The sequence below is a fragment of the Nicotiana sylvestris genome, chromosome 1 (assembly GCF_000393655.2).
Source record: "Nicotiana sylvestris chromosome 1, ASM39365v2, whole genome shotgun sequence".
Taxonomy (NCBI): domain Eukaryota; kingdom Viridiplantae; phylum Streptophyta; class Magnoliopsida; order Solanales; family Solanaceae; genus Nicotiana; species Nicotiana sylvestris.
Window position 1 is genome coordinate 185718712 of NC_091057.1, and position 72089 is coordinate 185790800.

At 37.7% G+C, this 72089-nt stretch overlaps 1 protein-coding gene across 8 annotated transcripts; it reads left to right on the forward strand.

The window, feature by feature from the left end:
- Positions 1 to 10895: 10895 nt before the first annotated feature.
- Positions 10896 to 53151, forward strand: LOC104234422 (E3 ubiquitin-protein ligase UPL3-like). Of its 8 annotated transcripts, XM_070172259.1 has the most exons (5): positions 10922 to 11633; positions 11780 to 11896; positions 36062 to 36129; positions 37118 to 37183; positions 44424 to 44693. In XM_070172259.1, the coding sequence occupies exons 1-5, from the start codon at positions 11589 to 11591 to the stop codon at positions 44491 to 44493; spliced, it is 366 nt and encodes a 121-aa protein (XP_070028360.1). In that variant the 5' UTR covers positions 10922 to 11588; the 3' UTR covers positions 44494 to 44693. The 8 variants fall into 8 exon arrangements, 4 of the variants coding, with proteins under 4 accessions (XP_009786286.2, XP_070028359.1, XP_070028360.1 ...); XM_070172258.1 differs by lacking the exons at positions 36062 to 36129; positions 37118 to 37183; positions 44424 to 44693 and adding an exon at positions 18151 to 18750 and having other exon boundaries at positions 10918 to 11633; XM_070172262.1 differs by lacking the exons at positions 36062 to 36129; positions 37118 to 37183; positions 44424 to 44693 and adding an exon at positions 19650 to 19953 and having other exon boundaries at positions 10923 to 11633.
- The last annotated feature ends 18938 nt before the right edge of the window (positions 53152 to 72089 follow it).

Genomic DNA, 72089 nt, shown 5'->3' on the forward strand with positions numbered 1-72089 from the left:
TATGGGCTGATAGTTATTCGTAACATTTCCAGGTTGTTTGACACGACTACGGTGGTCGTCGTATGTATGGAGTGATTAGGCTATGTGTGGACTATTTTGGGAGGCTCAATATGTTTATTATTGATGTTGTTTGGGCTGTTTGGTGACTGTTTTGAATGGTGTGAGGTCATATATATAGGGGAGGTGTTGTCCGTTTCATCGTAAAATAGGTTGTGGTCGATACATAATAGTTATGACGCTTAAATGATAACGATAGTATCGTTTCTCTTATTGTAGACTAAGGAGTTTTGACAATTGCATAGCTTGAGATTGGGGCAGTATATACAAGGTATGTGAGGCTATCCCTTTCCTTCTTTTGCACGACTCCGATTGTACATAATGTAATGAACGAGCTTCCAAGATACTCTACTCTTAGAAGCTAGCAGTACTTACATTGTTTTCCCTCTTATGGAACGATTGATGTTAATGTTACTTCTCTTATTCTTATGTTATCAATGTTGTTCGTACTTCCTAAATCTTATAAGGTTCATAGTGAAGAGTTAGTCCTAATAACGTGTATAGAGGATACCGACCTTACGTCACTCCGAAAGGTTTAGAATGTGATTCCATGAGTCGAGCATGCATTATATATATGTATCTATTTTACTCTACCGAGCCACGCTATAGTTGGCCGGGTACGGCACCTATTGTGCAACCACTGATCAGTTGGGTTTTACCGAGCTCCACGTGGCCGGGTACGATTCTACCGAGCCTATTATGGCCGGGTACGATATGATGATGATGATGCCCACAGAGGCGAATGCTTTAAAGGTTTATGTATTTATACATATGTATCATGCATTTCATGTAAGTAGCCCTCAGAGGTACTAAGATGTTACAGGTTGTATATTCTCTATCCTTGCTTACATTACTGATCGCATTTATGGTTCCTTGCCTTACATACTCAGTACTTTATTCGTACTGACGTCCTTTTATTTGTGGACGCTGCATGTCGTGCTGCAGGTCCTGATAGACAGGCAGGTGCAGCTCCCCCACCACAGTAGACTGTCCAGTTCAGCGGTGATTGGCGAGATCCCTTCTCCGGACTTGCCTTGGTCTTGGTATGCAATTTTTGTTATAGACATTATGGGTATGTCGGGGCCCTGTTCCGGCTATGTTGCAACACTTATGTTCTTTTAGAGGCTCATAGACAGGTGTCGTCTCATGTATAGTTTGGTATGCCTTGTCGGCTAGTTTTTGTTGTATAGTCTTTCATAGTAGCGAGGTAGCTCATACCTTATACGTAGTTTCTTGATTGTCTGGTCATCCCCTGCTATGTATGTTCATGCCGTCATATTTTATTGCTAGTTGTCCATGATCTAGGTCTACCATTTATATTGATCTCGTCAGCCTTAAAAGATAATAATGAAGGTTAGATGAAATGTACGTTGGTGCTCGGCAAGTGTGGTCGGGTGCTAGTCATGGCCCTTCAGTTTGGGTCGTGACACTAGATCTGTTTTACCGTTACTTGAATTTACTGTTATTGAAAAGAAATTATATGATTGATAAGAACCGAAATGCCCTATATTATTTTAAAATATTTTCTATGAGTATATGCGGATTACAGAGACACGTATAAATGAGAGTAGACATTGAAGGATCCCGCAGCTAACGACGTGTTCATTAGACCTAGTGCACCTTGTAATTACAGATTACCGTTATAGCCCTCGCTAGTGGAAAGGTAGAACTAGCATACTTTTACCGATTTCCCTCGAGTAGGGACTACCGTTATATTTGACTTCTTGCGAAGAAGTCCACAGTTATACCGATTACATGATCCATTCATTGAAACCTCCCAAATGTAAATATTGATATTAGACAGTGGTTACCGAGCTTATTACCGAACTGTTAATTGTATTATACTACAAGAAAAGCATGACGAGACTGAAAATTATTTATTGTTTCTGAAAGGGCATTTTTATGTTATTTTTTGTTTGATATACTAGCATGTTTCCTGACTTGTCCCCAATAAAAACGGTTGTGGTTAAATGTTATTACTCACTGAGCTAGCAATTCATTCCTCGCTATTTTTTTTACCGAGACAGCAGTTAACGCATGCGAGGATTTCGTTAATTAGAGCTCACATGTTGATATTTCTCGGTTAGCCTCGCACTTGTTCGCGTGGGCAGAGAATTTATTTATTGTTATAGTCTTTTCATTGAACTCTTAGAGTTGTTCCATAGTCATTATTTTAGTGTCGTGAGTATTCTTTTGTTATTATAGTCTTATATTGAGTATCATTCTCATTTATCAAAGTTGGAGCTAAATTAGTATTTCTAGTGGTTAGTTGGTGGTTTAGTTATGGTGAAGACTTGTATTGGTTAATTGACAAGTTGTCAATTGTTTGGTATGATATTAGGATGTTTGGTTGTTGATTTGAGACAGAAAATTTTTTGGGATGGTCCAAAAATAAGGGAAACATTGTCCGATTTTCTGTAAAATTACCGATGAGACTTACTTGGGAGCACTTGCTCTTAAGCGCCGGTCATAATCCTAAATTGGATCGTGACAAATAATTATTGCATTATAGGACATTTTGGGTGTGTGACACACACGTGATCAATGGAGAGGAGTATGAGTTTACGTGAACTATAGCTACGCCCCTGGAAACCATCGGTTGGAAATGGCATGGAATGGTTCCAAAAAATGCTTGCTATAAAAGTCATTTTCCACAAATTTCCGGAAATTGTGTTCTTAAGGAAAAAAAATCAATACATTCGAGCAAACCAAACATATAAAAATTTAAAACTATGTTTCTATTAAATGTTCCCTCCCTACCAAATACACCATTGGATGTATATGATTCTGAATGTGTATTATTCATGCAAATATTCAATTGTTACGAAGTTGTAGACTATTGGGTTTTAATTGTAGGTTTATAGACAATATGCTCCGCTCATCGTATGTTTTTATTTATTTTACTTTTTTTTGATTTCTCATTCGGTATTCGATACCCACATTGGGGTCCGACTAATTTGGAGTCGCGCGCCGAGAAGTCCCACATTAACTATCTATCTCGATGTGCTTTTATCTCAAGCTCTTTAAATATCTATTGATGTGGTTTGTTTAATATATTTTTTGGCAATTGTCTTGCTTATTGTATTTTTTTTCTCCCTCCAATCCAACAATCTTCTGGTTGAGTTCTATAACGTTACATGTTATCCAAACATAGTAAGTTAATACTACTCCATTGGTAATGAAATACTTCTAATGTGTCAAAATATTTTTTTCTTTAGAAAAATATGATAATCATTAATTTGGAAATTAATCCATTTGAAGCCCATTGTACAATGAATACTAGGTAAGAAAAATTATAGAGTATAGTCGCTCCCAAAAACATTAGCCGGTTAAATATATATTATTTGTATATTAATAGATAATATACATGTTTTTATTTATTTGGCTCGAGAATGTAATTATTTTTGGCCGAATAGCCAAATATGTGACTTGTTGCTCCCCTACCAGGTATGGGGAATCCATTACTGAAATGATTACTTAATCATCTGAAATTACCTATAGTAAATATATGTTTCTTTTGTTTATAACGAAAAAGTCGTATAACACTTAGAAAGTCATTCAACCAAATTTATAAATTTTGGGTGGCCAAATACCTATTTACGCCCCCTCCCCCCTCTCTCTTTTAAATTTTAATATTATGATATGTTTTTCTTTTATCTGTATCATATCGACTTACCATAAAATTAAAAAATGTTATATAATAAAGTAAAAATAAAAGACATTTTTCAAGCATATAATATTAGAATAACAAAAATGAGCACAATAAAAGATTTAATTAGGATAATCTATTTGTATTAGTTATTTTGATAACAATATTAAGAACTCAAAATTTATTTACGCAATTGAGATTGGAAAAGAATAAAGCTATTCGAACATACAGTCCATGCATATAATACCAAAAAATAATTAGTCACAATACAAATATATTTTATTAAATATATTATATACGTTTAAAACCTATACTAAACTATTTTATTATTTCAATATTATAATACTTGAAAAGTATTTTTTACTTCTTATTTTATAAATAAATTTATTTGTGTTTATAGGTACACTCATAATATAGATTTAAAAGGTTTATTTCTTTTTATACTATTGCCCGACGTGGGGCCATTGACATAGGCATGCCACGGCCGACCTTGTGCCATAATGGCGTGCCATGACCGACTTTGTACCATTGATATGGCATGCCATGGCCGACCTTGGGAGATTGACATAGGCATGCCACGGCTGACCTCAGGCCATTGACATAGGCCTTGGCCTCGCACGAGACACTCAAAAAACCTCTATTTGCGACATTGTCACTCTTGGCTTGTGCCTTGGCATCACACGAGACACCCAAAAAAACCTCTAGTCAATAAAAGAGTGCAAAATTAATGGACGACAAGTATTCCCTTAAAAAATTTGAAAAAGATTTTGCAATTTTTTTTCTAAATATTCTTTCTAGGTGTTTGATTCAAAAATAATCTTTGCAAAAAGCAATAATATTCTTCCAAATGTTATAAATATATTATATTATGGATGTTCATTTAGTACTCCGTTGTAAATAAGCTTCCTGAAGAAGCTTATCCATATGAGACTCCACCGTAAATATGTTTATCTATTTAGTACTATATTGGAAATAAGCTTCCTGAAGAAGCTTATCACTTCGGTACCCGGTTATGGATAAACATTACCCCCAGTATAAGTTTATCCATACCGGGTATAATAGGCTTATCTTTTCAGTACCCAGTTATGGATAAACATTACCCCCGGTAAAAGATTATCCATACCGGGTATAATAAGCTTATCCATTCAGTACTCCGTTATGGATAAATATTGCTCTCAGTAGAAGATTATCCATATCTGGTATAGCAGCAGCTTACACAACAGCTTGTAGCAGCTTACACAGCAACTTGTAGTAGCAGCTTACACAGCAGCTTATAGTAGCTTACACTGCAGCTTGTAGTAGCAGCTTACACAGCAGCTTGTAGTAGCAGCTTACGGAGCAGCTTCCTTTCTTCTATAAATAGAAGAGATTTCAGTTCATTATGTACATCAGTTTGAATTCGAATAATATATCAGTTTCTCTATATACTTGTCTTTACTTTATAGTCTTTATTTTATAACACGTTATCAGCACGAAGCTCTACCATCTCGAGCAAATATTTTGAAAGTATCTGAGGTAAGAACTTTCTTTTCCTAAATAATGTCAAATCTTTCTAAACTTGAATTTGTAGCCCTGGATATATCGGGCAAAAGCTACATGTCTTGGGTACTTGATGCTGAAATTCATCTTGATGCGATGGGTCTGGCAGACACCATCAAGGATAAAAACCAGGCATCAAACCAAGACCGTGCCAAAGCAATGATATTCCTACGCCATCACCTTGATGAGGGCCTGAAAATGGAATATCTCACTATTAAAGATCCAGTCATACTGTGGAATAATTTGAAAGATAGATATGACCACCTGAAGATGGTCGTTCTTCCACAGGCACGTTATGATTGGACTCATCTAAGGCTACAAGATTTTAAATCTATCAGTGAGTATAATTCTGCTATGTTCAGAATTATTTCCCAATTAAAATTATGTGGTGATAATATTACTGATCATGATATGTTGGAGAAAACTTTCACCACTTTTCATGCCTCGAATATGCTCCTGCAGCAGCAATATCGAGAGATGAGATTTAAAAAGTATTCTGAACTTATCTCACATCTTCTTATAGCAGAGCAACATAATGGGCTATTAATGAAAAATCATGAAAGCCGACCTATTGGTTCTTGTCCATTCCCTGAAGTGAATGAGACGAACTTCTACCAAGCTAAACGTGGAAGAGGTCATGACCCCAGTCGTGGTCATGGCCGTGGTCGGGGAAGAAACCCCAATCATGGTAATAATAATGCACCAAAGAAGCCTCCTCACCACCAGCAGTGGAAAAGGAAGGAACAAAAGCATGAAGCGGTGCAAGCGCCAAATGCAGAAAATGCATGCTATAGATGTGGAGGAAAAGGGCACTGGTCACGTACTTGTCGTACGCCAAAGCACCTGGTTGAGCTTTATCAAGCCTCCCTGAAGAAGACAGAGAAAAATGCTGAAGCAAATTTTATTTCTGAAGATAATTTAGACTTCATGCATTTGGATGTAGCTGATTACTTTGCACTCCCAGAAGGAGAAATAAGTCATGTAATCGGTAGTGAATCTGTAGAAATGTAAATATTTTAATTTGTGTTGTTTGTAATAAATAGTATGGTTATGTAATTATTGTACATAAATAAAAGTTATGTTTTGATAATGATATTTACTATAATATATTTTATTTATGTTATTTTGAAGAATATGGATAACCCTCAAATTATGTTTGGATCAAAGACAAATCATGAAGATATGTGTGTTATTGATAGTGGAACAACACATGCCATATTCAACGATCAGAAATACTTTTCTTATTTGCATAAGGAAAAAGCAAATGTTTCAACAATTTCTGGTAATATAAGTTTGATTGAAGGCTCCGGAAGAGCCATAATATTTCTGTCTAAGGGAACAAAACTTATTATAGACAATGCATTGTTCTCCTCCAAGTCCCGAAGAAACTTGTTGAGTTTTATAGATATCCGCCGAAATGGGTATCATGTAGAGACAATAGATGAAATGAACAGGGAATATCTTTGTATTACAAAGAATATTTCTGGCCAGAAATGCATTGTAGAAAAGTTACCAACTTTATCTTCTGGCTTATACTATTCAAAAATTAGTACAATTGAAGCACACTCTATCGTAAACCAGAAGTTTACGGATTCAAATACTTTTGTGCTTTGGCATGGCCGTTTGGGCCATCCCGGATCAATAATGATGAGACGAATTACTGAAAATTCGAGTGGGCATCCATTAAAGAACCTGAAGATTCTTACAAATGACGAATTTTCTTGTGATGCTTGTTATCAAGGAAAAATGATCACTAGACCATCACCAATGAAGGTTGATATTGAATCCCCTGCCTTTTTAGAGCGTATACATGGGGATATATGTGGACCTATTCACCCACCAAGTGGGTTGTTTAGATATTTTATGGTCCTAATAGATGCATCTTCAAGATGGTCTCATGTGTGTCTACTATCATCTCGCAACCTGGCGTTTGCAAAGCTATTAGCCCAAATAATTCGATTAAGGGCACAATTCCCAGATTATCCTATAAAGGCTATTCGCCTTGATAATGCTGGAGAATTCTCATCTCAAGCTTTTGATGATTATTGTTTATCCGTTGGGATAAAAGTTGAACATCCTGTAGCTTATGTTCATACTCAAAATGGCCTTGCAGAGTCATTTATTAAACGCTTGCAATTGATAGCAAGACCACTACTTATGAAAACAAAATTGCCCACTACTGTTTGGGGCCATGCTATCTTGCATGCAACATCACTTATCCGTCTTAGACCGACACATTATAATAAATATTCTCCGTCACAATTAGTTTTTGGTCATGAACCAAATATTGCCCATCTACGAATTTTCGGATGTGCTGTATATGTGCCAGTAGCACCACCACAACGTAGTAAGATGGGACCACAGAGAAGGATAGGAATATATGTTGGGTTTGAATCACCCTCTATTATTCGCTATCTTGAACCATTGACAGGAGATTTATTTACTGCTCGATTTGCAGATTGTCGGTTTGATGAAACAAATTTCCCACAATTAGGGGGAGAGAAAAAGGAAATCAAAAGAGAAATTGTGTGGAAAGTTTCATCATTATCTCACTTTGATCCCCGTACCCCTATATGTAATCAGGAGGTCCAGAAGATCATCCATTTACAGAATATAGCAAATCAAATGCCAGACGCATTTACTGATTTGAAAAGGATAACTAAGTCACATATCCCAGCAGAGAATGTGCCTATCCGAATTGATGTCCCAATGGGACCATCTACTAGCATGAGAGCTAGTGAACCTAAAGCACGCCTGAAGCGTGGTAGGCCTTTGGGTTCTAAGGATCGAAATCCTCGAAAAAGAAAATCGACAAATGATCAAAACGATACTATGAAGGGATCCCCTGAAGAGACCCAAAATCTGATTAGTTCTGAGATTCCTGAAGAAATCAATGAACCTGAAGCTCATGTGAGTGAGGAACTTTTAATAAGTTCGAACGGTGATGGGATTAATTTAAATCGATTTGAAATAGTGGTGGATAATATTTTTGCATATAATGTTGCACTTAATATTATGCAAGATAGTGAGGATCTTGAACCTCGATCTGTCGAAGAATGTCGACAAAGATTTGATTGGCCAAAATGGCAAGAGGCAATTCAATCGGAATTGAAGTCACTTGCTAAAAGAGAGGTCTTTGGACCAGTAGTCCAAACACCTGCTGGTATAAAACCAGTTGGTCATAAATGGGTTTTTGTGCGAAAAAGGAATGATAAAAATGAAGTTGAAAGATACAAAGCTCGCCTTGTTGCACAAGGATTCTCACAACGACCTGGAGTCGATTTTGATGAAACATATTCACCTGTTATGGATGCCATAACATTTCGATATCTCATCAGTTTAGCACTACATGAAAAGCTTGAAATACATCTAATGGATGTAGTTACAGCTTATCTGTACGGTTCACTTGATAATGAAATTTATATGAAAATTCCTGAAGGATTTAAAATGCCTGAAGCAAAATCTCAGGAAATGTATTCAATCAGATTACAAAGATCTTTGTACGGTTTAAAGCAATCTGGGCGCATGTGGTATAATCGCCTTAGTGAATATTTGCTGAAAGAAGGTTACATAAATGATGTTATTTGTCCATGTATTTTTATAAAGAAAATGACATCAGAATTTGTTATACTTGCTGTTTATGTTGATGACATAAATCTTGTTGGAACTCCAGAAGAGCTCCAAAAGGCAATTGAATATCTTAAGAAAGAATTTGAGATGAAAGATCTTGGAAAGACAAAACTTTGTCTTGGTCTGCAAATTGAACATTTAGCAGACGGGATCTTTATCCATCAATCTGCCTATACAGAAAGGGTCTTAAAACGCTTTTACATGGACAAAGCGCACCCATTGAGTACACCAATGGTTGTTCGATCACTTGAAGTGAATAAGGATTTGTTCCGACCTCCAGAAGAGGACGAGGAACTCCTTGGTCCCGAAGTACCCTATCTCAGTGCAATTGGTGCACTAATGTATCTTGCTAATGCTACAAGGCCTGACATAGCATTCTCTGTTAATTTACTAGCAAGATATAGTTCTTCTCCTACACGGAGACATTGGAACGGGATTAAGCATATATTGCGATATTTAAAGGGAACTCTTGATATGGGTTTGTTTTATGCTAACAAAGATAGTGCAGACCTTGTTGGTTATGCAGATGCAGGTTATTTATCTGATCCCCATAAAGCTCGATCTCAAACCGGCTACGTATTTACATATGGAGGTACTATCATATCATGGCGCTCCACAAAGCAATCTATTGTTGCTACTTCTTCAAATCACGCTGAGATAATAGCTATTCATGAAGCAAGTAGGGAATGCGTATGGTTGAGATCAATAATTCATTTTATTCGAGAAAAATGTGGTTTGGAATGTGAGAAAAGACCCACAATTTTATACGAAGACAATGCTGCATGCATAGCCCAATTGAAGGGAGGATTTATAAAAGGAGATAGAACGAAGCACATTTCACCAAAATTATTCTACACACACGATCTTCAGAAAAATGGTGACATTGATGTGCAACAAATCCGTTCAAGTGATAATCCAGCAGATTTATTCACTAAATCTTTGCCAACTTCAACTTTTGAGAAGATGGTATACAAGATTGGAATGCGGAGACTCAAATATTTGAAACAAGGTTTTCATCAGGGGGAGTAAAATACGCGATGCACTCTTTTTCCCTTACTAAGGTTTTTTCCCATGGGGTTTTCCTTATAAGGTTTTTAATGAGGCACCTAACAATGCGTATTACTAAATATGTGTACTCTTTTTCCTTCACTAGAATTTTTTTTCCCACGTGGTTTTTCCTAGTGAGGTTTTAATGAGACACATGATCTTTTAATGAACATCCAAGGGGGAGTGTTATAAATATATTATATTATGGATGTTCATTTAGTACTCCGTTGTAAATAAGCTTCCTGAAGAAGCTTATCCATATGGGACTCCACCGTAAATATGTTTATCTATTTAGTACTATATTGGAAATAAGCTTCCTGAAGAAGCTTATCACTTCGGTACCCGGTTATGGATAAACATTACCCCCAGTATAAGTTTATCCATACCGGGTATAATAGGCTTATCTTTTCAGTACCCAGTTATGGATAAACATTACCCCCGGTAAAAGATTATCCATACCGGGTATAATAAGCTTATCCATTCAGTACTCCGTTATGGATAAATATTGCTCTCAGTAGAAGATTATCCATATCTGGTATAGCAGCAGCTTACACAGCAGCTTGTAGCAGCTTACACAACAGCTTGTAGTAGCAGCTTACACAGCAGCTTATAGTAGCTTACACTGCAGCTTGTAGTAGCAACTTACACAGCAGCTTGTAGTAGCAGCTTACGGAGCAGCTTCCTTTCTTCTGTAAATAAAAGAGATTTCAGTTCATTATGTACATCAGTTTGAATTCGAATAATATATCAGTTTCTCTATATACTTGTCTTTACTTTATAGTCTTTATTTTATAATACCAAAATCTCTTCTTCTAATTTTGCAAGCAGACGTCACCATCTGAAAAGCAAATTAAAAACAAATACGTAATATAGAACCAAATTGAAAAGCAAAGTTCAACTGCGTGTAAAATTCGTATAAAAGCGATTTAAAACCAATTCGTACTGTAGTCACCGCCAAAAGCGTCGCCTGACATATACAATCTGTAGAAATGAAGGAAAAAGAAGAAAAATAAAGAGAAGAAAAAAGAAAAGGGAGCAAAACTTAAAAAATAAAAAGAATTGGAATTACAAAAGGAACCAAAAGCAAATTATTCAATCTTTTGGGGGAAGGAAAAAATAAAAAATTCAACAGACACAAAAATATTTATAGAATTAGGGTTCTCTATTTAGCTTTCTCCATCTTGCCTTTTCTCAGTTATATATTCCTCCTCTCAGACTCAGAGTCGTATATCGCTCTACAAAACAAACGTGTTGATTGTGATTTGGGGATTTTAGTTGAAATCAATAAAGATCGCATCTTTTTTATCCCTTTTGCATAAAAACCGTTTCAATTTTGTGAATTAGGGTTTCTGATATACGACGATGATATCTGAATCGGAAAGTGTCTGATCGCCGATTTAATTAAATCGGCGAGGTGATTCGCAGTTTTGAAGGGGGTTTTGGGTTTTGTATGGAAACTCGGAGCCGGAAGCGGGCGGAGGCCACCTCAGGAAACTCGGAGCCGGAAGCGGGCAACTCTCTGTTTCTATGTGGAACCATTATGCTTATTTGCTAAGGACTGACCTTTCTAGCTGTAGTGCTAATGTTTCACCTTTGACAGTCTTTGCAAGCTCTAAAGAAGATATCTCAGGAACACCCAACTGCTTGCTTGAGGGCTGGTGCGCTGATGGCTGTGCTTTCTTATCTCGACTTCTTTTCCACTGGTGTTCAGGTAGAAAAATCACTTTCATGATTTTGTGGAATCTTTGAATATCTTGTATCATGATTTTGATGGGAGTTCAGTTTTAGTGAAATAAGAAACTTCCAGCTCCTTTAGTACATATTCAATTATTTCTAACATCTTTCGTCCTTCAACAGAGAGTAGCATTAGCAACTGCTGCTAATATGTGCAAGAAGCTCCCCTCAGATGCTGCTGACTTTGTCATGGAAGCTGTTCCGCTTTTGACAAATCTCCTTCAATATCATGATGCAAAGGTGAATTCATTATCATGTTATGCTCCCGTTGCAGGAAGATATCTTCTCTTCTCTGGCCCCTCCTAGTTTGGTTAAACTTCACTTTTGTTTTTTTAATGTTTTCTCTTGGTGAAGTTTAGCATACTCTATTTTTCATAATAAGAGAAATTGATTATTATAACAACAATTTAGAAAATTGTGAATCACTAAAAAATACCTATCTTGACAATTTGGGTATGCTAAAAACCTGTATTAGCTGGTATACCTGTCAATATTAATATGAATAATTCAGAAAGAAATAATACTCTAAACAATGTTAATATTTCGGCAGTAGCAAATATTGCCAAAATAGAAAATGATTTACAAAATTAGAGTATTCCTAGAGAATCCTTTAGCACTATATATCACACAGGCAAGTTTGATTTTATTAAAAGTTATAATATCAAAACTTGTGAATCAACGATCGCTATTAATAACTAAATCGAAACAATTAAGTTATTAGCAGCGCATGATATACAACAATATAGGAAAAAAAATATAATTTTCTACATATTGGACTAGTACAAGTAGATGTCAAACCTTTATACAGATTAGGGTTAGACACGCCCCTTTGTCTCTTGTTAAGAGATGATAGATTATTAAATTTCGACGATTCATTATTAAGAGTCTTACAAAGTAACCTAGCTCAAGGTCCGGTCTACTTTAATTGTTATCCAAATTATTCGGTTGACATAAACGACCAGAATATTTTAGATACCTTGACTTTTAATATTAAAACAAAAAACATGAATAGTAAAATTAATACATGAGAGAAATCATTCACCTCGATAAAGAACCAATAAATAAAGATTTGAACAAAATAATTGTTCAAAATAACTACACGAACAATCTTTTACATGTTGTAGCCAATCAATTAAAAGACACTAACAAAATAAGGATCCCAACAAAATCAACAGTAGCACCTACTATAGAAACACATCCTACTATCAGAATTCCTGAATTTTCAAAAGAAAAGTTCCCGCAATTAAAAGATAAATTTGATTTTACAAATGAACTTCTAGAAAAAATAGAACAACTTAAAACAAAACTGAGTGTATCAAAAATCCATACAGAACAAGCTAGTAGTAGCAGAGACAAAACAATAGAGCTACATAAATTACAACAACAATTAACTTCATTAAATAAAACGTATGAAACTATTTTAAAGGATGAAACCATCCCTGACAGAGAAGCAAAGTTAATAATAATAGAGAAAGCTTCTAACGAATGCTCGGACTCTATTAATAAAATAAAACCTCTAGTTACATTAAAAACTATCTCTGCTAATACTCCTGAAGTAAGTAGAATAATGGGAAATCCTCGACATCCAAATAAAAAAAATTATTATGGGAGACCAACATTCCCAGATGTTCAGTTTGAGGAAGACGTCTATCTATCTTACTCCAGTCATGACGGAACTGGAATTATCGAATGGAATATTGATGGCCTAGCCGAAGGCCAAATCTACAAAAAACTCCACGAAATAGGAATTGCGGTAACAGCCTACAAAATGAAAAATGCGTCAAATAAACACGCTGCAACCTTAGTAATATCAGGATTTACCAGTACATTAAAAAATTGGTGGGATAATTACCTTTCCGAAGACAACAGGAATCACATTCTTAATGCTACGACCATAACAACTGTAGTAAAAACTGAAAATAATGCTCAGACAACCGAACAAGTAGCTAAAGAAGATGCTACAACAAACTTAATCTACTGCATAGCCAAACATTTTATTGGTGAACCAAAACTATTCCAAGATAGAAGTCTCGAACTTCTTAATAATCTTATCTGCCCAAAATTAACGGATTTTAGATGGTATAAAGATATGTTTATAGAAAAAGTAATGGTTAGAGAAGACTGTAATAGACATTTCTGGAAAGAAAGATTCATTAGTGGATTACCCAGGCTATTTGCCGAAAAGGTAAGAAATAAAATTAAAGATAGATTTAATGGTTCAATTCCATATGATAATCTAACGTATGGAGATTTAATAAGCTTCAGTAATGTTACAGGTTTAGACCTATGTACAGACCTTAAACTAAAAAGCCTTATTAAAAAAGACAGGCTACAATCCAAAGCTGAACTTGGTAGTTTCTGCCAAGACTTCGGTTATAAAACAATTGCAACTCCTTCAAAAAGAGCATCAAAGAAAAACAAACATAAATTTTCTGATAAACCTAGAAGACGCCATAGGCGTAAAGAAAAGAAAGAAGGCGAAACTTTTGAAAAGAAAAGGTTTAAAAGAAAGAAAAATTATGGTGATAAATGCTGGTCATGTGGAAAAACAGGGCATAGAGCCAGTGATTGTAAGGTCACGAAAAAGAAAAAGAATAAAGTTAATTCTTTAGAAATTGACGAAAATACTAAAGAAAAACTTTACGCTATTCTAGAAGATAATGATAACAGTTCATCGTCTTCATCATCCTCATCCACTGATAGTTATTCGGACAGTGACAATGAACTTATCAATGTCGCGTATGATTCAGACAGTAACAACTCAATAGAAGACAGCTGTAACTGTACCGGAGCAATTTGCGTGTGTAGTCAAAACTCACTTAGAGTAATATCGGAAGACTCCAAGGAAGTCTTATTCGACATCATCGAACATATTGATAACGATGACTTAAAGAAAAAATATCTAATTGAATTAAAAAACATTATGGTTAAACAAAAGGGAAATCGACCACAAATAGAACCTTTTGATATGAAAAAGGTAATGGATAGATTTTTTGTTAAAACAGAAGAACCCACTACCGTCCAACATCTTCAGACTGAACTTAAATCAGTAAAAGAAGAATTAAAAGATATTAAGCTTAGACTTAATAAAATCGAAATGGAAAATATTACTGATAAACTATTATCCCAAGTGAATAAAGGGAAAACGATTAATAAAGAATTCTTCAACGAAGAAGAAGAAGATGACAACACTTCAAAATTAAACGATTCAATTGTAGAAGAATCAAAAGACGATTCAACAGCTTTAGTCAAACTCACTAATGTAAAGGCTAAAAGTTACCATCTCCCAATAACTCTAAAGGTGCAAGATATGACCTTTAATAAGTTAGCATTGTCACACCTCCTTTTTCCGCCCCCGCGAGGGTACAAGGAGTTTTTTCCAATTAAAGGACAATCGAAACGGGATTTATTTATTTATTTCAGAGTCGCCACTTGGGAGATTTAGGGTGTCCCAAGTCACCAATTTAATCCCGAATCGAGGAAAAGAATGACTCCATATTACAGTCAGCGTACCAGAAATCCGGATAAGGAATTCTGTTAACCCGGGAGAAGGTGTTAGGCATTCCCGAGTTCCGTGGTTCTAGCACGGTCGCTCAACTGTCATATTTGGCTTATTTATCTGATTTTAATACAATTATGAACCGATGTGCCAATTTTAACTCTTTACCACTTTATTATTATTATTATTATTTTAAAAAAAATTGTGAACATCGTTTAAAACATGTCTTTGGATTACGTCACATGAAATGCACCCGCAATCCGGAACACATTTTTATTCAATGTTTTAGGATTTAGATTTGGGTCGCATGAAATGCGCATCCGAGTTTAAGAAGGTAAAATTAATTAAATCGCGCCTAAAGAGTCTAGCGTATCATTATTTTGGGTAGGGCCGTGAAATTTGCTAAAACGGCTCCTCCCTAATTCTAAGCGATTAAATGTACATTTATTGAGGGCCCCGCAATCTATACATTTCATTAAGCGAGGCTCATCTCATTTATTTGGACAAATCTTAAAACGACTACATTTTTCTATAAAAATGAGTCTCTAAAATAAAGAAAGAAAATCCTAATTTATTACTAGCTTTTATTATTTTAAGAAGACATGACATGCTAATTGCTTGATTAATACAAATATTGATGAAAAAGGAATTTCACTCTTAATTTCGAAATTATAAATAAAATAAAAATTCAACAACTAATATTCAAAATAAACAAATATAGCTAGATTAAAACTCAGCATTGTTATTTTTTTTAAAAAAAATTATTGAGATTAATTATTCACAATCATTTGAAACTAGATTTAACCATAATTACTAAAGCTTATTAGAAAGTTTATTAGACTTAAACGTTCTCTTAATCTTGCTTAAGCTCAAGTCATGCCTTAATGCCTAATTTACGATGTTTAATTTAAATTCGTGTCTTAGCTAAATTTAGCTACTTGTTCATGATCAACCTATAATCTTGAAGCCTTCATAACTAGTGAATTAACCTATTTTGCCGAACTGATTTATTACAGACTAACTTATGATATTATTTTCTTATTCCAGTTATTATTTAGTAATTCATGAAATAGCTTAAATACAATCAACAAAAGGAACAAAGAAATAAAAACGAAATTAAAACTTCAAATTTTCATTCTTCATATGTATTCACGCTTCATATTTCGGATTACAATAAACAGCTTTTCAGTTGTGTACCTGATATTGGAAGCAAAAGAAAATGAATATGAGAATCAGCAACAGCAGTAAAATCAGTACAACACAGCAACAATAGCCCAGCAACAGTAACAACCCAGTAATAGACCGGTGGAGTAGTAATCCAAAAAAAAACAAAAGCTTCCAGCTTTTATGAAACAACAATTAATTCTGATTTCAAACAACAAAAGAAAACAGAATATTTTTTTTAGTTTTTTTTTATATTTGAAAGCTTAAATATTTTTCGGAATTTTCTATCTCTTAAATGTTCAGCCCTTTTCTCTCTCTTATTTTCAGATTTGTTTCTCTCTCCCGTTTTTTTTTTGTCTGTGTATTTCTCCCCCCTCCTTGTGTTCAAGACTTCACATATATATATCCCATCCCATAAATCAATTAAAATCAATCCCTTTCTCTACCAAACCCATTATCTTCCCACTCATCCCCATTACATTAAATAAATATATCACACCACCCCATTTCATTTTGTCCCCCATGCTTCTTTTAAAATAATGCAAGATTCCCCTTTAAATTAAATCTTGTCCCCCCTTTATATTAAATAATAATATCACAACCCACCCCATTTCATTTTGTCCCCCATGCTTCAAATAAACAATTACAAATTGTACAATTCCTAAACTACCCCTTCCGACCTTACTGAAATTACCAAACTACCCCTGAACGTATTACAAATTTACCAAACTACCCATCAGCTATAACACATCAATTAATCAAACTTAACCAAAATATAGACAATATGATCAATTTCTAACAATGTTCAAACAACAATATGAACACGGATGAACATCATAACAACAATATCACATGAACATAATTTTAACAACATTTCAACAACAAATCACATGAACACAAATTGAACAACCAAGAACAACCAAAATTTGATTGAACAATTTTTTTTTGGCAACAACAAACCTATTTTCGGATTTAAACAACAACAACAATCAAACAAGTATATTTAGATTCTTAAATTCAATAATATTGAACTTAAAATCAACTCTAACAACATTATAACAAACAATTCTTATATTAAACTTTAAACAAGATTATGAGACCAATTCAAGAAATAATCACAAATGGTAAACAAGAAATCAAACTATACACATTTCGGATTCAAAATCAAACAAACATAATATGAACATGAATTAAATCTAAAAATAAAAACGACGGATTCAAATGACTAAAACCAACATACTTCCCTTATTGCAACTAAATTCTTTTAGGCAAATGACAAAACAAAACTAAGAAGAAACAATTATGAATTTAAACTTGAACTTTAACAATACTAACAATTTCCGGAAAATACATCAAATACATGAAACAAATTGAAGAAACAATTAATTAAATTTCAATTTGAATCTAACAAATATTAAACTAACAAATATTCACTTAAACAACAATACAAACATGAGATAAACATGAAACTAATTAATCCTTCCTTTGAAATCTGAAAATTTTTATCTAACAAACAACATATGAACATGAACTAAAAATTAAGTCAAACGATAAACAAAACAAACATTTGCCGATTTTAGATTCGAAAAATATCAAAACAAAATACGGACAAAATAAAATTCAAAAACTACTAACCGGATCGAAACGAAATATGTACGGACTATTTCGACAAACCAACGATGAACTCAAACAGTGATCGAGCTGGGTATTTCGCTCAACAATCCCTTCCCTCTTACTCGTGGAAACATTGTTGCGCCAGCTTCACGACCTTCTTGGTAAGCAGAGGCACCACCATTGTTGTTCACTTCTTCTCCCTTACCTGCGGAACTAGGGTTTTCTGCAAAAGCAGCCAGCATCTTGCTCAAGTAAGTTCCATAGGAGTGAAGCGTGTAAGTGGCATCAGCACCGTATTTTTGACAAAGAAAACGGACAGGCAGCTCCGAGTCGTCGAGGCTTGCTCGACTGGACGGACAGTAGCCATGGTCGTCGAGGAAATGAAGCTGAGTGGCTGTTTGGGCTGTTCGCAGTTGAAGTAGTAAAGCTGGCCGTTTGGATGGGGAAGATGAAGGCGGGAACAACAGTAGGGTCGACGAGGCAATGGCAGACTGCTTGGTGGAGCTGGGCAGCCATGGATGTCGAGCTCAAGCTCGAGCTTGACGGTGAACGAAGAAGGTGAAGCAATGGCGACCTGTTCGCGTGGGTCATCGATGGGGGTGGTCGTTCATGGCGAGGGTGAAGGGCATCCATGGGAGGAGTGTTTTGGAAGGTTTGGGAGAAGAAGAAGCAAAAGGGTGTGGGGGGCGGATGGTTTCTTAGTTTTTTAGGGTTTTTGTTTTTTTTAATTTTTGTTTAATGTAAGACAAAGAGGTTTGGGTCTTGGACTGGGTCGACCCAGTTCGAAATGGACTGGGTCGTAGGGAAGATTGGGCCATTTTTTGGGCCTGTGGCTTGAAATTGAAGAAGAGGCCTAATTCCGACTTTCTTTATATTTTCGCTCTCTTTTCTTCTTTTATTTTTTCTAAAACTAAATTATAAAAATACTTAAACTATTATTAAGAACTAAATTAAGTTATAAAAGCGCAAATTAACTCCCAATAACAATTAACGCACAATTAAGTATTAATTAAGCATAAAATTGTATATTTGGACATTAAATGCTAAAAATGCAAACGATGCCTATTTTTGTAATTTTTAATTTTTGTAAAACAAATTTAATTACTAACAATTGTAGAATTAAATCCTATATGCAAAATGCGACATATTTTTGTATTTTTTATTAATTTAGCAAATAAACACGCACAGACAAATACAAATAATTATTCAAAATATCACAAAATTGCAAGATTGCACACCAAGAAAAAATCATTTTATTTTTGAATTTTTTGGGAGTAATTCTCATATAGGGCAAAAATCACGTGCTTACAGCTGCCCCTCTTTGCCCGAAGACACGAAGGGTTTTCGTGCAAAGATAAAGCGAGCGATTTTTTGCCCATTCGAGTACTCCGTTGAAGCATTTTTTGAAAAAGATTTGACCGAACCTTTGCTTCAAAGGTTTCCTACATATCCTGGGCTAAATAGGAATCAGGTCAATGTAGTTCGGAAAACTTTGGTAGCTGGGACTACCGTTGGACTGCACTGTTACTGTTGTTGCATGCTATTACTACTGCTTACCGATTTCCTTGTTACACCGTGCTTAAAAGAAAACAAGAAGCTAGGCTAGACTAAAATTTGTTCTTGTTGCCTTGCTTTCTTGTCGGCTTGTGTTTCCTCCGGTGCTTTTCTTCCTTGAATTTTGGAATGATACTGGCCATTTGCTTTTCTGAATACCAGTTTTCATCATTTTGCTCGGTCTGCATGGCTTTCTTCATTAAGCTTTTTGGCGGTTCCTCTGGTGGGTACGACTTTCTTCATCAGACTTGTTATGCTGGGCATGATTTAATGTTCACCAGCTGCTTCTTTCAAAACGCCTCTTTTCTTCCTTTTGACTCATGCGCCTGAATTTGTGCTGGGATCTTTTGTTGCAACCTTCTGCTTCCCGGTGCTGGGGATTTTTATTGTTTCCTGTAGGGGATTCCTGCTGTAACCCTCTGTTTTATTGTCCTCTGACTTGATCTTGAAACCTATGCCTCTGTTGTATGGGCGGGCACCCAACTTTAATACTTGAAAATTAATGCTGAATGTATGCCTCTGTTATCTGGGCGGGCTCCCAACTTCAACGCTTGAAATATAAAGACTGAATGTATGCCTCTGTTATTATGGGCGGGCTCCCAACTTCAACACTTGAAGATAAAGACTGAATTTATGCCTCTGTTATCTGGGCGGGCTCCCAACTTCAATGCTTGAAAGTAAAGACTGAATGTATTCCTCTGTTATTATGGGCGGGCTCCCAACTTCAATGCTCGAAAATAAAGACTGAATGTATTCCTCTGTTATTATAGGCGGACTCCCAATTTCAACACTTGAAGATAAAGACTGAATTTATGCCTCTGTTATCTGGGCGGGCTCCCAACTTCAACGCTTGAAAGTAAAGACTGAATGTATTCCTCTGTTATTATGGGCGGGCTCCCAACTTCAACTCTTGAAAAGTAAAGACTGAATGTATGCCTCTGTTATTATGGGCGGGCTCCCAACTTCAACACTTGAAAACAAAGACTGAATGTATGCCTCTGTTATTTGGGCGGGCTCCCAACTTCAACACTTGAAAATAAAGACTGAATGTATGCCTCTGTTATCTGGGCGGGCTCCCAACTTCAACTCTGGAAATATAAAGACTGAAATATATGCCTCTATTATTATGGGCGGGCTCCCAACTTCAACACTTGAAAATAAAGACTGGAATGTATTCCTCTGTTATTATGGGCGGGCTCCCAATTTCAACACCTGAAATGAAAAGACTGAATGTATTCCTCTGTTATATGGGCGGGCTCCCAACTTCAATACTGGAAATGTAAAGACTGAAATGTATGCCTCTGTTATTCGGGCGGGCTCCCAACTTCAACTTTTAAAATAAACGTCATTCCTCTCTTTAGGCGGGCTCCTGATTTCAACAACAACTTAGGACTGGTAAAACTAAACTTAAGAGGAAATGCGTCTCCTATAGGTAAAATTAAACTTAGGAGGAAATGCATCTCCTATGGGTAAAATTAAACTTAGGAGGAAATGCGTCTCCTATGGGTAAAACTTAGGAAGTGTGTCTCCTATTGGCAAAACTAGACCTAGGAAGTGTATCTTCTATTGGTAAAGGCATGGAATGTATTCCCTTGTTATACAGGTGGGCGCCTGATGGTAAAGACATGAGATGTATTCCCTTGTTATACAGGTGGGTGCCTGAAATATATAGATAAAATGTATTCCTCTCGTTATTCAGGTGGGCGCTTATCTTTTTGAGAAAATTTTCGCGATGAGAAAATTTTCTGCCCCGGTTTGATGATCTTCTTTATGGCATGTTCTTCCGCCATCTGTAACATTTCTTTTCCCTGCTTCAAATCAAAGAAAAATTTTGTTAGTTTTAAAAAGAAAAAAACATGGTTGCTTTCCCTTTTTTTTTTCTTTTTTTTTCTTTTTTTTTTCTTTTTTTTTCGGCGTTCCATTACACTATCAGAACTTGCTGGGGATGATACTATTTATTGGGGATGATATTACTGTTGGGGATCATGTCCCTGCTGGTGAACACATTCCCGTTGGGGTGATTTTTCCTCTTCTTTCCTTGGTCCACATTGTCCGACCTTTTTGGAATTTGGTCGATGATCGGCCAAGGATGCTCTTGCATCTCGACCCCTTTTTCACTATACCCTCTTGACATTTAGGCCAACTCATCATTCGGTCTTGCAACAAATGTCTTTTCCGTTTCATTGCATTATCTTTGGCATGTCCCGTTCGCCTTTTGCTTCGCAGCATTTGGCAATTAGTAGTAAGCTCTGAAAAACAAAATCCTTCTAAAAACAAAATACTGGAGAAAAACAATATAAACCAAAAAATAAAAAGTGATGACTTTAAAAAAATGAAAGAAAAAGTTTTTCTGAACAAATGTTGGAGAAAGAAAAAATAAAGAACTTATCTGAATGGTACAATCAATCCCAATGATCATGTCATGCACTTCTGGATTAACCAACTCAGTCTATTCATATCGATCAATTTTTTTTGTTTTTTGACGGCCTTACTTTGCTGGGGATGTGCAGAAGCCCAACTTTCGCCGGATGCGGATCTTATCTTGCTAGCCCCCTTTATATCCTTGTCGCCTCATAGTGCCCTTCGAGGGGTTTTCACTGATGAGACTCTCTCATTTCTCTCAATTCTCGTCGCCTTATGGTGCCAATATGACTCTTTGCTGGGGATTCTTTAGGTTATCAATTCGTTGCCGACTTTCTCTGCTTATATTTGCTTAACTTGGCTTTCCTCGGATTCTGATCGGGAGGTCTTTTTTTGGACATCAGCATGGGTTTTTTTTTGTTTATGGCTAAAAGAAAAAGAGGCATAAAAAAGGGTTCAAAATAATTCTGATGGGTAAAAACCATTACAACTCTTGGAATCGAACTTCTTTCCCAACATTACAAACATAACTTTTGCCCCAGTTTCTTGCTTGGGGATTCTTATTTTTTGGTTACACTATGACCGAGCCGTGAGGCGCCTACGTATCCTTCTTTGAGGAATCAGGTCAAACGTAGTTCACAACTCCTTTTTTTCTTTTTTTCTCTTTTTTTTCTTTTGTTTTTATTATATTTTCCTTCTCTCTTTTTTTTCTCATTTTCATTACTGATTCCAAAAGAGGGGTATGAAAGAATAGATAAGGCTCAAAAGGGGAAGCAAAGGTTAAAATGTTTGGATAGAAGAAAAAATTGCCTCCGTCATTTCATTCTCCGATGAATGCCAAGTATAAACAAACAAACAACAATTAATAGCAATGTCGATGCATCTTCCCTCGACATCTCTCTGACATAAAGCGCAACTGGATAACATCTTGGTCACAATAGATGGCCACTGCCAATTCGGGACAAATTTGCCATTTTTGCTTTGGCCTGATGTGGGAGGATCCGTTTCAACACTTGCTGTCCATCTTTAAATTTCCTGATATCGTCTGCATCCCCTAAATTGATGTCTTATGCGTCATTTAAGTTGGGCTTGGATTTCTCTTCCAACTAGCTTAACTCTCTGTTTGTCTCTTTGAAGGCTTTATTATCATCGTATCCCAATTCGTCATCGTGATTGACCTTTTGTATAACCAGTTCGAAACCAGATTGATTTTTAGACTAAGTTGAAGATCCGTTATGCATGTCATGTCATTGGAATCAGTATAAAGAGCATTGTTTAGAAAGAAAAGAGGAAAAAAAATAAACTCAAAACAAAATAAGAAGAGAAGCTTTACAAAAATACGGGATAACAGAGTTTCACACTAAAACAAAACTGGATTACAACTCTGCAATAATCCAAAACAAGAAAGAAAAATCAGAGCCCACTACCAAGACTCCCTTCGGATAGGAAAAGGAGTAGCCGTCCAATTGTTGTTGTTTTTTTTTTTTTTTTGGAACTATTTTCACCGGCACGGATCGTCATTAATGTTTGGCGGCTCTGGAACCTGAACCTCGATCCTATTTGTGTTGATGAGCTCTTGCACGGCATTCTTCAACTTCCAACATCTCTCGGTATCGTGTCCGGGAGCCCCCGAACAATATTCACAACTTGCTAAAGGGTCAAGATTTTCAGGAAGGGGATTTGGTAATTTGGGCTCAATAGGATTCAATAGGCCTAACTGCCTCAATTTGTGGAACACGGTGGTATAGGATTCTCCCAGCGGAGTATATTTCTGCTTCCTCTCATTCTTAAAAGCTTGATTCCCCCGGAAACCTGACCCTGGAGGATTTCTATAGGCCCTCGGAAGTGGATATATGTTTGGTGGAGGTGGGTATGTATTTTGGGGAGCCAGTGCACGCCATTGTGCGTGTGCTGGAGAGTGGGTATAGGTTTGTGCATGATGAACGGAAAAATGGGGATCTGGCAGTGAGTAATACTGTCGTGGAGGGCTATATGGAGTGCGAGGGTAATTTTGGTGGTAGGGTCGTGGGTTGCCATAGTAGGGTGACGGGCCTCTAGATCCGAACCAGGCTCCAGACTCAACGGTCGTGACATCTTCTTTCTTCTCCTTCCCCAGTACACCCTCAGTGCCGCTCTGGATGGCCTGAGTGGTTGCTTTGATTGCCGAATAGCTCAGAATTTTGTTGGACCTGAGTCCCTCTTCGATCATACCGCCCATTTTAACTACTTCATTGAAAGATTTACCAACTGTCGTCACTAGATGACCAAAGTAAGTTGGCTCCAAGGTTTGTAAGAAGTAGTCCACCATCTCTCCCTCTCTCATAGGAGGATCGACTCTGGCTGCTTGCTCTCTCCAGCGGAACCCGAACTCGCGAAAACTTTCCCCGGGCTTCTTCCCGGTCCTCAACAATGTGAGACGGTCAGGGACTATCTCGAGATTGTATTGAAAATGACCCGCGAAAGCCTGTGCCAGATCATCCCAGGTGTACCATTTGCTGGAATCTTGCCTGGTATACCATTCTAGTGCCGATCCGCTCAGACTTTGGCCAAAATAGGCTATCAACAGTTCATCTTTACCGCCTGCCCCTCTCATTTTACTACAGAATCCCCGCAAATGTGCCATGGGATCACTGTGCCCTTCATATAAATCAAACTTAGGCATCTTGAACCCAGCCGGGAGTTGGACATCCGGGAAAGGGCATAGATCTTTGTAGGCCATGCTGACCTGGTTGCCCAATCCATGCAGGTTCCTGAAGGACTGCTCCAGGCTTTTGAATTTCCTCAATACCTCATCTTGTTCTGGGGCTTTAACCGGCTTTTCAATTTCGGTCGATGCCTCCAAATGTGGATTGTAGGCATGTGGTTCGGGGGCATGGAATGTAGGCTCAGGGGGATAGTATTGCGTATCGGGAGCCTGAAGTAATGGCTCGCTTGTTTGATCTTTGCAGGGTGGCTGATGTGGGTCCCATATAAGTCGGAACATTTGGTATTGGGAGAGGTTGATGGGGCGGTGGAGCTTGGGAATCATGAGGGCTTCTTTCTTGATGATAACGGGGATTCGGATGGCTTGTTGAAGGGCCGGAGTGAGGGTATTCCGGCATGTGCCCCAGTGTCTCAGGGCTCTTTTGTGTTTTGGCTAGGGCTAGCTGCATTGCATTCATCTCTAGTCCCATCCTTTCAATCTTTTCCATCGCTTCTTTTAACAACTGGCTCATCGGCCTTTCTTCCTCATTACTATTCTCTGAAGTAGTCATGCTTGTTGCTACCGGTCCTTTGGATCTGGTTTGATAGGAGTGTGTTGCCAGAGTTCTTTAACAACTAACTTGTCTGGTTTCAGACAACAACAAGCTTTGTTAGCGTTAGAGTTTAACAGATTTGATCACAACACATAGAGGATGTAATGCTCCTAGGCAGTTAACCGTTTCTACATGCTTTGCTTCAAACAACATGCGTCATCCCGGCTTGCTCATTTGTCCCCTTTTAAAGCACTTTGGGAAACCCTGTATTTTATTTTATTTTATATTTTTTTTTATTTTGGTGGTGGTCGAATCTTATGGAGATTGCCTACGTATCATGACCCCGCATGAATCAGACCGAGCGTAGTTCGGACCCAATAAAAGATAAACAATGCTAAACATTTTTTTTTCAATTTTCATGTTAAAACAAACTGAGTTTCAAAGGTTTGAAGATGACCTACAAGCTGGAAAATCAAACAACCCACATATTCTAATTAAAAGATTTACAAACGGCCAATTTCTTTCCCCGTTTGACAAATGCAACCAAACGGTTATTTTTGCAAATGTGGCCCCTTCCAACTTTCACATGAATTTGAGGCCGGGGAGGATTATTTTATGACACTTTACACACTTGTCCATTCTTTTACGAAAATAACCTTTCGACAACTGACAGATACTCTAAGGTTATTTCGGCAAGAACGGTTTAAGACGCGGCCGAAGTTGGCTCGGGTTATTTTGACTAAAAAAAAATCCAAACGGTATTCACCTGATCGCTGACTCTTTTTTTTTTTTTCAAATTATACTAAAAACCTTATGTTGCAAACACGGCCCTTCAGCGCCTCGGGGATGAAGATTTATAGGGCTGTGTGGGTCAACTAGACCAAAATCCTAAACAGGACCCAAAAAAAGTGGCTGTTTATGCAAAGTCAGCCTTCCGGCGTCCCTCTCGGGAACATTCGGCTATTTTTGACAAAACAGCATCACCCGACTTATTTATGACTCTTTTTATCATTTTTCGAATTAGAAAAGTCAATATTGCAAACACGGCCTTTCAACGCCTCGGGGACGAAGATTTTTAAGGCTGTGTGGGTCAACTGGTCAAAATCTTAAAAATGACCCAAAGGTGGCTGTTTATGCAAAGTCAGCCTCCCGGCGTCCCTTTCGGGAACATTCGGCTATGTCTTCATAAAACAGCGTCACCCGACTTCTCTATGACAAAATTAAAATTTTGACATTTTTTTTTTTTTTGGCTATTTTAGCAAAAGGGAAGGTTGGACACCACTAGACTTATTTATGACAAAATAAAAAATTTTGACACGTTTTTTATTTATTTTTTTGGTTTTTGACTATTTTAGCAAAAAAGGGGGTTGGACCCGATGAGGGTTGCCTACGTATCTCACATCCGGTGAGAATCAAACCCGCGTAGTTCGGGCCTCGCGAATAAGTAAATGAACTAATATATTTTTTTTAATTGGAACTGTGAAAGAACTGCTTCAAAAGAAGAAAGGAAGTATATATATATATATATATATTTTTTTTGATTGATTTCTTTTTGAAAGAAAGACTTGTAAAAATTCCTTTTCTTTTGATTTGAACTTTGAGAATTTCAAAAGTAAAAGGAAGTTTTTTTTTTTTTTTTTTTTTAAAGAAAAAAAGAAAATATTTTTGGAATTTTACTTTTGATAAAAGAAATGCTTCTAAAAAATATTTTTTGAATTTTGAATTTTCTTTTCAATTTTGAAAGAAGTATCAAAATATTTTCGGATTTTTTTTTTTTTTAAAAAAAACATTTTTATTATTTTTGTTTTATCAACAATGGAAAATAAAGATATTTATATTATTTTTTGCAAGACATATCTTTTTTTTGGAATTTTACTTTGAATTTTCTTGGCAAGACAAATACTCTTTGCAACAAATAAAGATATATATATTTTTTGGAAATAAAAAAAACTTTTCAGATTTATATATATATTTGCGACAAATAATGAAAGATTTTTTTTATTTTTTTATTTTTTTGCATTTTCATAAGCAAATAAATAATAAAAAAAAACCATTTTAAAAATAAGACTCTTTTTCATTTTCATTTTCATGGCAAGACAAACTATATATTTTTTTCTATTTTTATTTTTTGAAAAACAAAACAGAACAACGACTCTTTTTTTTTTCTTTTCTTAGCTTTTAATAAAACAAACTAATAAGACATTTTTTTTTCATTTTCTCAAAATTTCGGTAGAGTTTTGACAGTATTTGGGCATTTGTTTTCTTTTCAAAATAAACAATCAATTCCCTAACCGCTATTTCTTTTTTTTTTCAAAATATTATTCCTGATATTCACAAGTCAGTCAACACACAAGTCCGTATCAAATTAATGCGCAAGTAGTAACAAGTAAGATGCATCAGGATGGTCATTTTCATTTTTGGTGCACCTGTCCTAGACAGACCCAACCCCTGTGTTGAGCCTCCAAAGTCAGATGCACGTGATGCAAACAAACGTTCCTACTAGGGATCTGGCATGTGGCTTTGTTATACTAGGTTCAGAACCTGGGTGTTTGTTCTAAACCTGGCTTACCCGAGCGGACAGCTCGAGCCGAGGGGGTAGCGTACCGGGAATACAGAAGCTTCACCGGCTTAGCAACTTGTCCGAACCTCGTTCTAAATTGGGATTTGACACTATATAGAAAAGAAGTCGTACGAAGTACACCCTTCTTCATGATTTAGAAGACTCAGAGAGGAGATGGGTTTCGGCACAGTTTATACACAGTTCACGTAATATCAAAGCGGTAAAAGCAACATTTAGCACATTAGGCTCAAACATGTAAAAATCAGATAAAACAAAATATAACAATTTGTATGAGCTCGAATTTCTAACCCTGAGCCAGTGGTTCTGGGTAAGAATCCCCAGCAGAGTCGCCAGAGCTGTCACACCTCCTTTTTCCGCCCCCGCGAGGGTACAAGGAGTTTTTTCCAATTAAAGGACAATCGAAACGGGATTTATTTATTTATTTCAGAGTCGCCACTTGGGAGATTTAGGGTGTCCCAAGTCACCAATTTAATCCCGAATCGAGGAAAAGAATGACTCCATATTACAGTCAGCGTACCAGAAATCCGGATAAGGAATTCTGTTAACCCGGGAGAAGGTGTTAGGCATTCCCGAGTTCCGTGGTTCTAGCACGGTCGCTCAACTGTCATATTTGGCTTATTTATCTGATTTTAATACAATTATGAACCGATGTGCCAATTTTAACTCTTTACCACTTTATTATTATTATTATTATTTTAAAAAAAATTGTGAACATCGTTTAAAACATGTCTTTGGATTACGTCACATGAAATGCACCCGCAATCCGGAACACATTTTTATTCAATGTTTTAGGATTTAGATTTGGGTCGCATGAAATGCGCATCCGAGTTTAAGAAGGTAAAATTAATTAAATCGCGCCTAAAGAGTCTAGCGTATCATTATTTTGGGTAGGGCCGTGAAATTTGCTAAAACGGCTCCTCCCTAATTCTAAGCGATTAAATGTACATTTATTGAGGGCCCCGCAATCTATACATTTCATTAAGCGAGGCTCATCTCATTTATTTGGACAAATCTTAAAACGACTACATTTTTCTATAAAAATGAGTCTCTAAAATAAAGAAAGAAAATCCTAATTTATTACTAGCTTTTATTATTTTAAGAAGACATGACATGCTAATTGCTTGATTAATACAAATATTGATGAAAAAGGAATTTCACTCTTAATTTCGAAATTATAAATAAAATAAAAATTCAACAACTAATATTCAAAATAAACAAATATAGCTAGATTAAAACTCAGCATTGTTATTTTTTTTAAAAAAAATTATTGAGATTAATTATTCACAATCATTTGAAACTAGATTTAACCATAATTACTAAAGCTTATTAGAAAGTTTATTAGACTTAAACGTTCTCTTAATCTTGCTTAAGCTCAAGTCATGCCTTAATGCCTAATTTACGATGTTTAATTTAAATTCGTGTCTTAGCTAAATTTAGCTACTTGTTCATGATCAACCTATAATCTTGAAGCCTTCATAACTAGTGAATTAACCTATTTTGCCGAACTGATTTATTACAGACTAACTTATGATATTATTTTCTTATTCCAGTTATTATTTAGTAATTCATGAAATAGCTTAAATACAATCAACAAAAGGAACAAAGAAATAAAAACGAAATTAAAACTTCAAATTTTCATTCTTCATATGTATTCACGCTTCATATTTCGGATTACAATAAACAGCTTTTCAGTTGTGTACCTGATATTGGAAGCAAAAGAAAATGAATATGAGAATCAGCAACAGCAGTAAAATCAGTACAACACAGCAACAATAGCCCAGCAACAGTAACAACCCAGTAACAGACCGGTGGAGTAGTAATCCAAAAAAAAACAAAAGCTTCCAGCTTTTATGAAACAACAATTAATTCTGATTTCAAACAACAAAAGAAAACAGAATATTTTTTTTAGTTTTTTTTTATATTTGAAAGCTTAAATATTTTTCGGAATTTTCTATCTCTTAAATGTTCAGCCCTTTTCTCTCTCTTATTTTCAGATTTGTTTCTCTCTCCCGTTTTTTTTTGTCTGTGTATTTTTCCCCCCTCCTTGTGTTCAAGACTTCACATATATATATCCCATCCCATAAATCAATTAAAATCAATCCCTTTCTCTACCAAACCCATTATCTTCCCACTCATCCCCATTACATTAAATAAATATATCACACCACCCCATTATATTTTGTCCCCCATGCTTTATTTAAAATAATGCAAGATTCCCCTTTAATTTAAATCTTGTCCCCCCTTTATATTAAATAATCATATCACAACCCACCCCATTTCATTTTGTCCCCCATGCTTCAAATAAACAATTACAAAATGTACAATTCCTAAACTACCCCTTCCGACCTTACTGAAATTACCAAACTACCCCTGAACGTATTACAAATTTACCAAACTACCCATCAGCTATAACACATCAATTAATCAAACTTAACCAAAATATAGACAATATGATCAATTTCTAACAATGTTCAAACAACAATATGAACACGGATGAACATCATAACAACAATATCACATGAACATAATTTTAACAACATTTCAACAACAAATCACATGAACACAAATTGAACAACCAAGAACAACCAAAATTTGATTGAACAATTTTTTTTTGGCAACAACAAACCTATTTTCGGATTTAAACAACAACAACAATCAAACAAGTATATTTAGATTCTTAAATTCAATAATATTGAACTTAAAATCAACTCTAACAACATTATAACAAACAATTCTTATATTAAACTTTAAACAAGATTATGAGACCAATTCAAGAAATAATCACAAATGGTAAACAAGAAATCAAACTATACACATTTCGGATTCAAAATCAAACAAACATAATATGAACATGAATTAAATCTAAAAATAAAAACGACGGATTCAAATGACTAAAACCAACATACTTCCCTTATTGCAACTAAATTCTTTTAGGCAAATGACAAAACAAAACTAAGAAGAAACAATTATGAATTTAAACTTGAACTTTAACAATACTAACAATTTCCGGAAAATACATCAAATACATGAAACAAATTGAAGAAACAATTAATTAAATTTCAATTTGAATCTAACAAATATTAAACTAACAAATATTCACTTAAACAACAATACAAACATGAGATAAACATGAAACTAATTAATCCTTCCTTTGAAATCTGAAAATTTTTATCTAACAAACAACATATGAACATGAACTAAAAATTAAGTCAAACGATAAACAAAACAAACATTTGCCGATTTTAGATTCGAAAAATATCAAAACAAAATACGGACAAAATAAAATTCAAAAACTACTAACCGGATCGAAACGAAATATGTACGGACTATTTCGACAAACCAACGATGAACTCAAACAGTGATCGAGCTGGGTATTTCGCTCAACAATCCCTTCCCTCTTACTCGTGGAAACATTGTTGCGCCAGCTTCACGACCTTCTTGGTAAGCAGAGGCACCACCATTGTTGTTCACTTCTTCTCCCTTACCTGCGGAACTAGGGTTTTCTGCAAAAGCAGCCAGCATCTTGCTCAAGTAAGTTCCATAGGAGTGAAGCGTGTAAGTGGCATCAGCACCGTATTTTTGACAAAGAAAACGGACAGGCAGCTCCGAGTCGTCGAGGCTTGCTCGACTGGACGGACAGTAGCCATGGTCGTCGAGGAAATGAAGCTGAGTGGCTGTTTGGGCTGTTCGCAGTTGAAGTAGTAAAGCTGGCCGTTTGGATGGGGAAGATGAAGGCGGGAACAACAGTAGGGTCGACGAGGCAATGGCAGACTGCTTGGTGGAGCTGGGCAGCCATGGATGTCGAGCTCAAGCTCGAGCTTGACGGTGAACGAAGAAGGTGAAGCAATGGCGACCTGTTCGCGTGGGTCATCGATGGGGGTGGTCGTTCATGGCGAGGGTGAAGGGCATCCATGGGAGGAGTGTTTTGGAAGGTTTGGGAGAAGAAGAAGCAAAAGGGTGTGGGGGGCGGATGGTTTCTTAGTTTTTTAGGGTTTTTGTTTTTTTTAATTTTTGTTTAATGTAAGACAAAGAGGTTTGGGTCTTGGACTGGGTCGACCCAGTTCGAAATGGACTGGGTCGTAGGGAAGATTGGGCCATTTTTTGGGCCTGTGGCTTGAAATTGAAGAAGAGGCCTAATTCCGACTTTCTTTATATTTTCGCTCTCTTTTCTTCTTTTATTTTTTCTAAAACTAAATTATAAAAATACTTAAACTATTATTAAGAACTAAATTAAGTTATAAAAGCGCAAATTAACTCCCAATAACAATTAACGCACAATTAAGTATTAATTAAGCATAAAATTGTATATTTGGACATTAAATGCTAAAAATGCAAACGATGCCTATTTTTGTAATTTTTAATTTTTGTAAAACAAATTTAATTACTAACAACTGTAGAATTAAATCCTATATGCAAAATGCGACATATTTTTGTATTTTTTATTAATTTATCAAATAAACACGCACAGACAAATACAAATAATTATTCAAAATATCACAAAATTGCAAGATTGCACACCAAGAAAAATTACTTTATTTTTTTTGAATTTTTTGGGAGTAATTCTCATATAGGGCAAAAATCACGTGCTTACAAGCATTATTAGACTCATGTGCAGATAAAAACTGCATAATGGAAGGAATAATACCATTAAAATATTTAGAGAAAAGTACCCAAAAATTATACTCTGCAACAGGAGAATTGTTAAAGATAAATTACAAATTATCTAAAGCACATATCTGTAATGATGGAATATGTTTTATTAATGATTTTGTGATAACAAGAGATATAAATGAAGAAATAATTTTGGGAATTCCTTTCCTGACTCAAATAAAGCCACATTACGATGACTTAAGTGCCCTCTGCACTAATGTATTTGGAAAAGAAATACGATTTCCTTACTTAAATCCAATCTCTAAAGAAGAAAGTGATTACATTAAATCACAAACAATTTTTAAAATAAACTTATTATCTCAACAGATTAATTACTTAAAAAATGATATAAAAGTTCACAAAATTGAACAAACTTTAAAAACCCCGGAAGTAGAAGATAAGATTAAACTATTTCAGCAAAAACTCGAACTAGAAGTTTGTTCCGATTTACCTACAGCCTTTTGGGAACGAAAAAGGCATATAGTCCACCTACCTTATATAAAGGAATTTAATGAACAAAATATACCTACTAAGGCAAGACCTATTCAAATGAATCATGACTTAATGGAAGTCTGTAAAAAAGAAATAAATGATCTTCTCCAGAAGAAGATAATTAGGCCTTCCAAATCCCCTTGGAGCTGTGCAACCTTCTACGTTAACAATAACGCAGAAAAAGAAAGAGGAGCCCCTAGGATAGTAATCAATTATAAACCTTTAAATAAAGTACTACAATGGATCATGTACCCGATACCCAATAAAAGAGATTTATTAAAAAGAACTTATAAGGCTAATATTTATAGCAAATTCGATATGAAATCAGGTTTCTGGCAAATTCAAATTGCCAAAGAAGATAAATATAAAACTGCATTCAATGTCCCATTTGGACAATATGAATGGAACGTAATGCCTTTTGGGTTAAAAAATGCCCCATCTGAATTTCAGAATGTAATGAATAATATATTTAACCCATATAGTAACATGTCAATAGTTTACATTGACAACGTATTAATATTTTCAGAAGATATAGATTCTCACTTTAAGCATCTTAATATATTCTTTAAAATAATAAAGCACAACGGACTAGTAGTCAGCGCTAAGAAGATAAAGGTTGTTTCAAACAACCATTAGATTTTTAGGACATGACTTATATCAAGGAACCTACAAGCCAATCTGTAGAGCCATTGAGTTCTCGTCCAAATTTCCCGATGAAATCACAGATAAAACGCAACTTCAAAGGTTCTTAGGAAGCCTCAACTACGTAAGACTTTATCCCTAATATTAGGAAAATCTGTGAATCCCTTTATAAACGTCTCAGGAAAAATCCAGTCCCTTGGAGTCTAGAACAAACCAACACAGTCAAAAGAGTCAAGTCCATTGTTCAAAAACTCCCATGTCTAGGAATTCCAAATCCTGAAGCATTCATGATAGTCGAAACCGACGCTTCCGATGAAGGGTACAGTGGTATTCTTAAACAACGAATTTCTTCAGAGTCTTCAGAACAATTAGTTCGTTTCACTTCCGGTATCTGGAATCCGGCTCAAAAGAATTATAGTACAGTCAAAAAAGAGATTTTGTCTATAGTACTATGTATTACAAAATTTCAAGATGATCTAATAAATAAAGAATTTTTATTAAGAGTTGATTGTAAATCATGTAACGACCCGACCGGTCGTTTTGAGCTCCGACGCGTCATTTAGCAGTTTGAGGCCATGAGCGGCTTCATCTCAAGTATATTGACTTGTGTGTATGGTCCGAATTAAAATTCAGGAAGTTTGGAGTCAAATCTATATGGAAATTCTCATTTTGAAAGCTTAAAATTGAAGAAATGAACTAGGATTGAAATTTTGAGTAAACGACCTCGGAATTGGGACCCGAAGGTTCCAGCAGGTTCGTATGATGATTTCGAACTTGGGCGTATGCCCGGATCGGGTTTTGGATAACCCGAGAGCGTTTTGGCGCCTATTGTGGAAGATAGCATTTTAGAAGAAATTGCATCAGTTTGGTTTAAAATGCATTTCAGTGTTATTGATGTCCGTTTGGGATTCCGAGACTGGGAGTAGCTCCGTATGGTGATTCTGGATTTGGGAGCGCGATCGGAAGTGAATTCGGAGGTCCGTAGGTCATTTTGGAGCCGTTCGGCTAAAGATGGAAAACTGAAGGTTTTTGAGAAAATTTGGCCGGAAGTGGAAATTTTGATATCGAATTCGAAATGCGAATTTTATGGTTTGGATAGCTTCGTTAGGTTATTTGGGACTTAGGAGTGTGTCCGGAATATCTTTGTGTTGAAATATATGAAATATGGGAAAAATTTGAAATTTTTTGATATTTAATATTGTTCAAGTTGACTTTGGTCAATATTTTTAGTAAACGGACCCGGACCCGTGATTTTTCGGTCTCGAAAGGTTCATAGAAAAATATGGGAGTTGAACGTGTTTCCGGAATCGAATTCCGAGGTCCCAGGCCCGAGAAATGAATTTTTTCGTGAAATTGTTTTCTGAAAATGTTTAAGGAAAATGAAAATGAAATTTGATCAGAAAGTAATGGTATCGGGCTCGTATTTTGGTTCTGACGCCCGGTACAAGTCATATATGTTGGTTAAGCGCTTTCTGTAAAGTTTGGTTACAAACGAACGTTGTTTGACGGGTTTCGGCCTTAAATTGGAAAATTTGAAAGTTTATGAAATTTGAAAGAATTCTTGGATTTACGGCTCAAATAATTGATTTTGATGTTATTTTGGCGATTTGATCGCTCGAGCAAGTTCGTGTGATGTTTTAGAGTCAGTGTTCATATTTGGTTTGGAGCCCCGAGGTCTCGGGAGTGTTTCGGAGGTGTCTCGGAGTGATTTCGGACTTAGGAAAAATTGCAGAAAATTCTGCTGTGTCCAGAAAATTTTAGGTGCGAGTAGTCCAGTTTGGATGCTCATATCTTGTAATCTATAAGAAATCAGAAAAAGTGCAAAACACGAAAGTTGTAGCCCATACATTCTAGTTTTCGGAAAGTTAAACCATTCGCGATTTGGATATCATCTCAGAAAGTTACGATGGATCGAAAAGGGCTGCTGGAGCAATTTCGGCAGAATTTACGATGCAATTTAGAAGCTCATATCTCGGGATATATAAAGAGTTATATGGTGTACAACCTATCAAATTAAAGATCTTTAAGTCTAGTTTCTAAATCTTCAAACCGTTTGTCATTTGGATTTTTATACAAGACGTTATGGGTGTTTAAACAGAAGGTGTCCGACAAGGAACAATTTTAATAGAATGTACAACTTGTATAGCACAAGTGCAAGGTACAACTCGACGAAGCACAGACATATTCTTTTATACATGGATTTAGCTCACTTTTCTTCATTTCTTCAAAGTATGGACGATTTTTGGGGAGCTTCAAGAGGGGATTTTCATCATCAATGTGAAGGTAAGTTATCCCCACCTATTTTGAGTTAAGTACATCAATTATATATGAATTTGAGCATGAAAATTGTAGAAAAATTGAGGATTTGCATAGGGATTTGAAAATAAGTTTGGTGATTTGAGGGGTCAAATGAACTCCGATTTTGGTAAATTTTATATGTACGGACTCGTGGCGAGACGAGGAATCCAGTGATGTGACTTTCGTAATTTTTCGAGAAGTGGGCCCAGGGCTCGAGTTTTATAAATTTCGTGATTTTCGATATTTTTCGAGTCTTTTCGATTGGGTTATATTCCCTTAGCCTATTGTAATATATTCCTTGTGGTTTTGGCAAGATTCGACGAGCGAGGAGGTCGATTCGAAAGGAAAGGGCATCGCGGAGTAGACTTTTGGCCATCTTGAGGTGAGTAATAGATCTAAATGCTGTTCTGAGGGTTTGAAACCCCGGACTTTCACATCGTAACGCTATATTGAGGCGTGACACGCACTCCATGGCGAGTGCGGGGTCGGATACTATTGGGGATTGTGACTTGGTCCATCCCGTGTGATGTTTATACTATACTGGTGATTGATACACATACTTCATTGATATTACTGGGCTTGATGCCATGTTTGGGGCCTTGTGCCGATTTGTAAAATCCTTCGAGGATTGATATTACTGCTTAGCATGATTTGCATATCATTTAATTTCAGTCCAAGGTTTTAAATGCTGTTTTGCAAACTCAGCCATAATTCTAAGTGTTGAAAACTTAAATGATATTTTTAAATGTATTCCGGGCTGGGAACTTCTGTTTTGTAAATGCCCAAGGGGCTTATTATATTATTTTCTGGACTGATTATAAAGTGACTTGAAACAGTGGTAACAATGACACTGTGTGATATACTTGAAACAGTGGTAACAATGACACTGTGTGATATACTTGAAACAGTGGTAACAATGACACTGTGTGATATACTTGAAATAGTGGTAACAATGACACTGGATGATATACTTGAACAGTGGTAACAATGGCACTGTATGATATAAATTGGTCAGGTAACAATGGCTGACCGGTCAGGTAACAATGACTGACCAAGATATTGCGCTTGGGCTGTAGGAGCCCCTCCGGAGTCTGTACACACCCCCAGTGAGCGCCGTCGACGATAAATAAATATGGATGGCTCGGGCTGCACGCCGCAGTGGGTACTGGAATGTACCATCATATGCATTGCATTGCATTCATGTATTTGTATTTATACTGGTGTTTAGCTGCTCAGTTCCATATGTTGCTGTATATTCGGATTGTAGCTTACTTTGTGTATTTACTGGATTTTCTTATCTTCGGACTGTAGTTACTTTTATTACTCACTGGGTCGGAGTACTCACTTTACTCCCTGCACCTTGTGTGCAGATCCAGGGCAGTCTCAGGCTCAGTAGATCCAGTTGATCAGCAGATCCAGCCTCTGGGAGTATCGAGGTAGCTGCACGGCGTTCGCAGCCATTGATCTTCTCCCTCCTATCCTATCTCTTTATTTCCGCATTATCGGACTTTGGATATACCGTGTATTAGGATGATATTCTGTATTCTAGAGGCTCAGATTCGTGACACCGGGTCCTAGTGAGATTATATTGTGTATTTTGTTAAAATCTTCAGTACTTTAATCTTGCTTAATTGATATTTCTTTCCGCTATTTTTGATAAATTGGGTTAAGTGTTGAATAATGGTCGGGCTTGCCTAGTAGTGTGCTTGGCGCCATCACGACCGGGATTTGGGTCGCGACAAGTTGGTATCAAAGCCTAGGTTACTTGGTCTCGTGAGTCATGAGCCAGTTTAGTAGAGTCTCGCGGATCGGTACGGAGACGTCTGTACTTATCCTCGAGAGGCTGCCGAACCTTTAGGAAAACTTCACATTCTTGAATTCTTATCGTGCGTCCTTGATTCAGCTTGAAAAGAAACTTTTGAAATTCCTTCCGCGTGATCGTATGCACCAACGGGCGCTCAGTATCAGATGTGTCTCGATGGCTTTTGATTCCCCGATCGAGGGGCGAGGTGTAATCTCTGTGAGTTTGAAGTTAGACCAGTCTGGAGGACTTGAGGCCAAATCTTTGCCAATGGCTTGAGCACCGAGGTGCTGATTTTGTGAGCAAGTGTTTTGAACTCATATGTTCATTATTGTCCTTGTTAGCCGGAATGGCGGTTGGATATCCACGTGATGAGTATGTTAGTGTTGCGAGGTGTATTTGTACGACTTGGTAGTGGCGAAGAAGCCTACTGGATAGTAGATGAACTGTTAAGTGATTCGTTTCTTATTGTGATTTGTTGAGTAGCCCGAGTTATGGGCGCGTGAAGAATATTTTTCGTGTCTCCTAGTTAGATAAGTCTGGGAGCTGAGATCGCTTCCGTAAATGTATTATGACGAAATCGTTGAGTCAAGGAGACCACCTTGAAGGTCGAAAATATTAAAGGAAGAATATGTTCCTACTTGGTTGAATAGCCCAATAATGGAGGGTTGAAGGGTATTTTCTATGTGTTATGATTTAAATAGGTGCACCCATGTCCATGTATCAATTTAGATTTATGTAATTGATATGCATTATGATGCTTTGTCAAGTTGTGGATGTGTTAGGATTGTTTTGGTGATTCTCTGGCAGGTGGATAGGACCAATTACAAAGGAGGCTCTGCCGAAATTTTTGAAAAATTTAGGACTTAAAAAAAAAAAATTGGTCGCCTAGAGAGTGGGCTTAACTGTTGTGTGAGTAAATGCAAGAATTGCAGAAGAGTTAAAATTCCAGATGATTCGTGTTTCCACAAGCTTATGATGGAGTGAGTTTAATCTCACCATGATATTACGACAACAATAGAGTATATGTGTTGTGATCTATGGCTTCGAGCCAAGTTGAGGAGCTTGCTGTTGATTAGCTGATTGCACGGTTTATTACCTGCGTGAATTCTGGTTATTGGCGTATTGGTGGGTTATTGTAGCTACGGAAAAGGACCATGAGTGGTAATTTGAGTAAATGAATTGTTGGATGCATGCTATGGTTAGCCTTATTGGCTCATGTTCAGACTTGAGGGAAGATTCATGATTTATGCCTTGTATAGGTGCAGGCTTCGAGGGAAGTGATCCCTCTAGGTGCTTTATCGAGAGGGTATTCATATGTTATAAAATTCAGTAGAGTTGGTTGCATTCGGGGCCAAGTCAGAGCTGGGTGGCTCTCAATAGCGGTCCTAGTTAATTCAAGAGGTAAAGTGTGGTGCCTAATGATTTTGAGTCTATAAGTACGGTTAAGAGTCAAGCTTTTGAAGCAGCTTATGAAGAAAGGCACAGAATGTTCTATGATGTTTTGACTTGCGGTGTAGCATTTGAGAGACATGAAATGGTCATGGTATTTGAGACAGCATGGTCTCGTGATTTAAGGTCACTCGGGGTGAGTTTGGTTGAAATAAGTTAGGTGTTAAAGGGAGATATTATTATTTCTAAGGCAATCAAGGATAAATTGGAAGGAAGTAGATTGATTAGCCATAGTTGAGTTGGTATACTGGTGTCAGTGATCGGTTCGTTCAGCGTGATCGAGTTATGCATGTGAGGCTTGTCGGCCGCAGTGATTGATGTTATTCTGAAGCATTCTTTTGTTAGGGCCTATTATGAGTAGGCGGATCCCAGAAAGTGTTATGGTGGCTTGGACAACTACTTAGAGATTGGCATATTCGACGATTATGAGGATTCGCCTGTATGCTGCTATAGTTCTCCTGAAGTGAGTTAAATGGAAAGTCTTATGTGATGAAGTATTAGCCTATCGGCGGTTCCAGAGTTGTGATGGAAATCGCGTCTATCGTATATTGGCACGTGAGGTGCAGTGAGTGGTATGGAATTTGAAGTAAGGACCAAGGTTGCAGTTTGGTCAATGACTGTGATGTCACGATCTCGGATGAGCAGTATATGAGTTTCAGTGTTTTGAGTAAGATGGGTATTGACGTCAGTATCACCTGAGGTCGGTGTTCTGTGAGAAAGGCTTTGCATCCTGGTTAGGGATTCTTGATCGCTTTTCAGCGTTAGTGCAGCCGGTGGTTTGGATGTGCAGACCCGTTAATTATTTCGGAAGATGGTGGGAGCTTGTCCCACAGGAATATTGTATAAGTGTGACATGTAGTCACTTGATTAATTAGAAATTTAAACCAAGTATGAGGATTTTGGTAATATCATCCATTTGAGAATTTATGCCTGGAGGGCACTCTGTTTATTGGGTTATGGACCTGTGAAAGATTATTGGCCTAGCTTGGCACGATCAGGATCGACTTGAGGTCGGTGGATAGATTTAAATGTGGAAGTGAGCCTTACGTCAGGCCAGTTGTGTTTATTTCAGCAATGCGCTCTTTATGGAAGGATAGTCGCAGTCTTATTTCGTGGTCAGTTAATTCATGTAAAGATATATTGCACCGTATGAGTTGTGAGACGGCTTGGTAAATTCCTTATGTGTTGAGGTTCCGCTCAGCGGTGATGTTATATGAGCAGGATGAGACTTAGATCATGTATCGCACCTCAGTTGTGCTTGAGTTTGTAGCCTATAGCGCTATATGTTTCCTTGGGAATGATATTATGCACCTTAGTGTGTTTATGACCGATATTCGGTATTTTGATGTGATGAGCTATTCAGCTCGACGTCTATCTCCTTATGTGAGTTCTATATGTGGATCGAGTGGCACACCGCCATGGGTATGTTGTTTGGATCGGGTGGCACACCGCCATGGGTATGTTGTTTGGATCGGGTTGCACGCTGCAACAGTGATGTTCAGTTCAGTGCCCATATTTGCTTTTGTGTGTTCTGTTTTCCTATTTTCTGAGGAAGTCTATGTTAGTGTGCGAGTTGAGTAGTTCCTTCTAGAGTTCGCCTTCCTTTTGTATCGCGTTCGAATTGATAACATACTGGCACATGGTGACGTCTTGTGGGATTTTTGATTATGTCTGAGGTGGCTTATTGCCTGAGCAGTTCGTACTGGGTGAGATGAGGTTACTAGATTTGGGGTCAGTGCAAACTGATTATAGGAAGTATATTATAGAGCAAAGATCATTCTTTGGTTTGGGACAAGGTAATGGAACTTGTCAGGAGTGTAGATCCAATGAATTGTTGATTCAACAGTTGGTTGTGAATTTTGGCACATCTCTTCAGTCGTATCGGTGTTGAAAAAAAAAACTAGAGCAAGACCTGTGTAGATCATGAGATGCAATGGGAGCATCAGATTCGTGGAATTTCGACTATTATGTTTAAAGAATGTTATTGTGGTTCTATGAGTAAAGTGATGCAAAGTGTGAATTCAGCAAAGTTATGCAGTCATGTTTGGGTACAACGTGTGGAGATTGATATGGTGGTCGTATGATGGAAACAGGCTTGGCAGGGAAATTCAGGATGTTGGAATTGGGCCTAATGGCTTATTTGCTTGAATAAATAAGTATATCTACAGAATTATCGAGCTAATGTGCTCAACGGAGTAGTGGTAGCATGGGAAGGTGCATGATGTGTTAAACAAGTGATTTCAGACTACTTCAGTGTAGTTCTCAGCACGTTCGAGGACGAACGTATGTTTAAGTGGGGGAGATTGTAACGACCCGACCGGTCGTTTTGAGCTCCGGCACGTCATTCAGCAGTTTGAGGCCATGAGCGACTTCATCTCAGGTATATTGACTTGTGTGTATGGTCAGAATTAAAATTCATGAAGTTTGAAGTCAAATCTAAATGGAAATTCTCATTTTGAAAGCTTAAAATTGAAGAAATGAACTAGGATTGAAATTTTGAGTAAACGACCTCGGAATTGGGATCCGAAGGTTCCAGCAGGTTCGTATGATGATTTCGGACTTGGGCGTATGCCCTGATCGGGTTTTGGATAACCCGGGAGCGTTTTGGCGCCTATTGTGGAAGATAACATTTTAGAAGAAATTATATCAGTTTGGTTTAAAATGCATTTCAGTGTAATTGCTGTCCGTTTGGGATTCCGAGACTGGGAGTAGCTCCGTATGGTGATTCTGGATTTGGGAGCGCGATCGGAAGTGAATTCGGAGGTCCGTAGGTCATTTTTGAGTCGTTCAGCTAAAGATGGAAAATTGAAGGTTTTTGAGAAAATTTGGCCGGAAGTGAAAATTTTGATATCGGATTCGAAATGCGAATTTTATGGTTTGTATAGCTTCGTTAGGTTATTTGGGACTTAGGAGTGTGTCCGGAATATCTTTGTGTTGAAATATATGAATTATGGGAAAAATTTGAATTTTTTTGATATTTAATATTGTTAAAGTTGACTTTGGTCAATATTTTTGGTAAACGGACCCGGACCCGTGATTTTTCGGTCTCGAAAGGTCCATAGAAAAATATGGGAGTTGAACGTGTTTCCGGAATCAAATTCCGAGGTCCCAGGCCCGAGAAATGAATTTTTTCGTGAAATTGTTTTCTTAAAATGTTTAAGGAAAATGAAAATGAAATTTGATCAGAAAGTAATGGTATCGGGATCGTATTTTGGTTCTGACGACCGGTACAGGTCATATATGTTGGTTAAGCGCTTTCTGTAAAGTTTGGTTACAAACGGACGTTGTTTGACGGGTTTCGGCCTTAAATTGGAAAATTTGAAAGTTTATGACATTTGAAAGAATTCTTGGATCTAAGGCTCAAATCATTGATTTTGATGTTATTTTGGCGATTTGATCGTTGGAGCAAGTTCGTGTGATGTTTTAGAGTAAGTGTTCATATTTGGTTTGGAGCCCCGAGGGCTCGGGAGTGTTTCAGAGGTGTCTCAGAGTGATTTCGGACTTAGGAAAAATTGCAGAAAATTCTGCTATGCCCAGAAAATTTTAGGTGCGAGTAGTCCAGTTTGGAAGCTCATATCTTGTAATCTACAAGAAATCAGAAAAAGTGCAAAACACGAAAGTTGTAGCCCATACATTCTAGTTTTCGGAAAGTTAAACCATTCGCGATTTGGATATCATCTCAGAAAGTTCCGATGGATCGAAAAGGGCTGCTGGAGCAATTTCGACAAAATTTACGATGCAATTTAGAAGCTCATATCTCGGGATATATTAAGAGTTATATGGTGTACAACCTATCAAATTAAAGATCTTTGAGTCTAGTTTCTAAATCTTCAAACCGTTTGTCATTTGGATATTTATACAAAACGTTATGGGTGTTTAAATAGAAGGTGTCCGACAAGGAACAATTTTAATAGGATGAACAACTTGTATAGCACAAGTGCAAGGTACAACTCGACGAAGCACAGACAGATTATTTTATACACGGATTTAGCTCACTTTTCTTCATTTCTTCAAAGTATGGACGATTTTTGGGGAGTTTCAAGAGGGGATTTTTTCATCATCAATGTGAAGGTAAGTTATCCCCACCTATTTTGAGTTAAGTTCATCAATTATGTATGAATTTGAGCATGAAAATTGTAGAAAAATTGATGATTTAGGCATAGAGATTTGAAATTAAGATTTGGTCATTTGAGGGGTCAAATGAACTCCAATTTTGGTAAATTTTATATGTACGGACTCGTGGCGAGACGAGGAATCCGGTGATGTAACTTTCATAATTTTTTGAGAAGTGGGCCCGAGGCTCGGGTTTTGCAAATTTCGTGATTTTTGATATTTTTCGAGTCTTTTCGATTAGGTTATATTCCCTTAGCCTATTGTAATATATTCCTTGTGGTTTTGGCAAGATTCGACGAGCGAGGAGGTCGATTCGAAAGGAAAGGGCATCGCGGAGTAGACTTTTGGCCATCTTGAGGTGAGTAATAGATGTAAATGCTGTTATGAGTGTTTGAAACCCCGGACTTTCACATCGTAACGCTATATTGAGGCGTGACACGCACTCCATGGCGAGTGCGGGGTCAGATACTATTGGGGATTGTGACTTGGTCCATCCCGTGTGATGTTTATACTATACTGGTGATTGATACACATACTTCATTGATATTACTGGGCTTGATGCCATGTTTGGGGCCTTGTGCCGATTTGTAAAATCCTTCGAGGATTGATATTACTGCTTAGCATGATTTGCATATCATTTAATTTCAGTCCAAGGTTTTAAATGCTGTTTTGCAAACTCAGCCATAATTCTAAGTGTTGAAAACTTAAATGATATTTTTAAATGTATTCCGGGCTGGGAACTTCTGTTTTGTAAATGCCCAAGGGGCTTATTATATTATTTTCTGGACTGATTATAAAGTGACTTGAAACAGTGGTAACAATGACACTGTGTGATATACTTGAAACAGTGGTAACAATGACACTGTGTGATATACTTGAAATAGTGGTAACAATGACACTGGATGATATACTTGAACAGTGGTAACAATGGCACTGTATGATATAAATTGGTCAGGTAACAATGGCTGACCGGTCAGGTAACAATGACTGACCAAGATATTGCGCTTGGGCTGTAGGAGCCCCTCCGGAGTCTGTACACACCCCCAGTGAGCGCCGTCGACGATAAATAAATATGGATGGCTCGGGCTGCACGCCGCAGTGGGTACTGGAATGTACCATCATATGCATTGCATTGCATTCATGTATTTGTATTTATACTGGTGTTTAGCTGCTCAGTTCCATATGTTGCTGTATATTCGGATTGTAGCTTACTTTGTGTATTTACTGGATTTTCTTATCTTCGGACTGTAGTTACTTTTATTACTCACTGGGTCGGAGTACTCACTTTACTCCCTGCACCTTGTGTGCAGATCCAGGGCAGTCTCAGGCTTAGTAGATCTAGTTGATCAGCAGATCCAGCCTCTGGGAGTATCGAGGTAGCTGCACGACGTTCGCAGCCATTAATCTTCTCCCTCCTATCCTATCTCTTTATTTTCGCATTATCGGACTTTGGATATACCGTGTATTAGGATGATATTCTGTATTCTAGAGGCTCAGATTCGTGACACCGGGTCCTAGTGAGATTATATTGTGTATTTTGTTAAAATCTTCAGTACTTTAATCTTGCTTAATTGATATTTCTTTCCGCTATTTTTGATAAATTGGGTTAAGTGTTGAATAATGGTCGGGCTTGCCTAGTAGTGTGCTGGGCGCCATCACGATCGGGATTTGGGTAGCGACAAATCAGCTAAAGAAATTTTGCAAAAAGATGTTAAAAATCTTATTTCAAAACATATTTTTGCCAGATGACAAGCTTTATTATCCAGCTTCGATTTTGAAATCCAATTTATAAAAGGCGAGCAAAATTCCTTACCTGATTTTCTAACCAGAGAATTCTTACAGGGAAAAAATGAGACCGCAAAAGGGTCCGTTCAGGGCCTCTCCTAAAAAGGAAAATAGGTATTCTACTCTTGCAGAATTCCCACAACTTCCACCAACGAGACCAATGTTACTACCACCGGTGAGACCACCCGTGAGATCACTGCTAGATATAATGGTTACCCCTCCTAGAGTACCCACTACTGATAAAACCTTTGCCATGACAGTTCTACGATCTATCCCACAAAGAACAGGTCCATTTCAACAGCTTCCTCAAAAGCCTCCACCAGTCAGGCGGGAAAAACTCTGACTAGTGCTGATTACGAAATGAAGGTTCCAGAAACCTTGCCCAAGCAGTCAATCCTCACACCCCTTCAAAAGCGGAAGATAAAAGACCTGTTTCCTCAGAAAAGGAAACGTTTGAGTTAATTGCAAAGGAACCAGTTAAAGTCTTAGCCCTAGATAAAGGCTATGAAAACCTTGACCTAGCAGACCTAATTCGTCCCTGTTACACAGACAGAAACTATGTTGATACCTGTGATCCCCTAAAAACAAGAAGATACTACGAATTAATTCTTACAGATACTAAGTCTGTTACTTTTGAACACACTCTCTATGATGAAAGAGATCCTACTAGTATTAGGATTTCAAAAATGACCATCAACAAAATCTTAAGCCCATTTGAATGGAATATGGATCATTTGCATACACCTATAGCTTTATCAGTCCAGTATAGGCCCCAAACCTATAATTTCAGAGATTACGTAGATGCCTGGTTTAACTTTCTCTACTTACGACCAAAGACCCATACCTGGTTCGTTAAATACAGTGAGCAAGCCCAGAAATCTATATTATCCAGGTGGTTCTACGACTGGTGGAAAATCTTTGGAGGAACAGAGCAAACAATGCCCCGTAGCTTCCACAAGTACTATGAGAGATTCCTAATAGAACACGAAATCTCTACCCTTCCTGACCACATAAAACTATGCAAATATTATTTTGCGAAACGAATCTCTTTTATAATTAACTGGTCATTCGAAATAGAACAGATTGACAAAGTCAAATATTTGGTAAAAATACCCAAAATCAAAGGATGGATTCCAGAAGTTAAAGAAACTAAGAAATCCAGACCGGCCCAGACAAACTCAACAACAGAATCGGGTAACTCAAAAAATGAGTTAAAAAAGAAACTACTCAGCATGCTTGCAAACATAGAATCAACGGATCCAACTCAAATACAGGCAATGCTAGATACAATCTCAAGTTCATCTTCTGCAGAAAGCAGACAAAACGGAGACATGGAAGACTTAGACGGGAAGATAGCTCTAGCATATACTCAGTCTAATCACTTAACAGCATCTTGCCCTTTCAGAAAAACAAAGGACGAAGAAAGCGACATCTGCCCTTCAGAAAAAGCAAGGGACAATTGCCTTTTCAAAAAAGCAAAGAACAAGTGACCTTTCAAGACAAAGATCTGACAATCCATTATGGACGATCAAGATCAACTCAGCTATTTCTTAGAAGTCTACATAAAGCCTTCATATGTAATATATAGGGCACACCGAAAATATGAAGGTTTTTGGTGTACCTATGGACGATACACCGCAAAGAACAATCCACTATGGACGATCAAGATCAACTCAGCTATTTCTTAGAAGTCTACATAAAACCTTCATATGTAATATAGAAGGTACACCGAAAATCGCCCTTCTCTTTTCATACATATGGCAAGATGCTGTTAAGTGATTAGATTGAGTATATGCTAGAGCTATCTTCCCGTCTAAGTCTTTGCTGTCTCCGTTTTGTCTGCTTTCTGCAGAGGATGAACTTGAGATTGTATCTAGCATTGCCTGTATTTGAGTTGGATCCGTTGATTCTATGTTTGCAAGCATGCTGAGTAGTTTCTTTTTTAACTCATTTTTTGAGTTACCCGATTCTGTTGTTGAGTTTGTCTGGGCCGGTCTGGATTTCTTAGTTTCTTTAACTTCTGGAATCCATCCTTTGATTTTGGGTATTTTTACCAAATATTTGACTTTGTCAATCTGTTCTATTTCGAATGACCAGTTAATTATAAAAGAGATTCGTTTCGCAAAATAATATTTGCATAGTTTTATGTGGTCAGGAAGGGTAGAGATTTCGTGTTCTATTAGGAATCTCTCATAGTACTTGTGGAAGCTACGAGGCATTGTTTGCTTTGTTCCTCCAAAGATTTTCCACCAGTCGTAGAACCACCTAGGTAATATAGATTTCTGAGCTAGCTCACTGTATTTAACGAACCAGGTATGGGTCTTTGGTCGTAAGTAGAGAAAGTTAAACCAGGCATCTACGTAATCTCTGAAATTATAGGTTTGGGGCCTATACTGGACTGATAAAGCTATAGGTGTGTGCAAATGATCCATATTCCATTCAAATGGGCTTAAGATTTTGTTGATGGTAATTTTTGAAATCCTAATACTAGTAGGATCTCTTTCATCATAGAGAGTGTGTTCAAAAGTAACAGAATTAGTATCTGTAAGAATTAATTCGTAGTATCTCCTTGTTTTTATAGGATCACAGGTATCAACATAGTTTCTGTCTGTGTAACAGGGACGAATTAGGTCTGCTAGGTCAAGGTTTTCATAGCCTTTATCTAAGGCTAAGACTTTAACTGGTTCCTTTGCAATTAACTCAAACGTTTCCTTTTCTGAGGAAACAGGTCTTTTATCTTCCGCTTTTGAAGGGGTGTGAGGATTGACTGCTTAGGTGAAGGTTTCTGGAACCTTCATTTCGTAATCAGCACTAGTCAGAGTTTTTCCCGCCTGACTGGTGGAGGCTTTTGAGGAAGCTGTTGAAATGGACCTGTTCTTTGTGGGATAGATCCTAGAACTCTCATGGCAGAGGTTTTATCAGTAGTGGGTACTCTCGGAGGGGTAACCATTATATCTAGCAGTGATCTCACGGGTGGTCTCACCGGTGGTAGTAACATTGGTCTCGTTGGTGGAAGTTGTGGGAATTCTGCAAGAGCAGAATACCTATTTTCCTTTTTAGGAGAGGCCCTGAACGGACCCTTTTGCGGTCTCATATTTTCCCTGTAAGAATTCTCTGGTTAGAAAATCAGGTAAGGAATTTTGCTCGCCTTTTATAAATTCGATTTCAAAATCGAAGCTGGATAATAAAGCTTGCCATCTGGCAAAAATCTGTTTTGAAATAAGATTTTTAACATCTTTTTGCAAAATTTCTTTAGCTGATTTACAATCAACTCTTAATAAAAATTCTTTATTTATTAGATCATCTTGAAATTTTGTAATACATAGTACTATTGACAAAATCTCTTTTTTGATTGTACTATAATTCTTTTGAGCCGGATTCCAGATACCGGAAGTGAAACAAACTAATTGTTCTGAAGACTCTGAAGAAATTCGTTGTTTAAGACTATATGGTAGGTGGACTATATGCCTTTTTCGTTCCCAAAAGGCTGTAGGTAAATCGGAACAAACTTCTAGTTCGAGTTTTTGCTGAAATAGTTTAATCTTATCTTCTACTTCCGGGGTTTTTAAAGTTTGTTCAATTTTGTGAACTTTTATATCATTTTTAAGTAATTAATCTGTTGAGATAATAAGTTTATTTCAAAAATTGTTTGTGATTTAATGTAATCACTTTCTTCTTTAGAGATTGGATTTAAGTAAGGAAATCGTATTTCTTTTCCAAATTCATTAGTGCAGAGGGCACTTAAGTCGTCGTAATGTGGCTTTATTTGAGTCAGGAAAGGAATTCCCAAAATTATTTCTTCATTTATATCTCTTGTTATCACAAAATCATTAATAAAACATATTCCGTCATTACAAATATGTGCTTTAGATAATTTGTAATTTATCTTTAACAATTCTCCTGTTGCAGAGTATAATTTTTGGGTACTTTTCTCTAAATACTTTAATGGTATTATTCCTTCCATGATGCAGTTTTTATCTGCACCTGAGTCTAATAATGCTAACTTATTAAAGGTCATATCTTGCACCTTTAGAGTTATGGGGAGGTGGTAACTTTTAACCTTTACTTTAGTGAGTTTGACTAAAGCTGCTGAATTGTCTTTTGATTCTTCTACAATTGAATCGTTTAATTTTGAAGTGTTGTCATCTTCTTCTTCGTTGAAGAATTCATGATTAATCGCTTTCCCTTTATTCACTTGGGATAATATTTTATCAGTAATATTTTCCATTTCGATTTTATTAAGTTTAAGCTTAATATCTTTTAATTCTTCTTTTACTGATTTAAGTTCAGTCTGAAGATGTTGGACGGTAGTGGGTTCTTCTGTTTTAACAGAAAATCTATCCATTACCTTTTTCATATCAAAAGGTTCTATTTGTGGTCGATTTCCTTTTTGTTTAACCATAATGTTTTTTAATTCAATTAGATATTTTTTCTTTAAGTCATCGTTATCAATATGTTCGATGATGTCGAATAAGACTTCCTTGGAGTCTTCCGATATTACTCTAAGTGAGTATTGACTACACACGCAAATTGCTCCAGTATAGTTACAACCGTCTTCTTTTGAGCTGTTACTGTCTGAATCATACGTGACATTGATAAGTTCATTGTCACTGTCCGAATAACTATCAGTGGATGAGGAGTGGATGAGGATGATGAAGACGATGAACTGTTATCATTATCTTCTAGAATAGCGTAAAGTTTTTCTTTAGTATTTTCGTCAATTTCTAAAGAATTAACTTTATTCCTTTTCTTTTTCGTGACCTTACAGTCACTGGCTCTATGCCCTGTTTTTCCACATGACCAGCATTTATCACCATAATTTTTCTTTCTTTTAAACCTTTTCTTTTCAAAAGTTTCACCTTCTTTCTTTTCTTTACGCCTATGGCGTCTTCTAGGTTTATCAGAAAATTTATGTTTGTTTTTCTTTGATGCTCTTTTTGAAGGAGCTGCAATTGTTTTATAACCGAAGTCTTGACAGAAACTACCAAGTTCAGCTTTGGATTGTAGCCTGTCTTTTTTAATAAGACTTTTTAGTTTAAGGTCTGTACATAGGTCTAAACCTGTAACATTAATGAAACTTATTAAATCTCCATACATTAGATTATCATATGGAATTGAACCATTAAATCTATCTTTAATTTTATTTCTTAACTTTTCGGCAAATAGCCTGGGTAATCCACTAATGAATCTTTCTTTCCAGAAAGGTCTATTACAGTCTTCTCTAACCATTACTTTTTCTATAAACATATCTTTATACCATCTAAAATCCGTTAATTTTGGGCAGCTAAGATTATTAAGAAGTTCGAGACTTCTATCTTGGATTAGTTTTGGTTCACCAATAAAATGTTTGGCTATGCAGTAGATTAAGTTTGTTGTAGCATCTTCTTTAGCTACTTGTTCGGTTGTCTGAGCATTATTTTCAGTTTTTACTACAGTTGTTATGGTCGTAGCATTAAGAATGTGATTCCTGTCGTCTTCGGAAAGGTAATTATCCCACCAATTTTTTAATGTACCGGTAAATCCTGATTTTACTAAGGTTGCAGCGTGTTTATCTGACGCATTTTTCATTTTGTAGGCTGTTACCGCAATTCCTATTTCGTGGAGTTTTTTGTAGATTTGGCCTTCGGCTAGGCCATCAATATTCCATTCGATAATTCCTGTTCTGTCATGACTGGAGTAAGATAGATAGACGTCTTCCTCAAACTGAACATCTGGGAATGTTGGTCTCCCATAATAATTTTTTTATTTGGATGTCGAGGATTTCCCATTATTCTACTTACTTCAGGAGTATTAACAGAGATAGTTTTTAATGTAACTAGAGGTTTTATTTTATTAATAGAGTCCGAACATTCGTTAGAAGCTTTCTCTATTATTATTAACTTTGCTTCTCTGTCAGGGATGGTTTCATCCTTTAAAATAGTTTCATACGTTTTATTTAATGAAGTTAATTGTTGTTGTAATTTATGTAGCTCTATTGTTGTCTCTGCTACTACTAGCTTGTTCTGTATGGATTTTTGATACACTCAGTTTTGTTTTAAGTTGTTCTTCTATTTTTTCTAGAAGTTCATTTGTAAAATCAAATTTATCTTTTAATTGCGAGAACTTTTCTTTTGAAAATTTAGGAATTCTGATAGTAGGATGTGTTTCTATAGTAGGTGCTACTGTTGATTTTGTTGGGATCCCTATTCTGTTAGTGTCTTTTAATTGATTGGCTACAACATGTAAAAGATTGTTCGTGTAGTTATTTTGAACAATTATTTTGTTCAAATCTTTATTTATTGGTTCTTTATCGAGGTGAATGCTTTCTCTTTAGAAGGGGGAAGCTGTTATGACCTCACTTTGAACTGATATTACTATTTCATCTAAAGGTGGAATATTGGCTTCTATTGTACCTTTATTTTTAGTATACCATTTGTAAAGATTCCTTCTGATTTGGAATCTGCCCAGTTAATTCGAACCATCTAAAGAATTCTATATCACATTTAAGTCTTTTTAGATCTTTAATCCATTTATTTCTGAAAGACTTTCTTTGATCTAAAGAATAGGCATTTACATACCATTTTCTTTTAATGTTGTTATCAGGGTGTTCCCACTGATAATTTAGACTTTTCCAATCTATTTTGAATTTATTTTCTTCTTTAAGAGTTCCAAGTCTATCTATTGTTTCTACGGACGAGCTTTTATGAATAAAAGGGCCTTTTTGATAAATTACTTTAGGAACAGTTTTTTTAAAATCTACTCCTTTTATTTTTCTATCAAGTTCTTCAATTAATTCTTCCTCGCTTTTATCGCTTATGTTGCTTTTATACTTTCCCTCCGGGGGTTTAGAAGAAGAAGGTCCACTGAAGGACATTCTTCTACTGGAAGAAGCTTCGCTTATTGAGTTAGATCTTAAAAATTTTAAGTCTACTGCACCTGTTGGGTGTTGAATTACTTGTTCGGTATGCGAACTTTCTTGTTCATATTTAGGTTGAGTTATGGCTTCAAAGCGCCATTCATCTTTGGATAATATCTTGAGGGTTTGAAACCCCGGATTTGCACATCATAGTGCTGTATTGAGGTGACTTGCACGCCGAATATGAGCGTGGGGTAGAGCACCGTTGGGGATTGTGACTTGGTCCGTCCCGGTTGTTGATTTTACTGCGTATTTGACTGAAATTACTTGTTATCATCATAATTTGGGCTGATTGCCATGTTTGGGGCCTTGTGCCGATTTGTAAAATCCTTCGAGGATTGATATTACCGCTTAGCATGATTTGCATATCATCTAACTTCAGTCCAAGGTTTTAAATGCTATTTTGCAAACCCAGTCGTATTTCTAAGTTTTGAAAACTTAAATGATATTTTAAATGCATTTCGGGTTGGAAACTTCGATTTTGTAAATGCCCAAGGGGCTTATTATATTATTTTCTGGACTGATTATAAAGTGACTTGAAACAGTGGTAACAATGACACTGTGTGATATACTTGAAATAGTGGTAACAATGACACTGTGTGATATACTTGAAACAGTGGTAACAATGACACTGTGTGATATACTTGAACAGTGGTAACAATGACACTGGATGATATACTTGAACAGTGGTAACAATGGCACTGTATGATATAAATTGGTCAGGTAACAATGGCTGACCGGTCAGGTAACAATGACTGACCAAAATATTGCGCTTGGGCTGTAGGAGCCCCTCCGGAGTCTGTACACACCCCCAGTGAGCGCCGTCGACGATAAATAAATAGGGATGGCTCGGGCTGCACGCCGCAGTGGGTACAGGAATGTACCATCATATGCATTGCATTGTATTCATGTATTTGTATCTATACTTTTGTTTAGCTGCTCAGTTCCATATGTTGCTGCATATTTGGATTTTAGCTTACTTTGTGTATTTACTGGGTTTTCTTATCTTCGGACTGTAGTTACTTTTATTACTCACTTGGTCGGAGTACTCATTTTACTCCCTGCACCTTGTGTGCAGATCCAGGGCAGTCTCAGGCACAGTAGATCCAGTTGATCAACGGATCCAGCATTTTGGGGAGTATCAAGGTAGTTGTACGACGTTCGCAGCATTGATTTCTTTCGTCCTATCCTATCCTATCCTATCCTATCTTTTTTTTCTTCCGCATTATCAGACTTTGGATACACTATGTATTAGGATGATATTCTGTACTCTAGAGGCTCAGATTCGTGACACCGGGTCCTAGTGAGATTATGTTGTGTATTTTGTTAAACTCTTCAGTACTTTGATATTGAATTAATTAGTATTTCCATCCGCTATTTTTGATAAATTGGGTTAAGTGTTGAATAATGGTCGGGCTTGCCAAGTAGTGTGTTAGGCGCCATCATGACCGGGATTTGGGTCGTGACAAGTTGGTATGAGAGCCTAGGTTACTTGGTCTCACGAGTCATGAGCTGGTTTAGTAGAGTCTCGCGGATCGGTACTGAGACGTCTGTATTTATCCTCGAGAGGCTGTAGAACCTTTAGGAAAAACTTCATATTCTTGAATTCTTATCGTGCGTCCTTGATTCAGCTTGAAAAAGTAACTTTTACAATTCCTTCCACGTATTCGTATACATGAACGAATGCTCAGTATTAGATGTGCCTTGATGACTTGTAATTCCCCGATCGAAGGGCGAGACGTAGTCGTTTTGAGTTTGATGTTAGGCTAGTCTGGAGGACTTGAGGCCAGATCTTTGCCAATGGCTTTAGCACCGAGGTGCTTATTGTGTGAGCAAGTATTTTGAACTTATATGTTCTGTATTGCCTCTATTAGTGGGAATCATGACTGGATAGCTACGTAAAGAGTATGATAGTACTGCGATATGTATCTATATGACTTGGAAGTGACGAGGAAGGTCTACTGGATGAGAGATGAACTATTGAGTGTATAATTTTCATTGTGATAAGATGTGTAGTCCCAAGTTATGGGTGCGTGAAAGATCTTTTTATGTCTCCTATTTGAAGTGAAGTAAATTTCATGTTACAGTATGAGTTTAGACTCAGGAAGATTAAGTGATGGTGTAATGTGTATGGCAGTGGAAGATATACAAAAATATTAACCAAAGGTAAAGCTAGTAGGTAATTGGCTTATGAGGGGAATCTATTTGTCATACTAGTTTAGATAAGTCTGGGAGCTGAGATCGCTTCTGTAAATGTATTATGACGAAATCATTGAGACAAGGAGACCACCTTGAGGGTCGAAAACATTAAAGAAAGAATATGTTCTTACACGGTTGAAGAGCCCAATAATGGAGGATTGAAAAGTATTTTCTATATGTTATGATTCAAATAGGTGCAACGTATGTCCATTTATCAATTTTGATAATATAATACATGTAATATTGAGATTAATGTTGTTGATATACATTGTGATGCTTTATCTGTGGATGTGTTGTTAGGATGGTTTTGGTGATTCTCTGGCAGGTGGATAGGCCCAATTACAAAGGAGACTCTGCCGAAATTTTTGAAAAATTTGGGACTTAGTAAAAATTTGGTCCCCTAAAGAGTAGGCTTAACTATTAGGTGAGTGAATGCAAGAAAACGCGGAAGAGTTAAAATTTTAGATGAATTGTGTTTCCACAAGATTATGAAGGAGTGAGTTTAATCTCACTATGGTATTATCTCAGTCTGCCACACAGATGCCTCTGTCTTATTTGATCCGGGATCCACCTATTCTTATGTGTCTTCATATTTTGCCCGTCATTTGAGTATGCCCCGGGAGTCTCTTACTTTACCTGTTCATGTGTCTACCCCGGTGGGCGATACTATTGTTGTGGACCGTGTGTATCGGTCATGTGCTGTGACTATTGGGGGTCTTGAGACCCGAGTTGATCTACTGCTGTTGAGCATGGTAGATTTTGATATTATTCTGGGCATGGATTGGTTATCTCCATATCATGCTATTCTAGACTGTCATGCTAAGAGAGTTACTTTGGCTATTCCGGGTGTTCCGAGGATCGAGTGGCGTGGCATGACTGATTATGTCTCTAGCAGAGTAATTTCTTTCTTGAAAGCCCAGCATATGGTTGGGAAGGGTTATCTATCATATCTGGCTTTTGTGCGGGATGTTGGAGTTGAGACTCTTAGTATTGATTCTGTCCCAGTTGTGAGGGACTTTCCTTATGTATTTCCTGCAGACCTGCCGGGCATGCCACCGGACAGGGATATTGATTTTGGCATTGAGTTAGTGTCGGGCACTCAGCCCATTTCTATTCCGCCATATCGTATGGCACCAGTAGAGCTGAAAGAATTGAAGGAGCAGCTTCAGGAACTCTTAGATAAGGAGTTCATTCGGCCTAGCGTGTCCCCGTGGGGTGCACATGTTTTATTTGTGAAGAAGAAAGACGGCACAATGAGAATGTGCATTGATTATAGGAAGTTGAATAAGGTAACAGTGAAGAACAAGTATCCTTTGCCTCGCATTGATGACTTATTTGATCAGCTTCAGGGAGCGAGGGTATTTTCTAAGATTGATCTCCGTTCGGGCTATCACCAGTTGAAAATCAGGGAGTCGGATATTCCCAAGACTGCCTTCAGGACTAGATATGGTCACTATGAATTTTTGGTTATGTCTTTCGGGCTGACCAATGCCCCAGCAGCGTTCATGCATTTGATGAACAGTGTATTTCAGCCTTATCTGGATGCATTTGTTATTGTATTCATTGATGATATCCTGGTGTACTCGCGTAGCCAGGAGGAGCATGCCCAGCATTTGCGTGTAGTGTTGCAGAGATTGAGAGAGGAGTAGCTTTATGCAAAATTCTCCAAATGTGAATTTTGGCTAAGTTCTGTGACATTTTTGGGACACATAGTGTCCAGCGAGGGTATACAGGTTGATCGAAGGAAGATAGAAGCATTGCAGAGTTGGTCTAGACCGTCCTCAGTCACAGAGATTCGGAGTTTTCTTGGGCTAGCAGGCTATTATCGTCGATTTGTTCAGGGGTTTTCTTATATTGCATCGCCTTTGACCAAGTTGACTCAGAAAGGTGCCCCATTTGTATGGTCCAGCGAGTGTGAGGAGAGCTTTCAGAAGCTCAAGGCACTTCTGACCACAACTCCAGTGTTGGTGTTACCATCAGCTACAGGTTCATACACGGTATATTGTGATGCTTCCAGAGTTGGGATTGGTTGTGTGCTAATGCAGGAGGGTAGAGTTATTGCTTATGCTTCTCGTCAGTTGAAGCCCCATGAGAAGAACTACCTTGTTCATGATTTGGAGTTGGCTGCTATAGTTTATGCCTTAAAAATTTGGAGGCACTATTTATATGGCGTATCTTGTGAGGTATTCACTGATCATCGCAGTCTTCAGCATTTATTAAACAAAAAGATCTTAATTTGAGGCAGCGGAGATGGCTTGAGTTACTTAAAGACTATGATATTACCATTCTATATCATCCGGGAAAGGCCAATGTAGTGGCCGATGCGTTGAGCCGAAAGGCAGTCAGTATGGGGAGTTTGGCTTACATCCCAGTTGGGGAGAGGCCTCTTGCAGTTGATGTTCAGACCTTGGCCAATCAGTTGGTGCGGTTAGATATTTCTGAGCCTAGCCGGGTATTGGCTAGTGTGGTTTCTCGATCTTCCTTATATGATCGCATCAGAGAGCACCAGTATGATGATCCGCATTTGCTTGTCCTTAAGGACAGAGTTCAGCATGATAATGCCAAAGATGTGACTATAGGTGATGATGGCGTATTGAGGATGCAGGGCCGTATTTGTGTGCCCGATGTTGATGGGCTTAGAGATTTGATTCTTGAGGAGGCCCACTGTTCGCGGTATTCCATCCATCCGGGTGCTGCGAAGATGTATCAGGACTTGAGACAACATTACTAGTGGAGGAGAATGAGGAAAGACATTGTTGGATATGTGGCTCGGTGTCTCAACTGTCAGCATGTGAAATATGAGCATCAGAGACCGGGCGGTTTGCTTCAGCAGATGATTATTCCTGAGTGGAAATGGGAGAGAGTTACTATGGATTTCGTGAGTGGCCTTCCTCGGACTTTGAAGAATTTTGATTCGATTTGGGTCGTTGTGGATAGGCTGACCAAGTCAGCGCATTTCATTCCGGTGTGTACCACATATTCTGCGGAGCGGCTGGCTAGGATCTTTATTCAGGAGATTGTGCGGTTGCATGGTGTTCCAGTTACTATTATTTCGGATAGAGGTACTCAGTTCACTTCTCAGTTTTGGAGGACTTTTCAGCACGAGTTGGGCACTCAGGTGGAGTTGAGTTCAACATTTCATCCTCAGACGGACGGACAGTCCGAGCGTACTATTCAGATATTGGAGGATATGTTGCATGCCTGCATGATTGATTTTGGAGGTTCTTGGGTTGAATTTTTACCACTTGTAGAGTTTTCCTACAACAATAGCTATCAGTCCAGTATTCAGATGGCACCTTATGAGGCCTTATATGAGAGGCGGTGTAGAACTCCAGTGGGTTGGTTTGAGCCCGGTGAGGCTAGTTTGTTGGGGACAGATTTGGTCCAGGATGCCTTAGAAAAGGTGAAGGTAATTCAGGAAAGACTTCGCACAGCTCAGTTGCGTCAGAAGAGTTATGCGGACCGGAAGGTCCGAGATGTGTCATTTATGGAGGGCGAGAAGGTTTTGCTGAAGGTTTCGCCGATGAAGGGTATTATGAGGTTCAGAAAGAAAGGGAAGTTAAGTCCGCAGTTTATTGGACCATTTGAGATACTTAGGAGGATTGGAGAGGTGGCTTACGAGCTTGCTTTGCCGCCTAGATTGTCGGGTGTTCATCCGGTATTCCATGTGTCCATGCTCTGGAAGTACATTGGGGACCCGTCTCATATTTTAGATTTCAGTACAGTACAGTTAGATGAAAATTTGACTTATAATGTGGAGCCAGTGGCTATTTTGAGTCGACAGGTTCAAAAATTGAGATCAAAAGATATAGCATCAGTGAAAGTACAGTGGAGAGGTCGGCCCGTGGAGGAGGCTACTTGGGAGACCGAGCAGGAGATGCGGAGCAGGTACCCGCACCTATTTGAAACTCCAGGTATGTTTCTTAACTCGCTCGAGGACGAGCGTTTGTTTTAGTTGGGGAGAATGTAACGACCCGAACCGTCGTTTCCTGTATTTTCGTCCTGTATTCCCCGTTAAATGCTTATTCATGTTTCAATATGTGTACTTGGTGAATTTGAGTCAATTCGGATCGAGTTTGGTATGAAATGGGACAATTAGTCTCTTTAAGGAAGAATTAGTTTGGAAAAGTCAACCGGACGTTGACTTGTGAGTTAGAGGACTCGGAATTGAATTCCGATGATTCGGTTAGTTTCGGGGGATGATTTAAGGCCTAGGAGCCAATCGGAATTAATTTTGGAGGTCTGGTGAAGAAATTAGCTCATTTTGGCGAAGTTAGTATTTTGGCGATTTCCGGTTGATAGGTGAAATTTTGATCCGACAGTTGGAATGGAATTCCGAGAATTTCTGTAGCTTCGTTATGCCAATTTGGATATGTGTGCAAAATTTCAAGTCATTCGGACATATTTTGGTCGAGTTTTGATCGAAAGCGCGTTTTGGAAGTTTTAAAGGAACTTAGACTTGAATTCGGTGTAATTCGATAATTTTGGTATTAGTCGAGGTGTTTTGATAATTGGAACAAGTTTGAATAATATTATAAGATGTATTGGTATTTTTGGTTGAGGTCCCGAGGACCTCGGGATGATTTCGGATGGCTAACGGGAACTTTTGAAGTTGGAAATTTCATAATAGACGAAAGTTGTAAATGAGTGCGCACAAGGCCTCACTTTGAACGATAATATCTCTCGTTATATAAGGAGTTGTGTGAGCTACAACATATTAAATTAAAGCCCTTTGAGTCTAGTTTCCAAATCAACAAACCGTTCGTCATTTGAAAGTGTATACAGGAAGTTATGACCATTTCACTGGTCAGGTGTCAGAGCGCGCGAAGTATCGCGCGAAGTCGCGCGTCTGAGGCAGAATGCTCAGCAAAACGCGCGAACAAACGCACGAACAAACGCGCGAACAACGCGCGAACTACGCGACTGAAGGTTTTTAAGTTCTCTAAAGACCGGAAATGAGAGGAATTGAGTCATTCTCAAGCCTAGGGCTTCCCCAACACCCCCAATTCGACCAAGGCACCCAATTGCACTCCTAAGGTAAGATTTTTGGAGTATTTTGAGTTGATTACTACTCCCAAACACTTATATTAACATGGATTGATCTTAAAAATCCTTAGATTTTCAAGAAATTCCTTCAAGAACTCAAAGAAGGGTTTTGCAAGATTTCTTCCAAAAGGTAAATCCTACACCTTAGACTCACATATATGGATATATTATGGAAATATGAGTATGAGTCAAGTATTACAACTTATTGTATGGTGGTTGGAAGCCATAAATTCCCTATTTAAATACATGAACATGGTAGGGATTTAGAGGTGTTTATTTGATGGAATTTTTGTTGGTTTGGGTGTGAATGGTTGATCACACATGTGATGTTAGGAGTATAAATTGTTAAAGAATAATAGTGTGATGAATTGTTGGTTAATGGTGATAGTTGGAGGAACCAATGCTATAGTTAAGAGGTGTAAATATTTATACCTACAAGATGTTTGATAATATGCCTAAATGGCATAATTTATGGGATCTAGTACTAATATTGGCCATATTGAGTGTTATATTGTAGATTGAAGTTACATAACTGTATGGGATCATTATAGTATCATTAAGGGGCGAATTTCAGATATGTATGGTTAAAACCCCGTCTTTTAGAAATCGAACTTCATCGAGGTTTGTGTGATTTTTGGCAGATTCGTCACACGAGGAGGCCAATTAGAGAGGCAAGGGCATAGCGAGCTAGAGGTGAGTAATAGATGTAAATGCTGTTCTGAGGGTTTGAAACCCCGGACTTTCACATCGTAATGCTATATTGAGGCGTGACACGCACTCCATGGCGAGTGTGGGGTCATATACTATTGGGGATTCTGACATGGTCCATCCCGTGTGATGTTTATACTATACTGGTGATTGATACACATACTTCATTGATATTACGGGGCTTGATGCCATGTTTGGGGCCTTGTGCCGATTTGTAAAATCCTTCGAGGATTGATATTACTGCTTAGCATGATTTGCATATCATTTAATTTCAGTCCAAGGTTTTAAATGCTGTTTTGCAAACTCAGCCATAATTCTAAGTGTTGAAAACTTAAATGATATTTTTAAATGTATTCCGGGCTGGGAACTTCTGTTTTGTAAATGCCCAAGGGGCTTATTATATTATTTTCTGGACTGATTATAAAGTGACTTGAAACAGTGGTAACAATGACACTGTGTGATATACTTGACACAGTGGTTACCATGACACTGTGTGATATACTTGAAATAGTGGTAACAATGACACTGGATGATATACTTGAACAGTGGTAACAATGGCAGTGTATGATATAATTGGTCAGGTAACAATGACTGACCAAGATATTGCGCTTGGGCTGTAGGAGCCCCTCCGGACTTTGTACACACCCCCAGTGAGCGTCGTCGATGATAAATAAATAGGGATGGCTCGGGCTGCCCGCCGTAGTGGATACGGGAATGTACCATCATATGCATTACATTGTATTCATGTATTTGTATCTATACTGTTGTTTAGCTGCTCAGTTCCATATGTTGCTGCATATTTGGATTTTAGCTTACTTTGTGTATTTACTGGGTTTTCTTATCTTCGGACTATAGTTACTTTTATTACTCACTGGGTCGGAGTACTCACTTTACTCCCTGCACCTTGTGTGCAGATACAGGCAGAGCTGAGTTCCTGAGCGCTGATTCTTTCCAGACCAGGCGGTGACTAGGAGTAACGAGGTTGCTGTTGACGTCCACAGCCCCGTTTTCTCCCTTATCCTTGTTATTTATGATAATTCCAGACTTTGTAAATATTAGTAAACTCTGTAGTAGCTCATGACCTCTGACACCCCGATTTCGGGCTGAGTTGGGATGATTTTCTTTGTTCTATCACGTCGATTTCGCATTTATGATTATATTGCCCATGATTTAGACTTATTCCTGCTAAGTAATTATAAAGAGATGTACTATTTTGTGGATTGGCTGGCCTTGTCCTCACGAGAGGCGCCATCACGACCGGGTTGAGATTTTGGGTCGTGACAAGTTGGTATAAGAGCCAAGGTTACATAGGTCTCGCAAGTCATGAGCTGGTTTAGTAGAGTCTCGCGGATCGGTACGGAGACGTCTGTATTTATCCTCGAGAGGCTGCAAAACCTTTAGAAAAAACTTCATATTCTTGAATTCTTATCGTGCGTCCTTGATTCAGCTTGAAAAAGTAACTTTTGCAATTCCTTCCACGTATTCGTATGCGCGAACGAATGCTCAGTATCAGATGTGCCTTGATGGCTTATGATTCCCTGATTGAGGGGCGAGACGTGATCTCTATGAGTTGATGTTGGGCCAATCTGAAGGTCTTGAGGCCGAATCTTCGCCTATGGCTTGAGCACCGAGGTGCTGATTGTGTGAGCAAGTACTTTGAACTCATATGTTCATTATTGTCCTTATTAGCCGGAATGACGGTTGGATATCCACGTCATGAGTAATGTGTATGGTAGTGGAAGGTATACCAAAAATAGTAACTAAAGGTAAAGCTAATGGGTGATTGGCTTATGATGAAATCTATGAGTCGAGGAGACCACCTTTAAGGTCGAAAACATTTAAAGAAAGAATATGTTCTTACTCGGTTGAATAGCCCAATAATGGAGGATTGAAAGGTATTTTCTATGTGTTATGATTCAAATAGGTGCAACACATGTCCATGTATCAATTTTAATAGTATAATACATGTGTTATTGATATTAAGGTAATTGATATACGTTGTAATGCTTTGTCAAGTTATGGATGTGTTGTTAGGATGGTTTTGGTGATTCTCTGGCAGATGGATAGGCCCAATTACAAAGGAGACTCTGCCGAAATTTTTGAAAAAATTTGGGACATAGTAAAAATTTGGTCCCCTAGAGAGTAGGCTTAACTATTATGTGAGTGAATGCAAGAAAACGCGGAAGAGTTAAAATTTCAGATGAATTGTGTTTCCACAAGCTTATGAAGGAGTGAGTTTAATCTCACTATGGTATTATCTCAGTCTGCCACACAGATGCCTCTGTCTTATTTGATCCGGAATCCACCTATTCTTATGTGTGTTTATATTTTGCCCGTCATTTGAGTATGCCTCGGGAGTCTCTTACTTTACCTGTTCATGTGTCTACCTCGGTGGGCAATACTATTGTTATGGACCGTGTGTATCGGTCATGTGCTGTGATTATTGGGGGTCTGGAGACCCGAGTTGATCTACTGCTGTTGAGTATTGTAGATTTTGATATTATTCTTGGCATGGATTGCTTATCTCCATATCATGCTATTCTAGACTGTCATGCTAAGATAATTACTTTGGCTATTCCGGGTGTTCCGAGGATCGAGTGGCGTGACATGACTGATTATGTCTCTAGCAGAGTAATTTCTTTCTTGAAAGCCCAGCGTATGATTGGGAAGGGTTATCTATCATATCTGACTTTTGTGCGGGATGTTGGAGTTGAGACTCCTAGTATTGATTCTGTCCCAGTTGTGAGGGACTTTCCTGATGTATTTCATGCAGACCTGCCGGGCATGCCGCCGGACAGAGATATTGATTTTGGTTTTGACTTAGTGCCGGGCACTCAACCCATTTCTATTCCGCCATATCGTATGGCACCAATAGAGCTGAAAGAATTGAAGGAGCAGCTTCAGGAACTCTTAGATAAGGGGTTCATTCGGCCTAGCGTATCCCCGTGGGGTGCACCTATTTTATTTGTGAAGAAGAAAGATGGCACAATGAGAATGTGCATTGATTATAGGCAGTTGAATAAGGTAACAGTGAAGAACAAGTATCCTTTGCCTCACATTGATGGCTTATTTGATCAGCTTCAGGGAGCAAGGGTAATTTCTAAGATTGATCTCCGTTCGGGCTATCACTAGTTGAAAATCAGGGAGTCGGATATTCCCAAGACTACTTTCAGGACTAGATATGGTCACTATGAATTTTTGATTATGTCTTTCGGGCTGACCAATGCCCCAGCAACGTTCATGCATTTGATGAACATTGTATTTCAGCCTTATCTGGATGCATTTGTTATTGTATTCAATGATGATATCCTGGTGTATTCGCGTAGCCAGGAGGAGCATGCCCAGCATTTTCGTGTAGTGTTGCAGAGATTGAGAGAGAAGAAGCTTTATGCAAAATTCTCCAAATGCGAATTTTGGCTAAGTTCTGTGGCATTTTTGGGACACATAGTGTCCAGCTAGGGTATATAGGTTGATCCAAGGAAGATAGAAGCAGTGCAGAGTTGGTCTAGACCGTCCTCAGTCATAGAGATTCGGAGTTTCCTTGGGCTAGCAGGCTATTATCGCCGATTTGTTTAGGGGTTTTCTTCTATTGCATCGCCTTTGACCAATTTGACTCATAAAGGTGCCCTATTTGTATGGTCCGGCGAGTGTGAGGAGAGCTTTTAGAAGCTCAAAGCACTTCTGACCACAGCTCCAGTGTTGGTGTTACCATCAGCTATAGGTTCATACACGGTATAGTGTGATGCTTCCAGAGTTGGGATTAGTAATTCCTTCCAGAATTCGTTTTCCTTTTGTGACACGTTTGAATTAGTATCCTATTGGCATATTGGGGCATCATATGCAGCTTTTGATTATATCTGAGGTGGCTTATTGTCTGGGCAGTTCGTAATGGGTGAGACAAGATCATTGAATTCGAGATCAGTGCGATCTGAGTATATAAAGTAAATTAAGGGGCTAAGACTATTGTCTGGTTCAGAATGAGGTGATAGTTTTTGCCAGAAGTATAAACCCAATGAATTATTGATTCGACAGTGTTATGAATTTATACAGATTTTATCCGTCGTGTCGGTATTGTAAGAATTTGAACAAGACCTATATGTGTCATGCAGAGCATGGGATATGTAATGGTTCTTCTTCTAGAGGGGATCAATGAAAGTTCTTGACTAATTGAGTACGTAAACATTCCTGGTTTGGAAGGGGAGGTGAAGTCCTCATGTTACCTTAGGATGATATGGTATATGCGATATGTTGTGAAGGATTGAGAATTGCGTGTGTAAGGTCATGGTTCAGTCCTGAATGGAAATTCATAACATTCTTAGGCAGTACATGCAACTTTGGGTGATTAGAGAAATGAGCTTCAGATGATTAGGGTGAATGATTTTCAGATGATTAAGGAACTTTTACTTCTAATCATAGTGATTTGTAGAGGTTACATGTTTCAGAAAAAGGCCAATGTGATTAAGTTGATGGCACTTCAATAGTATTGGGGTAAGGTATGATGATGCGTGTGCTACATGGAGTTGGAGACTGGGAGTTCTCATGTACAGGATATATTGTGGTTGTGGATCGTGTGCGTCGGTACTATTTAACGGCTATCAAAATTTGGAGGTTCGAGTAGATCTTTACTTGCTGGTATGTTAGATTTTGTATGTGATGTCAGAATTTAGACTGGTTGTCTTGGCGTTAGGCAATTCTGAACTATTGTGCCATGGGCTATGCCGAGAATGCCACGGGTTGAGTGGCGAGGTGAGTTGGATTTTGTTCTATCAGGTGTGCATAGTAGGTGTTATTTGTATCACCGTAGGTGTAACGATTTGCTCTGTCTCCAGCCATAAATTGAGCATGGTTGTCGATTTCAAGCATTGTGACTTGAGGTGTTTCATGTGGAGTAGTATTTGGATAAGATCGCGCGTTGCAGCAAAGATGTGTGGAAACATGACCTTGCTGGTCAAATTGTGTGTCCTATTTCTATGATGTGAGACCGGGTCTTAGCCTTGTGTTATGGCAGTACTAGAGTTTGAGGTACAACTCTCTCAGTTGAGTCATATTCATGATTTGAGTATGTTCAGACTGTTTGTTATGGGTGCGGGTATTATGCAAGTTGTGGCTTAGACATGTATTGGGGTGTTTAACACCAGAGTGGTGTGTTGGATTCGAGGTGATCATTAGGGGCAGTGATGAATGCGAACAAAAATCAATTCCGGCTTTTTAGGAGGATAATATCGAGGTTCGGCTTGGAGATCTGTTGCGATATTAGTAAAAGAGGAAATGACTTTATAAATGGTTGATATGAGAAATGGTTACGTTTTATCGCGTGTTTTATTTATAGTTGGCAGTATATGAATGTGTTGGAATAAGACTTTAGCTAACAAGAGGTTTCCTATCGGTATTTGGGTATTGTGGGCAACTGCTGTGAATAGAGACTATCGTTCCGAGTGTTGGATTGTGGGTTATTACAGCTGGTTCATGTTAATTCTGGGTATGACTTCAGAAAATACAATGTGGGTCTACGGTTTATGCTCTAAATGGCTATGAAATTTCAGTTTTATTGTATTATCAGACCTACGTGAGATAGGATGACGTGAGTTCATCCCCGGATTTATACATAGTAAGGTTATTCAGCAATTGTTGGGCTTTTGGAACAAGTCTGGGCACGTTCAAGGACGAACGTTGGTTTTAGTTGGGGAGAATGTAACGACACGAACCATTGTTTCCTGTATTTTCGTCTTGTATTCCCCGTTAAATGCTTATTCATGTTTCAATATGTGTGCTTGGTGAATTTGAGTCAACTCGGATCGAGTTTGGTATGAAATGAGACAATTAGTCTCTTTAAGGAAGAATTAGTTTGGAAAGTCAACCGGACGTTGACTTGTGAGTTAAAGGGCTCGGAATTGAATTCCGATGATTCGGTTAGTTTCGGGGGATGATTTAAGGCCTAGGAGCGCAATCAGAATTAATTTTGGAGGTCCGGTGAAGAAATTAGCTCATTTTGGCGAAGTTAGTATTTTGGCGATTTCCGGTTGATAGGTGAAATTTGATCCGACGGTCGGAATGGAATTCCGAGAATTTCTGTAGCTTCGTTATGCCATTTTGGATATGTGTGCAAAATTTCAAGTCATTCGGACATATTTTTGTCGAGTTTTGATCGAAAGCGCGTTTTGGAAGTTTTAAAGGAACTTAGACTTGAATTCGGTGTAATTCGATAATTTTGGTATTAGTCGAGGTGTTTTGATAATTGGAACAAGTTTGAATAATATTATAAGATGTATTGGTATTTTTGGTTGAGGTCCCGAGGACCTCGGGATGATTTCGGATGGCTAACGGGAACTTTTGAAGTTGGAAATTTCATAATAGACGAAAGTTGTAAATGAGTGCGCACAAGGCCTCACTTTGAACGATAATATCTCTCGTTATATAAGGAGTTGTGTGAGCTACAACCTATTAAATTAAAGCCCTTTGAGTCTAGTTTCCAACGCAACAAACTGTTCGTCATTTGGAAGTGTATACAGGAAGTGATGACTATTTCACTGGTCAGGTGTCAGAGCGCGCGAAGTATCGCGCGAAGTCGCGCATTTCGCGCGTCTGAGGCTTAATGCTCAGCAAAACGCGCGAACAAACGCGCGACAATGCGCGAACTACGCGACTGAAGGTTTTTAAGTACTCTAAAGACCGGAAATGAGAGGAATTGAGTCATTCTCAAGCCTAGGGCTTCCCCAACACCCCCAATTCAACCAAGGCACCCAATTGCACTCCTAAGGTAAGATTTTTGGAGTATTTTGAGTTGATTACTACTCCCAAACACTTATATTAACATGGATTGATCTTAAAAATCCTTAGATTTTCAAGAAATTCCTTCAAGAACTCAAAGAAGGGTTTTGCAAGATTTCTTCCAAAAGGTAAATCCTACACCTTAGACTCACATATATGGATATATTATGGAAATATGAGTATGAGTCAAGTATTACAACTTATTGTATGGTGGTTGGAAGCCATAAATTCCCTATTTAAATACATGAACATGGTAGGGATTTAGAGGTGTTTATTTGATGGAATTTTTGTTGGTTTGGGTGTGAATGGTTGATCACACATGTGATGTTAGGAGTATAAATTGTTAAAGAATAATAGTGTGATGAATTGTTGGTTAATGGTGATAGTTGGAGGAACCAATGCTATAGTTAAGAGGTGTAAATATTTATACCTACAAGATGTTTGATAATATGCCTAAATGGCATAATTTATGGGATCTAGTACTAATATTGGCCATATTGAGTGTTATATTGTAGATTGAAGTTACATAACTGTATGGGATCATTATAGTATCATTAAGGGGCGAATTTCAGATATGTATGGTTAAAACCCCATCTTTTAGAAATCGAACTTCATCGAGGTTTGTGTGATTTTTGGCAGATTCGTCACACGAGGAGGCCAATTAGAGAGGCAAGGGCATAACGAGCTAGAGGTGAGTAATAGATGTAAATGCTGTTCTGAGGGTTTGAAACCCCGGACTTTCACATCGTAACGCTATATTGAGGCGTGACACACACTCCATGGCGAGTGCGGGGTCGGATACTATTGGGGATTGTGACTTGGTCCATCCCGTGGGATGTTTATACTATATTGGTGATTGATACACATACTTCATTGATATTACGGGGCTTGATGCCATGTTTGGGGCCTTGTGCCGATTTGTAAAATCCTTCGAGGATTGATACTACTGCTTAGCATGATTTGCATATCATTTAATTTTAGTCCAAGGTTTTAAATGCTGTTTTGCAAACTCAACCATAATTCTAAGTGTTGAAAACTTAAATGATATTTTAAATGTATTCCGGGCTGGGAACTTCTGATTTGTAAATGCCCAAAGGGGCTTATTGTATTATTTTCTGGACTGATTATAAAGTGACTTGAAACAGTGGTAACAATGACACTGTGTGATATACTTGACACAGTGGTAACAATGACACTGTGTGATATACTTGAAATAGTGGTAACAATAACACTGGATGATATACTTGAACAGTGGTAACAATGGCACTGTATGATAAATTGGTCAGGTAACAATGGCTGACCGGTCAGGTAACAATGACTGACCAAGATATTGCGCTTGGGCTGTAGGAGCCCCTACGGAGTCTGTACACACCCCCAATGAGCGCCGTCGACGATAAATAAATAGGGATGGCTCGGGCTGCACACCGCAGTGGATACGGGAATGTACCATCATATGCATTGCATTGTATTCATGTATTTGTATCTATATTGTTGTTTAGATGCTCAGTTCCATATGTTGCTGCATATTTGGATTTTAGCTTACTTTGTGTATTTACTGGGTTTTCTTATCTTCGGACTGTAGTTACTTTTATTACTCACTGGGTCGGAGTACTCACTTTACTCCCTGCACCTTGTGTGCAGATACAGGCAGAGCTGAGTTCGCTCCTGAGCGCTGATTCTTTCCAGACCAGGCGGTGACTAGGAGTAACGAGGTAGCTGTTGACGTCCGCAACCCCGTTTTTTCCCTTATACTTGTTATTTATGATAATTCCAGACTTTGTAAATATTAGTAAACTCTGTAGTACCTCATGACTTGTGACACCCCGATTTCGGGCTGAGTTGGAATGTTTTTCTTTGTTCTATCACGTTTATTTCGCATTTATGATTATATTGCCCATGATTTAGACTTATTCCTGCTAAGTAATTATAAAGAAATGTACTGTTTTGTGGATTGGTTGGCCTTGTCCTCACGAGAGGGGCCATCACGACCGGGTTGGGATTTTGGGTCGTGATAATGTGTTTCTATAGTAGGTGCTACTGTTGATTTTGTTGGGATCCCTATTCTGTTAGTGTCTTTTAATTGATTGGCTACAACATGCAAAAGATTATTTGTGTAGTTATTTTGAACAATTATTTTGTTCAAATCTTTATTTATTGATTCTTTATCGAGGTGAATGCTTTCTCTTTTGAAAGGGGAAGCTGTTATGACCTCACTTTGAACTGGTATTACTATTTCATCTAAAGGTGGAATAGCGGCTTCTATTGTACCTTTATTTTTAGTATACCATTTGTAAATATTCCTTTTGATTTGGAATCTGCCCCGTTAATTCGAACCATCTAAAGAATTCTATATCACATTTAAGTCTTTTTAGATCTTTAATCCATTTATTTCTGAAAGACTTTCTTTGATCTAAAGAATAGGCATTTATATACCATTTTCTTTTAATGTTGTTATCAGGGTGTTCCCACTGATAATTTAGACTTTTCCAATCTATTTTGAAGTTATTTTCTTCTTTAAGAGTTCCAAGTCTATCTATTGTTTCTGTGGATGAGCTTTTATGAATAAAAGGACCTTTTTGATAAATTACTTTAGGAACAGTTTTATTAAAATCTACTCCTTTTATTTTTCTATCAAGTTCTTCAATAATTCTTCCTCGCTTTTATCGCTTATGTTGCTTTTATACTTTCCCTCCGGGGGTTTAGAAGAAGAAGGTCCACTGATGGCGCAGTAGAAGAAGAAGCAACATATGGAACTGAGCATCTAAACAACAATATAAATAGAAATACATGAATGCAATGCAATGCATATGATGGTACATTCCAGTACCCACTGCGGCGTGCAGCCCGAGCCATCCATATTTATTTATCGTCGACGACGCTCACTGGGGGTGTGCACAGACTCCGGAGGGGCTCCTACAGCCCAAGCGCAATATCTTGGTCAGTCATTGTTACCTGACCGGTCAGCCATTGTTACCTGACCAGTTTATATTATACAGTGCCATTGTTACCACTGTTCAAGTATATCATCCAGTGTCATTGTTACCACTATTTCAAGTATATCACACAGTATCATTGTTACCACTATTTCAAGTATATCACACAGTGTCATTGTTACCACTGTTTCAAGTCACTTTATAATCAGTCCAGAAAATAATATAATAAGCCCCTTTGGGCATTTACAAAACAGAAGTTCCCAGCCTGGAATACATTTAAAAATATCATTTAAGTTTTCAACACTTAGAATTATGGCTGAGTTTGCAAAACAACATTTAAAACCTTGAACTGAAAGTAAATGATATGCAAATCATGCTAAACAGTAATATCAATCCTCGAAGGATTTTACAAATCGGCACAAGGACCCAAACATGGCATTAAGCCCCGTAATATCAATGAAGTATGTGTATCAATCACCAGTATAGTATAAACATCACACTGGATGGACCAAGTCACAATCCCCAATAGTATCCGACCCCGTACTCGCCATGGAGTGCGTGTCACGCCTCAATATAGCGTTACAATGTGAAAGTCCGGGGTTTCAAACCCTCAGAACAGCATTTACATCTATTACTCACCTCAAGACGGCCAAAAGTCTACTCCGCGATGCCCTTTCCTTTCGAATCGACTTCCTCGCACGTCGAATCTTGCCAATACCACAAGGAATATATTACAATAGGCTTAGGGAATATAACTCAATCGAAAAGACTCGAAAAATATCGAAAATCACGAAATTTGCAAAACCCGAGCCCCGGGCCCACTTCTCGAAAAATTACAAAAGTCACATCACCGGATTCCTCGTCTCGCCACGAGTCCGTACATATAAAATTTACCAAAATCGGAGTTCAAATGACCCCTCAAATCTTCATTTTAGAATTTCAATCTCAAACTCTAATTTTTTTATAATTTGACTATGTTTTCATGGATTTCGAGGATGATTCTTCAATAAAATCATGTATTTAACTCATAAAACTTACCTCTAATCGATCTCAGTTGAAACTCCCTTCAATCCCCGTCCAAAAGCTCTCAAAATGACTGAAAATGGTGGAAAAATGACCCAAAATCGGATATAAACTCATTGCACAGATTTTTCACAATTACTGTTCACCTGCGCGGTACTGTTCACGCGCGGGTTACTGTTCACTGCTGCTAAAAAAATGCACCAGCAGCCAATTTAAATTGCAGCACAGCCATTTTTCACTAAAATGGCTCTAACTCCATCATACGAACTCGGAATTAGACGATTCTTGTTCCTATGAGTCACAAATAATAATACGAACACAACCCTTCAATCGAAACTCAATTCGGAGCTCATTTGCCCAGTGCGATATCCATTTCGCTCGTTAAACAATTACTCATGTTTCGCGTCAAAAACCTAATCCCGACTCAATGAAATTAGACCAAAATTTTCAGATCAGTCCTATAATTCATTATCAAAATTGCTGAAGTCTCGGAATCAAATTTGGATCTCTAGAACTAAAAATGAACCTTTAGATCATTACATTTATGCTCAAAACGACAAAAATCTTCCAAAAACTCTTCCAAAATTTGTCCGAGCCTCATGGGATCCCAACAAAGTATACTATTAAGTCCCATAATATGACACAAACTTAGTTGTTCCTTTGAATCACCAAAAACAACGCAAAAATACTAAATTCACCACGGATTCAAGCCTATGAACTTTGAAACTTCAAATTTTCACATCCGATGTCGAAACATGTCAAAACTAGTACGAATGATTTCAAATTTTGCAGACAAGTCCAAAATGACATAACGAAGCTACAGCAACTCTCGGAATTCCATTCCGAGCCTCAGATCAAAATCTTACCTATCAACCAGAATTCGCCAAAATACTAACTTTGCCGATTCAAGCTTAATTCTACACCGGTCATCACAAAAATATTCCGGACACACTCCTAAGTCCCAAATCACCTAACAAAGCTATCCGAACCATAAAATTCGCATTTCGAGTGCTCTAACACATAAGTCAATATCCGGTTGACTTTTCCAACTTAAGCTTCCTTAAAAGAGACTAAGTGTCTCAAACCTTACCAAAATCATTAAGGAATGACTTCAAATTTTGCACACAAGTCACATTCGAAATTACGGACTTGCCCCAACTTTCAGAATCCCATTCCGACCTCGATATCAAAATTTCCACTTCTGGTCGAATTTTCTCAAAAACCTTCAAATTTTTTATATCTAGCCAAACGGCTCCAAAATGACCTACGGATCTCCGAATTCACTTTCGATCGCGCTCCCAAATCCAGAATCACCATACGGAGCTACTCCCAGTCTCGGAATTCCAAACGGACATCAATAACACTGAAATGCATTTTAAGCCAAACTGATGCAATTTCTTCGAAAATGCTATCTTCCACAATAGGCGCCAAAACGCTCCCGGGTTATCCAAAACCCGATCCGGGCATACGCCCAAGTACATAATCATCATACGAACCTGCTGGAACCTTCGGATCCCAATTCCGAGGTCTTTTACTCAAAATTCCAATCCTAGTTCATTTCTTCAATTTTAAGCTTTCAAAATGAGAATTTCCATTTAGATTTGACTCCAAACTTCCTG

Coding starts and splice junctions, on each gene's coding strand:
- LOC104234422 (XM_009787984.2), top strand. CDS start 12,681: ATGAGAGAAATCATTCACCTCGATAAAGAACCAATAAATAAAGATTTG.